Genomic DNA, 72,089 nt, shown 5'->3' on the forward strand with positions numbered 1-72,089 from the left:
GCACTGACACCAACATGAGAAAGAACCATCATCTAACCCAGAATCCTGTTCTATTGTCCCTAGACAACTCAGTATCCTGTAAGCAAGCAGGTACCAGCACTACACACCTGGCAGCAGGGCAAATCTCCCAGAGGGTGGGGGAAATACCACTACACTGATCAAAATTAACAATCTTGCTTTTTTTAAAGTGGCGAAACAGCATCTCCACGACTTTTACATTAAAAAATGTTTGATCAAACTTTTTAAATGAGAGTTCAATCAAACACTATATAATTGTGCCTGCAGCGGCTCTAATCTGTCAGTGTTGTTTGGAAGAGAGAGGGAGCAAGGAACAGTGTAGTTATCTAGCTTGGTATAGATCGGCACAGGCAGGAAGGAAGCTAGATGAAGAATGAGATTGAGAAAGAGAGAGAAATTCGTTTTTTTTTTTGGTACTCTGGCAGGGGCAGGAGCGGTTCTGCCACTCCTGTGATACCCAGGAGAAACTCCTCCAACTCTAGAGGCTCAGTTATTACAGCAGGGACAACAGCCTCAGCAGCAGTAGATTTGCCAGTTGCTTTGCTTGTAACATTAGCCTACTTTATATCATGAAGAACTGATTGACTGGTGACAGTGAATGTCTGATTGGTCACTATCCAGGGGTAGTTGTCCTTAGCAGTTGTCCAGGAATCCATCTATAGGTTTGGTCCTCCACGGGGGCTGCTCTCTGATCTTCCAGGTCAATCATCTGGATTGCTCACACGCCGAGCAACAAAGGGAGCCATCAACACACCTCCAGTGACATGTCACGAGTGACGTCAGCGTCTTAAGACCGTGAAATTCAAAACGTGCTGAAATTGGAGGGTGAAGGAGACAATGGCCAGTCTATTTAGAAAGTCTCACACAGCACCCAATAAATCCTACGCATTTCGTGGCTGTGTGGCCATGTCATCAGGAAATAAAAAACTTCTGTCCTGTTGTGCCTGATATAGCCCTTCATGTACTCTCATTGGCGCAATTCAAATTGACAAATCAAAATTATTTAAAGTGATAGCAACATACTACAATTATGGGAATATCAAAAACACAAAGAGCATAAAGGGGGACAGGTTGTGGCTGAGTGAAAAATGGAGAAGACCATTATTCCATCTTCTTCAACCTCACTCTTTAGAAGTAGCTCTGTATTAGAGTAAGCAGGTCAGTATGAACATTTGCTGGATTACCTTTATGTTGGAGACTGAGGTTTTTTTCTCGGGCCACATTTGGCAGCAGCAGTCTCATCTGTGTCAGCAACCTCAACTGATTCTGTCTCGGCAGTGTCAGTGGGTGTTGATGATTCTTCTGCCCAAGTATATATGTTATTTGGACAAATGTGTGAGGAGGAAATGCAACACACAGGTCAGGGCGGAGACAGGGATGCTGGAACAGGGCACAGTTCTAGACTGTTGTGGAACCCCATAGCAGGTTTTGAATCAGTGTCCTTGTCTTTAGTATCAGCTGCACCAGCAGGCTCTGCTCCCCTAGAAGCACCTCTGCTGCTTCTCTTTCTGCTGTGGCTTTGGAACCCTCAGCAGATAGCAGTAATGTCAGGGACTTTCAGGAGGCACTGCAAGAGGGAACATTCATAAGAGAGCAGTTTGGAGTATAGGAGTGATGCAACTGCTGGAAGGCTCACTGGGTCAGGTGCGCCAGTCGTTGCTGGAGAAGGTGAGGGTGTCATTTGTGGTGATGTAGTTTTTCTAGTGAGCTTAATGAGGAATTTCCAGGGGAAGTGGAGTTGGAGGAGCATGGCAGTTCCTCTCTCAGTGGCAGGACCCAGGTTGGTATTCAATCCTGCTCCCCAGCCCTGCAGTCATTACATAGGCATGGTCGTTCACCCAGAGAAACCCCCTCCTCGGTGTGGGAATTATTTTAGATAACTTTCCATGGCACAGTGAGTGACTCTGCATCCTATGAGACGCCATGATGTGAAGGGACAGGAGCGGTTAATGCCCGGGGGCAACTTCACTGCAACAACATCTGCAGTGCAATCCCCACGGCGGCTGGGAGAGGCCCTGTCAGCAATCCTCTATATATCTGTCTCTAGACATGAGAATCTGGCTCTGGGACCATAGGAGAAGCACCAAGGAGGAGGTCACTCATGCTCAGGATGGGCTCCGCGGTCCACCTTTTCTCTCTTGCACTGATTACCCCACTGATGGAACCTCCTCCTGCTCCCCCATACTCACAACCACCAGAGAAAATGGGGCCAGGGTTTAAAAAAGAGTGTACAGCTCAGGCTGGCAGCATACTCCATCTTCCATGTTGCATTCCACAGTTTAGAACAGTTTAGTACCAACATGGATGTTACGTCTGTGCTTGCCGTAATGGCAGTGTTAGCCAATTTGGTTTCCCCACAACATTTTACAAACTAAATGAAATTTCAATTATGCCACTGGAAACTTGGCAACTGGTGCTGGTGGTGATGATTGATGATGGTGGTGGATGGTGTACACTGGTTGGTACTGGTGGTGGTGGTGATATGACATAGGTGTTCGGCAAAGGAGTCTGCAGCAGCAGCAGCAGCAGCAGCAACAACAGCATCACTTTTCTCAGTCAGACTCTCATTTCTCACTGATACTTTTCCTCTACACTAGACCCACCTTCTGTAGCTGCAGTGATAGAAAACTCTGCTCTGTACATGCATAAGCTTGGAGTTTTCCATGCCATGATGTAGTAATTGACGGTGCTGCTCATAGAGCCGCTAGAGCATGTACACAGTTGAGTTCCCCGAGTGGGTACCTCTGCATTAAGCTTGGGGTGTGTCAGCTTGTTACACTGCTGCAGGCAACAGATGGTATTGCAAACCGTACAATAGCTGCTAAAGTACTGTACAGTAGGCACAGATTTTTCCTAGATGAAAAAAGAAAATACATTCAGCGCAACATATTTTGTATAAATAGTGAATAAGTGAGTGAGAAAAACACGAATTAAGTGAATAAAAAACTTAGGGGTAGATCCACAGAAGTATTTTTTGCACTAATAACGCGTGTTACAGAAATTGGGAACTGATGTCATTTTTGTTCATTATACCGGTATACTCAAAGATAATGAGACGCAAAAATAACATATGTTCGTAATAGTAGCTGCGCTATTAACAGGGATTTTCTTGTCTCAGAGACGCCTTCTCCAATTCACTACATGTGGCAGGACGGCCTGTAGCCGAGGTCAGGGAACAGTCCACACGTGTAGTTTCAGGATAAATGAAAACGTTCAGTGGCTTTATTTCTCCACAGCAACATAACATGCGGGTACACTGTCCCTTTAAGCAAATAAATCCTGCTCCACGTTGGGAGAAAACTGACTAACACAGCAGTCCTAGCTAGCAGGCTGGCTGGCTAAACCATACCCAAACCGTAAGAGTCTTTTTAAGCAGTCATGCAAACAAATGAAAGAAATCTTACTTTGGCTGCAGTAAGTAGTGTGCTGTATCCTTCTGGCTAGCAGCACATCTATCCATGTGCTCTCATCTGAGACAGGCAGCTACTGCTGGTAACAAGATCCTTATCTACCTTGCTGGCTCTCAGGTGTCAGCTTACATCATGATTAGCTAGCTTCCACCTGAGTTAACCCTTATGAGTGCTGGATGAAGCACTCAGACATATGTTTCCCAGGCATAACTGATAGGGGTTGACTTCACCCTGTCACACTGCACATGTGCATTGGTAAAAAGTCTTATTAGTGCAAGTCATTTTGTGACGCGTTACGCATTCGCGTGACCTATCAGCACGCGCATGAACATGTTTCAAATTTAAATAAATACACATTATAAATGGAAAAAGTCAGCCATTTCAGCTAATCAGCTTTACTGTTGAGTTGCAATGAACAAGCAGGGGATTGGTGGACACGGACCTGCAGAAAAAATGGGAAGCTCACCGGGTTAGAGAAAAAATAATAAAAAAAATTATTAACTACAAGTTAAAAAACACAAAACAAAAATACAAACAAAAAAGAAAATTTCCTGCCACGCGTTTCACACTCAGAGGGAGGGCACTGCTTTTAAGCTTTAGAAAAAACTATAGGCCATGCCTTCCACATTGCAGTAAGGGATCAATCAGTATAAAGTAGTGCTTTGCCTATTTGAGGACCATATACACTGGCGACACACTTTATTCGAGCTCGGCTAGTCCCACGAATTCGGGTATACCCGGGTGTATTGAGGTTTGTGACTGTTTTCTGCCCGAGTGCATTGAGATATTTTCCAGGCAGGGATTGAAGCATTTTATTCCTGCTGGCTGCAATACTGCACAGTATATATATATATACTGCATTACAATTCATGAATTTATGCCATCTGGTAGACACGCGAAGCATTGCAGCCTATTAAATCCTAATCATTATCATTTAACAGATCAGCCGCCCATCAGCCAGGCATGAACCCAGGCTGGGAAGGCAAACGCAACGGGGCTTGTCAGAGGTGAGGAGCGGCGCATTCCAGGTATCTGCCAGGTACATACTGGGTATTTGCTCGAATAAAGTGTGTCGGTGCAGTAACTGCTCACTAATCACAATCAACAAATCACTAATCAACACTTAAAGAGTCTCAGTATCTCTAAGAGTTCCTGTACAATCTGATTAATTATCTTATGAAATGTATCTAAACACCCACTGTACCCAGCACTTATCTCCTAAGAATCACCATCAGCACCCTGCTTCTAGTCTTAAGGGTCACTGAAGAATCATGTTGCTCTTCCTTCTGCTTGCAATCACCCCGCTGCTTTAGCTATTCACCTGTGTCCCTCAAATCACCTTCCTAAATGCATTCCACAATTCTGATGTTAGCCATTGCAAACATCTTAGAAATAGTAACTTTTCTATTAATTAACGTAACTTAACTTAGTACCCAGGACATACAGTACTTGACAATGAGAGGTGACTAAATGTAATTGATTTATTAAAGGGTGATAAACTATAGCATGCTCCAGCTCTCATTCATGTGAATTGGAGTAAAGGCCTTCTACAATTTAGCAACAGTTTGTGGATCAGGGCCTCTCTATATTCTACTGCTAAAATGTAATCTAAATAAAGAGCCATGTGTAACACCCACCCCCCCCCCCCCCAATCGCAGATAGGGACCATGTGGGGAAATCTACATGCATTATCAGGTGTGGTACAACACCTGTCAGGCTGGGGTGTATCCTGGAACGATACTCACAATATAACAGCACCTCCACCTGTGCAGGATCCTAGAGTATAGAATAACCCCTGACACAGGACCCACATATAGTAACCACATATATCAGTCTATGATTAAACAGTTTACTATATGAAGATAAGTACAACACAATTACATCAACAACATCACAATAGTGTCACTCTACAACACTGACCTCCTGGGGCCATAAACCCACACCCCATACCCAAGTGTCCCAAGAGTCCCACAACCCCACCCAAGTGTGAGACAGCACTGCCCACTAGATGAGGTGTATAGTTGGTGCACTTGGTGTATACCTGCCCGGGGCTCCTGCACCCGGGTATAGCAGAATAACAGCAAGAGGATCCATCCAGCGCCGAAGCCTCAGTGATGGTGTCCTCTTCCAAATAGGATGGTCTCCCTCTTTAGTGAGGTAGGTCTAGTCCCAGACCACACTTGTCAGGGTCGCGCAGCACTGCAGCTGTGTCCCTGAACTTAACACACTACTAAAGGGGCAGGGTCCCTAACTGAAAGGGCCTTCCCTACAGCAGCCACAAGCTAAGATGAGTAGGAGCCTAGCTAGAGCTTAGGGGGTCTCTGGCCTAGTGCAGAGGCCTCTTGCTCCCTGCACATATACACCCTCCCCTGTCCCTGTCCCAGCTCCTACTGACTCTCCTTCCCCAGCACGCCAAATGTATCTTTCTCTTCAGTGGAAGCTCTGCCACGTGATTGGCTGCTGTGGGTCCCATGGATAGCAGTCTCAGTGGCTGCTGGGTCTTGTAGTCCCTTGCGGTCCTCTGTACTATTGGGGTCGTGTGTACGATCGCTACTGCGCATGCGCGATCCTGTAATGGCCGCCGCTATCTCTCCTGTGCATATGCGAGCTCGGGAAGGCCCTGCACTGTGAATTGCAGCATCTGCGCAGGCGCGAACCTCGCGCCAACCACAACATGGCCGCCGTGGCTATTCTGCGCATGCGTGAACACGTTAAACATGGTGGCTCACTACAAGGGAGCCGATGGCCAGCCCATCACCCCCCACAACCATTCCCATAACAAGGGAGGTAAGACAGGGGGAAACAGAGGACCGGGGAGCCAGAGGGGACCTGGCTACACATGTTTTAAAAAAAATGTCCGTTTTGGCCTAGCAAATATATCCAAATGTGTTTACATATATGCACATTGCATATAAATGTATTTGATTAAATTATGTCTTTCTTTTTCAGGACTGTCACGCAGATAGCCAGTGGCTGAAGCTTCACAGCCTACATCCAAGGCTGCCAAGCCCTTGGAGGAAGAGGAGACAGTGACCCTCTTCCTCACGTAGATCACTGAGGAGATCACAGCTCCAGCTGTCCCAGCTGCACCCGTTGCTGCCCTTCAGCTGCCCAAGCTGCGGTGCCAGCTGCACCAGGCACAGTTTCAGCGCCAACCAAGTGTACACCAGTGTCAGGTGCAGCTCTGATGGACCACCTGGCAGAGCTGCCAGAGTGAGGTGAGCCACCGGCATATGGAGCAAGCAGCACAATGAAACCACCGCATCACCATACTCATGAAGTGCCAGCACAGCAGTGTTGTTATCAATAGTATTGGCCAGATAGCCTCCTCAACTACTGAGGTCAACCGGGCAATACAGCAGGGCTTGGAGCGTATCCGTGCCTCCTCCATGGTCACAACACCCAGTGCCTGTGTGGCGTCCCTGCCAACAGCAGGAGTTGTATTAATCATTGAAACTGCCCCTCCTCCACCATCAGTTGATTTGCTCAGGCCATCGACACCTCGGGTGCAAGCTTTGAGACGCGGAAGAGCATGTACCTGTGTGCCGAGTGAGCCAGGTGCGGACTGCACGAACCGGTGAACTACTTGTGGAAAGCTGAAACACTGTAAGTGCATCGGTTTACTTTGTTTCTACCATCTTCTAATATACTGCACCAGGGGGTTCTTTCTATTGGCGCCTCTTTTAGCCTATTCTAGTGGTTCTACCAACTAGATATTCCTAAACGCATGGGCATTACAAGATGTAAACTGCATATTCTGTTCTAAAGTTAATAAAAAAATCTAATATCGAAAGTCTATCCTGTTTAATTTGACTTAAAATTGGACACCTTTCTACCATGTGTGCATGCTTTACATTTGGAACAGTGGAAAAATCCTTTCGGTTTATTACCTAACCAGGTGTTATCTTTTGCCGTTTTCACTAGGTGCTAATTTATTTTTAATATTTGGTACTTTAGTAAATGTAACACGTGGGCATTCTGGTACAAAGTGCATGAGAACCTCATCCTTCATAAGAATTTTCCAATGTTTTGTAATGACATGTTTTATTTGGTCAGCTGCTCTATTATATTGTGTAACAAAAGGAACAGAATTTCGGTCACATCGGTGATGGCGGTGGTGATATGCCGTGTGTCTGGCAAAGGTGTCTGCAGCTGCAGCTTCACTTTCCTCAGTCAGACTGTCACTTCTCACTGATTTTTTTTCTTCTACACTAGACCCACCTTCTGTGGCAGCAGTGATTGAAAACACTGCTCTGTACATGTATAAGCTTGGAGTCCTCCATGCCATGATGTAGTAATTGACTGTGCTGCTCATAGTCACTCTAGCATCTACCTGTACATGGAGAAGGAGCGGCTCAGTGAGTAACGACACTAACTGGCACTGCGAGTTTGAAGCAGGGGAACCAGGTTCAATTCCAGGTGTCAACTCCTTGTGACCTTGGGCAAGTCACTTTATCTCCCTGTGCCTCTGGCACCAAAAAACATAGATTGTAAGCTCCACGGGGCAGGGACCTGTGACTGCAAAATGTCTCTGTAAAGTGCTGCAGCAGCGCTATACAAGAACATGCTATTATTATTATTACATGGTTGAGTTCACTGAATGGGTACCTCTGCCTAAGCTTGTGGCGTGTTAGGTTGTTACACTGCTGCAGGCTACAGAGGGTATTACAAGCTGTATACAGTAGTAGCTGCAACAGTAGGCACAGATTTTTCTAGCTGCTGAGATTTCCTACACTTCCTCATAATGCTCTAAGAAATGGTAACTATCGAGTTGAGTATATGGTCAAAGCAGGGAATGTGAATCGGGTTGCCCTGATGTAATTATGCCACTAGAGTGCTTTCATTATCTCCTGCCATTAGCCTGAACTCCATGCTCCTCTTAGAAAGCCAACACTTAATTACACCTGTAATTTCAAAAGAATACGTTGAGCTGCTTAATGGAGATTCTGAACAAACCCTGCATACATAGGGTATCAGCTAGGCTTCCGAGAGGTGCTGCAGCTGACCACCTGACCAGTAATTAGTGTCACCACCAACACATTGTCTCCTTTGCAAGGTGGAAGAAAGCACAATCAATGGTCTATACCAGTGATGTAGTCTCCTCTCCCATGTTCACTATCTGTTGTTACCCTTACTGTATGAACAATCAAGAGCCCAACCCACTACTTCAACAAACTCTTGGTACTCGCGTGGTACAGCCTTAGTGGATAATATGATAAAAAAATATGCCCTAATGGGTATTTTTAATTGAAGTTTAGCAGATTTGAGTAACTTTTAATTTATCTTGTGATATCTTTGAAGGGATCAACATGAGAGTTCTATAAACGAATTATAGTGTACTGTACAGAGTTTTTGAAACCTCACAGGTTCCAACCATTACATTAAACTGAAATCATCCTGAGCCAGGATAAGACAGCTTCTCAGCATACGGAATAAAGACCTTTGCGGCAGGCTGTAATTTAGATTATAGGCTAAACAGTTAGAAATTCTGAGCATTGTTGAAATCCTTGCTCTGATAGGTCAAAATTGCGGACATTATCCATTCAGTAATGGGCCAAAATTGTAGGTACTGTGCCAAGTTTTTCAGCCAATCAGCTTTGAATTCTCATACACACTGAGTGAGAGCAGCTCTCAGACAGGGGAGGTGATTGATTAGACACGAGGCACCAGCAAGACCTCCTGTATATGTGTGTGTACAGTATGTATATACATATATATATATATATATATATATATATATATATATATATATATATATATATATATATATATATATATATAGGAAAAACAAACAAAAAACAGGCGCACTCATAGTGAAGTAAGGTTATAAATTTATATGGGACTGGAATTAAAATATGAACTGCGCACTCACAAACAAATCAGATATTATCGCATGTATGAGATAAATACTCAATCGCCAACAACTGTAGCAGGGTCCCAGCTGAGCCTCCGGTGTAGAAACGTGCCCCGTCTCTGTGCAGTGGCAAACACTCCGTGTACCGGAAGTAGGTTACGTGCGCCAAGCGCCTTGCGCTTTCCCTCTGCTGTTTAGATATTCATCTCACCACAGGGAACCCCCAGATCAACTGTGTTAATCCCACCATAGGAAGCGTTGCAGTTGTAGTCCGCCCAGATGACACAGGGCTGAGCGACTCCGTTTGCACGTGAAGTGTTAGCAGTTCAATATGTATAATAATAACAATGTATACAATAAATGTGCTCCAAGTAACACGCCCTACGCGTTTCATCTTATATATAATGGGGCTGCAGAGTGTGCATATATATATATATTGTCATATACGGCACCCCTGTGAGCACGCGACCTGAATACGGGACAAGGGTTAATCTTCACGCTCAAAGCACCCCACCCTTCACCTTCGCAAAGGTCCCTCAAATGGGTTAACATATCCCCTAAATCCGTTCCAATATACCACTGTCACAAACAGCACACAAGTGGGCACGTGACTTAGATATACAATCAGGGTTAATATACATGGCTGCTCTAGTCAACTCACCTTTGCCTGCGCAAGGTACCTCCAGTGAGTTAATATTAACCCCTTACTCAATTGCAATCCTATCTATACACTTCCACCACCTGGTGTATGCAAATAAGATATGTCAAATGAATATTTGCGAGGGTCCCAGGTCCCTGTTTATTATAGAAAAAACTATGCACTTTAACACACAAAAAATCAGTTGTTGCAAAATGTGTCCGAAAACGTAAATACTCTCTCCAGAGCGTGCAACAGTTCATTCAGAGCCCAAAGCATTAATTATTAAATGTTTATATATATATATAAAAATTATCTTTTTCAAGTTGAATTGTACTTTTGTGCACTTTTGTATTTCTTTCTTTCTTTTATATATATATATATATATATATATATATATATATATAAAAGAAAGAAAGAAATACAAAAGTGCACAAAAGTACAATTCAACTTGAAAAAGATAATTTTTTGATGCAAAGCATGCTGCTACAATGTGTAGGACACACACAAATAATATACATAAAAATATAACAAACAGCGCAAACCAATACAATGTATTTAAAATAATAAACACTGGTGTAAATAAATAGTCCAATTCTCCAACTGTAGTGGATGAGGGTTTAGTATATCTAAAAATAAAGAGAAGAAGCCAATATGGTGAAGTAAGTATATTCAGGACTTTCACAGCATAAGCACTGATTCTACTTACAAGATAGTAGATAAAATAAGCATATCTGTAGGAGCACAATCTTTAACCGCAGCCCACGAAGCTCTGGCGCAGTCAGATCCGTCTCTCCAACACACCAAACGCCGCCTGCTCTCAGGTGTCTTGCGGTAACTGCAATCAGAGCTCCATCTCTCTCCCACTTCTGAATCTCATATGATTATCAGAATGATGTACAGTGTGTGTATATATATATATATACAGTATATATATATATATATATATATATATATATATATATATATATATATATATATAAAAACAAAAAATTGTGGCGCCAAAATAATATTCTATTACTCTGTGTAATAAACTGTAGTGCTAATATCGTGTAAATAAAAAGTGTGTAAGATTCCTAAATGTGTTTAAAAATAAAGATGTATATATGGGTGCACCTGTTTGATTACTAAACTAAATATACAAATATACTCAAAACAACATCATAGAATAATACATCAATGTGAATAAAACATGGAATAGAAAAATACAAATATGAAAAAATGTGCAAAAAGTGCTAAAAAAGGTGAAAAGTGAAAATATGAAGCAAAATAAGTGTAAAATTGTAATAAAAATCCAACCAGTCCTTCAATAGTCAGTCCATAATGGGAGATATAAGATATATGCACAGGGTCTTCTGCTGCTCTCACAAGGGATAAACCACCTCCACGGATATCTATGAACAGAAAAAGAGAGAGAGCGCACGCCCCATAGCATAATACTGCGTAATTTATTATAAAAATGGGGAAGGGATGGAAGGGGGGGGGGGGGGAAATCGCACTCACAGGATAAAAAATATTAAAATGCAGTTTGTGAATAAATTCACCACCATCCGGTACTGCTGGGCAAGGTCCCTTCACGGTAGCTGTTCCTGATCACCTCCAGATCACCTCCAACCGGATAAGGATGCCTTTGTACCGACTGTGTGCTGATCGAATTCAGCTCTCCACTCCGAATGGCCGATATTATCTTCCCGCGCTTCGTGTGGCCTCATGCGCGTGCGCAGCGTCTTCGTGACGTAATCGCGCTTCCTCAGTCTCCCTGACGCGTTTCGTCACCAATCGGCGACTTTCTCAAAGGGCTGATGGATCATGGGTAAACGTCCTGCCCTTTTATACAGTCAGTCCAATGATTCATAATTACTCGCAGGGGGATGTTTAACCCTTAATTCGCTTTAAGGTTGCTGCTCAGTTAAATGGATACTGCAGATGACTGACAGCAAAAGGGGCAAAATAGGAACCATTTTCTATGGAGATATCACTTACTATGGGAGGATCTAATCACTTAATACATATACAAAACACAATAAACAATAAGTTACATAATTAAAACTACATTGCACTCTAAAAATAAAAACGAATGTAATTCATATGTAGAGAAAAATTAACTAACAGACTACATACAATTAACTCGAATAAAAATACCCATATTAATTAAACACTTACTACATATAAGAAAAATGAAATAACATTATATTCCTATTATCAAACATATGATTAAAAGTTAAACATCAAACATTGAATAATATTGATGAACACATAACAAGAGTGCTAATAGTTGACAATATGTTATTCCATCAAGGAACAGGAAGTCCAAAGGGAGTAAATGGGAGAGAGAAAGAGTTATAGGGATGGGTGTATGAAATACACCAATACTGTGTGAGAGTATATTTAGAAATTGTATTATGTTTTGTTATTCTCAGAAGTTCCAATTATGCTAATATATATATGTGTATTATTTTATGTGAATACTATGTTAATAATGTTATCTAAATTTATTATAAATAAAAAAATAAATAATCAATAATAAATATTATATGATTAAATGTGCACTCTGTGATTCTTCTAAGGGCCAGGGATAGGGAATGATGTGATGTTGGAATAGGATGCTGTGAGGGGAAGGGAAAGGGCACCAGATATTGGGGAAGTGAGTGGTGGGGGAATGTGACATGTATATGTGGATAGGAAGGGAATTTACAGAGGAAGCTGTTTTGGATGTGGGAGTGGGGGGAAAAAAGGAGTACCGAGGAGAGAGCTGTTAACTTACCTCCACGGTTAGAGCGATGAGAGTCCAAGCCGGCAGGAGATCAGACTAGAGTACTAGCATCCAGACACTCGTTGAGTCCACCAGGGGTAAGTGTCCCTAACTGGTGGATCCAATAAGTCTCCTGTCTGCACAGGATCTTGAACCGATCGCCTCCTAGAGCACAGGGGGAGATGTATTCCAGGCCCATTATTGTCATACATTTAGGGTCCTGGTTATGGTGAATTTTGTAATGTCGGGAAATACCATTCATAATTAATCCCTTTATGACACTCCTCCTGTGCTCCAGGAAACGGGTGCAGAGAGGCCTTGTGGTGCGTCCAATATAACGTAACCCGCATCCACACTGGATGCAGTACACCACAAAATTACTGCGGCAGTTGATGAAGCTCCTAACCTGATAAGTACTATCTCTATGGGTGGAACTGAACTCAATTCCTGTTCTAAGGTGTTTACAGGTGATGCACCTCACTCGTCCACATTTATGGTTACCTTTAAGGCTATTCTCAACCAACTTATTGGAAACTTTATCTGATACAATACTGGCTTGACAAGGATTTGTGCATCCCAAGGAAACATAAGTTATTTATTTTGGATTGTGTTAGATTTATTTTAAATCACAATTATTTTTTGTTTGAGGAGGTTTACCATTTACAGATCTGTGGAACGGCTATGGGCACGAGGTTCGCTCCCAGCTACGCAAATCTCTTCATGGGTTATTGGGAGGAGAGATTTGTGTGGCAAAATGAAGATCTTGGAGCGGGCCTCGTGTACTATGGCCGTTTCATAGATGATATGATTTTCATCTGGGATGGAGAGGAGGCGCAATTATTAGATATTCTTAAATCATTGGATGACAATCCTTTGGGATTGAAATTTACATTCAATATAGACGCCACCTCCATAGTATTTTTGGATCTGTTACTCACCACAGATGAAAATCTTAATATCATTACATCCACACATTTTAAAGAAGTCTCTGTAAATAATTACGTTCATGCATCCAGCAACCATCGAAAGCAGTGGCTACACAATATTCCTCTGGGGCAGTTTCATAGACTTAGGAGAAACTGCTCCAGAGATATTGATTTTGTCCAGCAGTCTGAACAACTTAGCCTCAAATTTATACAAAAAGGTTATGATAACCGATTGGTTTCTGAGTCTTTTAGGAAAGTTAATTCCCTTGATAGATCCAAAATGCTGCTTACATCAAAGAACAAGCAGGTCACATCTCGATTGAGATATAATTCACCAGTGATCTCGGAGAAAAATGTGAAATCCAGTTTGAGATTCATCACAACTTACAACCAGTCACATAAAGCCATCCAGAAGATAGTGAGCAATCACTGGGGAATTCTTAGATGTGATCCTCATTTAAAAGGCATTCTTCCTGATCGGGCATCGATAGTTTACAGAAAGGCTAGAAATATGAAGAGTATTATAGCACCCACCAAATTAAAATCAGATAAAGTTTCCAATAAGTTGGTTGAGAATAGCCTTAAAGGTAACCATAAATGTGGACGAGTGAGGTGCATCACCTGTAAACACCTTAGAACAGGAATTGAGTTCAGTTCCACCCATAGAGATAGTACTTATCAGGTTAGGAGCTTCATCAACTGCCGCAGTAATTTTGTGGTGTACTGCATCCAGTGTGGATGCGGGTTACGTTATATTGGACGCACCACAAGGCCTCTCTGCACCCGTTTCCTGGAGCACAGGAGGAGTGTCATAAAGGGATTAATTATGAATGGTATTTCCCGACATTACAAAATTCACCATAACCAGGACCCTAAATGTATGACAATAATGGGCCTGGAATACATCTCCCCCTGTGCTCTAGGAGGCGATCGGTTCAAGATCCTGTGCAGACAGGAGACTTATTGGATCCACCAGTTAGGGACACTTACCCCTGGTGGACTCAACGAGTGTCTGGATGCTAGTACTCTAGTCTGATCTCCTGCCGGCTTGGACTCTCGTCGCTCTAACCGTGGAGGTAAGTTAACAGCTCTCTCCTCGGTACTCCTTTTTTCCCCCCACTCCCACATCCAAAACAGCTTCCTCTGTAAATTCCCTTCCTATCCACATATACATGTCACATTCCCCCACCACTCACTTCCCCAATATCTGGTGCCCTTTCCCTTCCCCTCACAGCATCCTATTCCAACATCACATCATTCCCTATCCCTGGCCCTTAGAAGAATCACAGAGTGCACATTTAATCATATAATATTTATTATTGATTATTTATTTTTTTATTTATAATAAATTTAGATAACATTATTAACATAGTATTCACATAAAATAATACACATATATATATTAGCATAATTGGAACTTCTGAGAATAACAAAACATAATACAATTTCTAAATATACTCTCACACAGTATTGGTGTATTTCATACACCCATCCCTATAACTCTTTCTCTCTCCCATTTACTCCCTTTGGACTTCCTGTTCCTTGATGGAATAACATATTGTCAACTATTAGCACTCTTGTTATGTGACTGAGAAAAAAGAGTGGTGTGAATAGCGCTAAACAATATATATATATATATATACAACTCAAACACAGTGTGTAAAATTAAAGAACGGCTGCCAGGAAAAAACTAACCCAAACACAGTTAGTGAAAACACACAGAGATAACAATACAGACCGGCGCCTCAATGTCCAAACTGAATGAGTCCAGAGATGTGCTGCAATGTCCAAAAATGCTGATCCGGCAGAAGGACTGCAGACTCCGCAACAGCACACGTGGTTTCATGCAAGGGAGATAAAAAGAAAAATCATAGCGTGACACTGCAAACTATAAACATATAACTCATACAGACATAACATACATGACAAACAACACTCACAGAAAGGCTGACAATAATACAGAGATTTATTTAAACAATACTAAAAACAAGAGAACTTGGGAGCGGGTCGAGGATCCAGTGTGGTAAAACTGGAATCCTACTTACAGCAAGCCAGAGGGGTACAAGCGGTGTGTATACTATGTATACTGTGCAGTTCTTTGGTCAGCTTCGGCGCGTGGTGCTGGTGTAATGGCCGCCGGCGCTTCCTCCAGTTGTTCCTGGTCTCAGCGTCCCTGCAGGCCAAACCTCGCGAGATTCCCGTCAGCCGTGACGTCACTCGCTAGGTGGAGCTACTCGCCGCCGCTTCCTCCTGTACCGCACGTCGTTCGCTCGAGCTGTAACTGGGTGCTGTGACCTGCTCCTTGGAAAGTCTCTTGTGAACAATCTCTAAAACACCCAACGCGTTTCGTGCGCATGCGCACTTCTTCAGGGGAAGTGCGCATGCGCACGAAACGCGTTGGGTGTTTTAGAGATTGTTCACAAGAGACTTTCCAAGGAGCAGGTCACAGCACCCAGTTACAGCTCGAGCGAACGACGTGCGGTACAGGAGGAAGCGGCGGCGAGTAGCTCCACCTAGCGAGTGACGTCACGGCTGACGGGAATCTCGCGAGGTTTGGCCTGCAGGGACGCTGAGACCAGGAACAACTGGAGGAAGCGCCGGCGGCCATTACACCAGCACCACGCGCCGAAGCTGACCAAAGAACTGCACAGTATACATAGTATACACACCGCTTGTACCCCTCTGGCTTGCTGTAAGTAGGATTCCAGTTTTACCACACTGGATCCTCGACCCGCTCCCAAGTTCTCTTGTTTTTAGTATTGTTTAAATAAATCTCTGTACTCTTGTTATGTGTTCATCAATATTATTCAATGTTTGATGTTTAACTTTTAATCATATGTTTGATAATAGGAATATAATGTTATTTCATTTTTCTTATATGTAGTAAGTGTTTAATTAATATGGGTATTTTTATTCGAGTTAATTGTATGTAGTCTGTTAGTTAATTTTTCTCTACATATGAATTACATTCGTTTTTATTTTTAGAGTGCAATGTAGTTTTAATTATGTAACTTATTGTTTATTGTGTTTTGTATATGTATTAAGTGATTAGATCCTCCCATAGTAAGTGATATCTCCATAGAAAATGGTTCCTATTTTGCCCCTTTTGCTGTCAGTCATCTGCAGTATCCATTTAACTGAGCAGCAACCTTAAAGCGAATTAAGGGTTAAACATCCCCCTGCGAGTAATTATGAATCATTGGACTGACTGTATAAAAGGGCAGGACGTTTACCCATGATCCATCAGCCCTTTGAGAAAGTCGCCGATTGGTGACGAAACGCGTCAGGGAGACTGAGGAAGCGCGATTACGTCACGAAGACGCTGCGCACGCGCATGAGGCCACACGAAGCGCGGGAAGATAATATCGGCCATTCGGAGTGGAGAGCTGAATTCGATCAGCACACAGTCGGTACAAAGGCATCCTTATCCGGTTGGAGGTGATCTGGAGGTGATCAGGAACAGCTACCGTGAAGGGACCTTGCCCAGCAGTACCGGATGGTGGTGAATTTATTCACAAACTGCATTTTAATATATTTTTTATCCTGTGAGTGCGATTCCCCCCCCCCCCCCCCCCCTTCCATCCCTTCCCCATTTTTATAATAAATTACGCAGTATTATGCTATGGGGCGTGCGCTCTCTCTCTTTTTCTGTTCATATATATATATATATATATATATATATATATAGCGCTTAGGTTACAGAAAAAAGTATTACAAGTACATACAATTACACTAAAAGGCTGAACAGTTTTTCAAAATAAAAATGATATAACATAAAAGAAAACCTATATGTCATATGTTTTCCCCAGAGAGGGCAGGGGAAAACTCCTATGGGCCTACGGGGTATCCTATGCAGGTGGGTCCCTGACCCCCTGCACCTGCACTACCTCTTCCCGTCACCACCAGGGTCCCCTCAGACTAACTCCTACCTCACACTTCCAACCTCTGCAGCAACGCACTGCAACCTTTCATGATGCTCTCTTGTCAGCCCTCACAACACTCTAGCCCTATTGGCTCCCTGGCATCACGTGGGGTGCGCAGAGGCTCATGGGACTCGTAGTCCCTGCTTAGAGCCTTCCCTGGTAGGCTAGGGTTTTGCGGGCTCATCCCTGCGCATGCGCGAGCTGTTTGGGGTCCTCCCGGCGCCTGGCTCTCACTAGCCTCTTCCCTACTCTGCTCCGCGCATGCGCGATCGCGCAACATGCGCGCGCACCCGCAATGGCGGCCCCCGCTAACCGGGTACGCCGCTGAGCCTCCCGCAGCTCGGCTCACTCCCTGCACCGGCCCCCACCTTTGGGAACAGCTGGCGGGTCCGTCGCTGCCTCCGGCGGCACCCGCGACTTCGCTGACCCAAAGGAGGGGGGTCTCTGGGAGCCGGAGGACACCAAGGATACATTCTCCCCCTGGTGAAAAATCCAACGTCCCCGCTTGGGGAACGACATCACTCGACATAAGTTTACATAATGAAAATTCAGAGCATAATATGTACAACTTATCACCTTTGACATTACACCACAGGGTAAATTGCAATTCACACATGATAACCGAGGCCAGCTGAGACCATTTGTGGCATGCCCCTAACTGATCAGGTGGGGGTACCTCACTTGTGCGTTTGTGAGCCTCCCCCAGGAGAATCTCTTGGCGAGCACGCTCGGGGGTAACAGTTACAGGGTTCTTATTACTTCCTCCCCCTGGTGGACGGAATAGTACCATGTCTCTGCGCCAGACCCTTACCTGGCCATCCGCGGCATGGATGCAATAGGCCAGGAGGTCTTGACCTTTTCCACGGTCCACCACATGGTGCATGGGGTGCTCCCTTTTGGGCTTAAAGAGGGCAATGTTCACTAATTCCCTTGCCACACAGTCCTTGTCCCTACATACTTGCAAGGCTTCCACTGGGAAGCGAGCAATGGGCAATGTCTTGGTTTCACCCTGCAAGGGGTAAAGGGTAGATACCTTACCACTGCGGTGATTCACGGTAACCGACAGGTCCTCGGGGACGCTGTCAGTTCCCACCTCGGCTGTCTCGGGACCTGTCCCTGGCACTTCTGGGGCAGTCCACTTACTTGCTGGAACCTCGGGAGCGTTGGATCCCAGTCCTGGGACCACTTGGGTTGGAGTGCACGGGCTCACACTCATATCAGGAACCTGTGGGGAGTAAGGAGGTTCCTCACCACTCTGCTGGCGTGCAAAGGGGTTCTCTTCATCTGGAACATGGTCAGGTACCATCTGTGCTTCACTGGACATCACAATGGGGCTGACTGTTCTCTTCGCCTGGACGATAGGCGGTAGGTACAGGTCCACTTGCACCACTGGACAGCTACCTTCTAAGGAGGACACCTCCGCCAGGACGCAATGCTGAGTGGAGCCATTCGCCCGGGTGGCCAGACTTAAGGAGCTATCGTGCTCCGCGGTCACCTGGAGGCTCACACCCGACACCCCTGGGGCAGTCAACTCACCCTTGTCGTCGTCACCAGGTACTGATCCCAAGCCTGGGACTGATGGTAACACTGTGGTAGGCCGGACTGGCCGGGGTAGGGCACACGGGCCAACATCCGAGCAAGCGGCAGCATCTGGATACACCTTATCTAGGGCATACGGACCAATAGCAGGCTCTGTATCCGCCGAGATAGTTGGCTCGGTGACTTCACTAGTGTGGTCCGCCGGCAGGTGCATCACCACGAGTGGTTGGTCGCTGGGATCACCAAAAGAAGATGGGGGTATAGACACCTTATCCTGTGATTCCGGAATCTGCTGGTCTGGGCTCTGTGGTTCCTGCTCGGGAACCGGGACTGGAACCAACATCTGGGGTTCCAACATCTGTAGCTCTGCCTTCGATGGCTCCGGCTCAGGACCTGAATCTAGAATGTCCATTTGGGCACACGGCCCCTCCACAACCTCGATAGCTGAGGTAGGTGGACTAGCAGCGACATTGACCACCAGGGTAGAGACATCAGGCGCCTCTTTCTCCACGGGTTCCGCCGGCTGTGGCAGAATTGGGAAGCAGGAACTGTGCCCCGCAACAGGCACACTGGGGTCCCCAGGTCAATTCACCCAATGGGCATTCACACTGGGTACGGACACAGTGAACGCACACCTCCCCGCCCACCTGTGTCATCCGGACATCTATAGGTAGCTGAAATAGGTTGATGTCCATACCATCATATATAATCAAGCCTTTTTGTAAGCACGGACAAAAAAGAAAGGGTATATTCACTTCTTGCGCTTGCCAGGTTCTATACAACTGAGGGTGTGTGTCGCTGCACCCCGCACTTTTCTTATGGTGAACAGAAGTGGCTGATTGCTGCTCAAGGCGCCCTCTCCCCCTGGTGGACTCTAGAGGAGGGGCACTTTCTATCAAGGAATAGTTCTGGCTCGGGGCTAAGCCACTCATGTTGCAGGGGCGGGGCTTAGGTTTTCCCGTCGATCCCGGACAGTTTTCTGCAAGGTCATTCTGCGCCTTGAGCGCAGCACCACGTGCACGCGGCCAACTTGGGGAAAGTTGCCATGGTGCTTGGTCAGAGTATACTAAAGGGTAACCCTCAGGGGGGCCCCCTGGCATAACCAATGTGGACGGTGCCTCTGACTGGCGTATATCCCACGTGGATGTCACCACAAAAAGTATCAATCTCCACCTGCCCGTGGGGTCTTCATCGTCATCTAAAAGACAGGCGTACAGCCACCCAGGGACTTTACGCATATGATCACGGACCTCCCTGTATGATATATTTGCGGGAAGGCCTCCTACGGCTACTACACGGCGGGGGCTTAGATTTAACCTCTAGGCCCAGGTGAGGACCTAGTGCCCGGATTTTACAAACATGGTGGACAATTTGACAACAAAAAAATGGGACATGGCACCCCAGGTCTGACTCTCAGCAGCGCCTCCAAATTTAACGGGTATTCCCCCACCCAATCGCAGATATAGTGTGAGTGCCGAGAAACTACAGTTACCAGGTGTGGTGCTTTACCTGTTAGGCTCACAGGAGGGCTGAGCTTCCGCCACGGGGAACCTGGGGTATGTGTATTATGAGTAACCCTGTACTCGGTGCAGCGCCTCCACCTGCGATGGTTCCCAGCAGAGCGGGAATAGTTCCTCGCAGGACACATGCAAATAATCAGCACACTGTGTGTATAATAACCAACACCTTTACTTGTGCATAGGAAACATACTTAGGCATATAACATCAACAGAACAATAATCAACAGGTGTCCCTCTCTAGAGGAGACACTGACTATTGCGTCTCGCAGGATGCTCCCCCCTACACCGGGTGATCCCATCCCATGTCCAATAATCCCCACACAATGTCCCGCATTCTTACAGAGAGAGGATATGTGTGACTGCGCAGTCACTGATGAAACTAATAGGATCATTGGTGCACTTGTAGATAAGAGTTATCTGCCGAGCACTCCAGTGCTCGGGCCTGAAATGGGCTTCACAAAGGATCCGATGACAGGAGAACACCAGAACCCCCATCAGGGACAACCCACGCGGAAAGCCTCTGCAGCGGCAGCGGAAGTCTGTGCCCAACCTTCTGAACGGATGCGCAGCATCTGCTGAGTCCCTAACTGACTCTGTGAACTAACGTGATGGTCACTGCTACTATAGGCCATCCCTACAGCACAGCAACCTTGAATGTCTGCAGGGGAAAACTCCTATGGGCCTATGGGGTAGCCTATCCTATGCAGGTGGGTCCTTGACCCCCTGCACCCGCACTACCTCTTCCCGTCACCACCTGGGTCCCCTCGGACTAACTCCTACCTCACACTTCCAACCCCTGCAGCAACGCACTGCAACCTTGCACGATGCTCTCTTGTCAGCCATCACAGCGCTGATAGCTGTGACCTGACAAGAATGCACACCCCGAACCTAAGGGCAGGGTCCCTAACTTGGGGCCGTCCCTTATTAATTACCCACTAACCTGGTGGGGAGTTGGGGCCTGCCTGGGACCTGGGGGAACCTTACCTGGTGTAGGAGCCACTTGCTCCCTACACCCTTCCTTCCCCTTCCTGCTCCCCGCTCCAACTGCCGTTCTTCAGCGCGCGAAATGTATCTATCTCCCTCCACAGGGAGATACTCTAGCCCTATTGGCTCCCTGGCGTCACGTGGGGTGCGCAGAGGCTCATGGGACTCATAGTCCCTGCTTAGAGCCTTCCCTGGTAGGCTACGGTTTCGCGGGCTCATCCCTGCGCATGCGCGAGCTGTTTGGGGTCCTCCCGGCGCCTGGCTCTCACTAGCCTCTTCCCTACTCTGCTCCGCGCATGCGCAATCGCGCAACATGCGCACGCACCAGCAATGGCGGCCCCTGCTAACCGGGTTCGCTGCCGAGCCTCCCGTAGCTCGGCTCACTCCCTGCACCGGCCCCCACCTATGGGAACAGCCGGCGGGTCCGTCGCTGCCTCCGGCGGCACCCGCGACCACGCTGACCCAAAGGAGGGGGGTCTCTGGGAGCCAGAGGGCACCAAGGCTACACAACATAGAAAAAAAACTCCTTTCAAAGACATTTGAATCAGTGCCTCAGGATATACCCGCATTCATAACTTCACTTCTGTAATACTTATACACATGTGAGCTACATTAATATATTCAGGCGTTCAATGTGTTCAATGCGGACGCGGCAAAGCTAAATATGTCCATCTTAATCCTAAATTTAAGTGACAAATTAATATCTGTCCATTATTATCTCTTAATCCATAAACCCTTTCTAGAGAATGCTTTGAAATCTCTTTACTAGTGTCCTGTTTATATTAATGTTGGGAAAACCACCATTTACTTACATCTCTAGATTCTTTAACAGCCCTACAACCAGGCCTGGCCAAGGGGCAAGCAGGCCATTAAACTTTTCTTTGTATTTTTTAAATAAAACTGTACACACATGCATCATTTTTATTGGGCTATCCATGACAGGCCTGGAGTTGTCACAACCTAATATATGGTATTTATATACCGAAGTTATACTTTTTTAACCCCTCAAGCATCATGATATATATATATACAGACACACAGGTATAACCGCATCAAAAAACCTCAGAGAGTCACTACTGATCAAAAGCCAAAAATACGCCAAAATGAAGGCAGATGGCGGTGCTATGGGAAAAATTAATATAAACACACAAAAAAGACAGAAATCCCAATGAAAAGCACTCAGATCACGAAAAATATAATTTAAATGCAAAAGGGTTTATTAATCATGGACAGAAAAAACACATGCAACAAACTAAAAAAAACATACATCTAAAAAACAATACCAGACGGGGAAAACACAGTCATCTCAAATCCCACAAAATTGCTAATGAGAATCAGAAATGTCACATATAAATATGCTTAGTACAACTTTGTATTTATATGTGACATTTCTGATTCTCATGCATGCCTGCATATCAGGTTTTTCTATATGTATATTACTATTCATGAATTGTCATACCTGTGGCCCCCCTTAGGATCTATTTTAGGACCGGCCGGTCATCATACCCAGTGGGATCCTCTGATTCCCTCTGTGTGTGTATAGATCATCCTCCTCTGTCCCCTTTTTTCTGCCATCTGGGCATCCTGTTTGGTGGGTTTTTTTGGTACAATTAGCAATTTTGTGGGATTTGAGATGACTGTGTTTTCCCCGTCTGGTATTGTTTTTTAGATGTATGTTTTTTTTAGTTTGTTGCATGTGTTTTTTCTGTCCATGATTAATAAACCCTTTTGCATTTAAATTATATTTTTCGTGATCTGAGTGCTTTTCATTGGGATTTCTGTCTTTTTTGTGTGTTTATATATATATATATATATTGTATATATATATTGTATATATATACATATATGATGCAGAGGTATCTGTACCGCGTTAGCCAAGCTTTAATAATCCAAAATGAATAGATGATAACGTTCTGTGGCTAACGAAATGCTTTATTTGTGTGAGCTTTTGAGATACACTGATCTCTTCTTCGTCAGTGTTACATTGAATAAAGAAGGCAATGCTTTTACTTAAAAACAGTGCATCTTGGAATGTTGTCTGTGACTAGAGCCTATCCTTCCCCCTGTGTAGTATGCGATTTATGACTTGAGGTGTTAAATAGTCCCTGAATGTTAGTGATGTAAGAGTGTGTGTGTGTGTGTGTGTGTGTGTGTGTGTGTGTGTGTGTGTGTGTGTGTGTGTGTGTGTGTGTGTGTGTGTGTGTGTGTGTGTGTGTGTGTGTGTGTGTGTGTGTGTGTGTGTGTGTGTGTGTGTATGTAAATATACATAAAGAGCCCACAGTGAATATAGCGCTTTACAAAAGGTTTGTGTGGAGTGGGAGTGTATATCAATGGTGTGGGTAGGTGTGGAAATGTAAGAGGGTGTTGCATTACTGAAAGTGTGTGTAGATACTATGTGGTCCCTATTGGTATATAGGAATGGAATTACATAGAGTATTTGTATGTGTAAGAGACATCTGTGTGTGCATACATATAGCGCAGTATGTATAGACATAGCCTTTAGCACTCATGGAAAGAGAGTTCTCTCGTGTTAGTAGTGACTCATAAAACTGCAGTCTCGGTTTAGGCAACAGATAAGTGTCCTGAACAGTTGCATAAATTTGTAGTCATGTAATTCAATCAAAATTGAAATTGGCCAAAATTGCTTAATTAGCTTAAGAAAGAGACTATAAATAAAGAATATTCAGCACACTTTTTTTTTTAAACTAAAATTATATAATAGCTAATTAAAACCAACAGAAAAGATTAAATGACTTCAGATGAGACAAAATTGCGTCTATATACATCCCAAAATAATATCTGTGTCACTGGTAGTGGGGACCTGTAATGCATTTCCCCGCTCGCAGTAAGGGGTGAGTTGTCTGAAATGCTATAGCATAAAAGCCTTGATGTTATCCAGAAAGCACAAATATCCATGTTAAAAGATATTAACTCACTCTAAATCTACTATAATATTTGAAGTAATCATGCATGATTATTTTTATATTTCAATATACTGTATATATATATATATATATATATATATATATATATATATATATATATATATATATGCAAATACAACTGTATGCTCATCTGCATGTCTTAGGCAGGTCTGCAACCCCGCCTTTCCCCATTATCACCCAGCATACAGCACTTCCACTGCAGCAAGGGATTCTGGGAATTGACATGCAAATGAGCACACAGTGTCACTTTTTGCCTCAAAAACCATTTTTAACATGGTTCCCTATAGGCTTAAGCTTGCTGCATGGTCACAGCTTTGAGCACAGCCAGGGTTAAGGTGCATACCCAGAAAACCACCCACAGACAGCTGTTTCGACCTTGATGGATCTCATCAGTGTGGGGTTGATTTTAACTGGATATGCATAAGAGGCTATGGGATAGGCTATACCATAATACTGAGTTAAGTTATGGTGAGTAAAAAAAGTGACAAAAACCCTCCACAGGAAAGCACATCTGTGTGTGCATACATATAGCGCAGTATGTATAGACATAGCCTTTAGCACTCATGGAAAGAGAGTTCTCTCGTGTTAGTAGTGACTCATAAAACTGCAGTTTCGGTTTAGGCAACAGATAAGTGTCCTGAACAGTTGCATAAATTTGTAGTCATGTAATTCAATCAAAAATTGAAATTGGCCAAAATTGCTTAATTAGCTTAAGAAAGAGACTATAAATAAAGAATATTCAGCACACTTTTTTTTTTAAAACTAAAATGATATAATAGCTAATTAAAACCAACAGAAAAGATTAAAGGACTTCAGATGAGACAACATTGCGTCTATATACATCCCAAAATAATATCTGTGTCACTGGTAGTGGGGACCTGTAATGCATTTCCCCGCTCGCAGTAAGGGGTGAGTTGTCTGAAATGCTATAGCATAAAAGCCTTGATGTTATCCAGAAAGCACAAATATCCATGTTAAAAGATATTAACTCACTCTAAATCTACTATAATATTTGAAGTAATCATGCATGATTATTTTTATATTTCAATATACTGTATATATATATATATATATATATATATATATATATATATATATATATATATATATATATATATATATATATATATATATATGCAAATACAACTGTATGCTCATCTGCATGTCTTAGGCAGGTCTGCAACCCCGCCTTTCCCCATTATGGTCACAGCTTTGAGCACAGCCAGGGTTAAGGTGCATACCCAGAAAACCACCCACAGACAGCTGTTTCGACCTTGATGGGTCTCATCAGTGTGGGGTTGATTTTAACTGATATGCATAAGAGGCTATGGGATAGGCTATACCATAATACTGAGTTAAGTTATGGTGAGTAAAAAAAGTGACAAAAACCCTCCACAGGAAAGCAAATATGCAAATACAACTGTATAACCCTGGCTGTGCTCAAAGCTGTGACCATGCAGCAAGCTTAAGCCTATAGGGAACCATGTTAAAAATGGGTTTTGAGGCAAAAAGTGACACTGTGTGCTCATTTGCATGTCATTTCCCAGAATCCCTTGCTGCAGTGGAAGTGCTGTATGCTGGGTGATAATGGGGAAAGGCGGGGTTGCAGACCTGCCTAAGACATGCAGATGAGCATACAGTTGTATTTGCATATTTGCTTTCCTGTGGAGGGTTTTTGTCACTTTTTTTACTCACCATAACTTAACTCAGTATTATATATATATATATATATATATATATATATATATATATATATATATATATATATTTATAATTTTATATTAATTTTATTGTGTTACTAATAGAATTTGCAACGTGTTGCAGGTCCCTTTGGCAGCTAGGTGGTTAATGCAAGTCGTGATCTTCACTCTAGTAATCTTCATGCCACAGGTCAATGCAAAACTGTTTCCTTCCTTCCTTCCAAGTCATCTTCTCAGTGTACTTGAGGGAGCAGCTGAGTAATACAGATTATTAGAATTGCAGGAGCGGTCATGGGATTGCCTGGGGAAAAGCTGTTACAGCTGACATGTCCTGCGTGAGGCGTAGAAATGCATAATCTTTGCTTTTATTTCACCTACGTTTTCAGCATTAAAACAACAACAAAAAAAGATCCAATAGAAATGAGAAGTAAAAGATCATTTTAATCCAAAATTAGATTTTTGTAAATGTTAACTATGTTATATATGATTTAATTGTTGAAATGCAAATAATCATTTGTACATAGCTTAATTTACAGAGGCCAACGTGCTGGTCCTCGTAGCTGGTGAAGTAAGACTGTCATACCACAGAACATGATATATGCGATACCCAAGAACAGTGCTCAATGGTTAAAGTACCAACAGGCCGGATTTACAGGCCAAACATATTGACAGCTACGCTAATTAGTTAAGCAGTGGCAGAAGTGTGGTGGCTCTAGGTTACAGAGGATCACTACTTTTTATATTACAATCCCAAGATCCACTGCTTTTTATTGATATACTAGTAGTTCCTCTCTCTATTTAAAGAAAAATGTATTTATTTCAAAAAGCCTTTCTTTCTTCTTGCCTTCCTTCTCATAACTATCGTGTACATCTTTGTATGTATGGTCAAACTAGCTTTTTCCCAATGGCAAATGTGTATTTATTTGTGAGGCACAGTATCAATATTTTAAACTGCTGCAGCCACTGTGGAGTGTGAAGACATCTTAAAAACCTGACCAATTGGTAGCCATCAAGGATGAATTTGAGCACCTCTTATATATAACATACACACACAAATAAATATATGGGTTAATTACATCAAATATTGTCTAAACCAAAGAGATGTGATTGGTTAGGCATGGTTTATTGCAAACATATTATGTTTGCGTACACAGCTTTTTAACACACAAGCACACACATACATGTACACAGGAACACATAGAACAATAACAAGACCACAAACAGATGTCCAGTGTTGTATTCTTCTATTGAGATGTCAGCTCTAGATTCATGCATTTTGCCTTTTTTTATACTGCCATCAGTGATTGCTCTAGAACAGGCCTGCACAACTCGTAAAGTGCGAAGGGCCGAACTGCTCCAAGGAAAAAAAAATTGGGCGGCACGGGTAAAATCATCATCATCATCATCATCATCATCTCTCCTCCAGCACCTATCATCATCATCATCATCATCATATCTCCCCCAGCACCCCTCATCATCATCCTCATATCTCCCCCAGCACCCTTCATCATCATCCTCATATCTCCCCCAGAACCCAACACTATCAACCTTTGCGATACTCCCCATCTATCTCTCATACCCCCATCTCTCCCCCTCACCCACACACATAATACCCCCCCTCCACATCAAACACACAATACCCCCCTGCACACCACACACATCCCACCCCCCCTGCTCTTCACATCCCTCTCCCCCTTGCAGCTCACATCCCTCTCCCCCCTTGCAGCTCACATCCCTCTCCCTCCTTGAAGCTCACATCCCTCTCCCCCCTTGCAGCTCACATCCCTCTCCCCCTTGCAGCTCACATCCCTCTCCCCCTTGCAGCTCACATCACTCTCCCCCCTTGCACCTCACATCACTCTCCCCCTTGCACCTCACATCACTCTCCCCCCCTGCACCTCACATCACTCTCCCCCCTGCACCTCACATCACTCTCCCCCCCTGCACCTCACATCACTCGCCCCCTTGCACCTCACATCACTCGCCCCCCTTGCACCTCACATCACTCTCCCCCCTTGCACCTCACATCACTCTCCCCCCTTGCACCTCACATCACTCTCCCCCCTTGGGTGAATGACGGTGGGTGGGTGGGTGGGTGACAGTGACTGGTGGGTGGGAGACAGTGACTGGGTGGGTGGGAGACAGTGGCTGGGTGGGTGGGAGACAGTGACTGGGTGGGTGGGAGACAGTGACTGGGTGGGTGGGAGACAGTGGCTGGGTGGGAGACAGTGACTCGGTGGGTGGGAGACAGTGACTGGGTGGGTGGGAGACAGTGACTAACAGTGACTGGGTGGGTGGGAGACAGTGACTGGGTGGGTGGGAGACCGTGACTGGGTGGGAGACAGTGACTGGGTGGGTAGTTAGACAGTGACTGGGTGGGTGGGAGACAGTGACTGGGTGGGTGGGAGACAGTGACTGGGTGGGTGGGAGACAGTGACTGGGTGACAGTGACTGGGTGACAGTGACTGGGTGACAATGACTGGGTGGGAGACAGTGACTGGGTGGGAGACAGTGACTGGGTGGGAGACAGTGACTGGGTGGGAGGGTGACAGTGACTGGTGGGTGACAGTGACTGGGTGGGTGACAGTGACTGGGTGGGTGACAGTGACTGGGTGGGTGACAGTGACTGGGTGGGTGACAGTGACTGGGTGGGTGGGTGACAGTGACTGGATGACAGTGACTGGGTGACAGTGACTGGGTGACAGTGACTGGGTGACAGTGACTGGGTGAAAGTGACTGGGTGGGTGACAGTGACTGGGTGGGTGACAGTGACTGGGTGACAGGGACTGGGTGGGTGACAGTGACTGGGTGGGTGACAGTGACTGGGTGGGTGGGAGACAGTGACTGGGTTGGGAGACAGTGACTGGGTGGGTGGGAGACAGTGACTGGGTGGGTGGGAGACAGTGACTAACAGTGACTGGGTGGGAGACAGTGACTAACAGTGACTGGGTGGGAGACAGTGACTAACAGTGACTGGGTGGGAGACAGTGACTAACAGTGACAGGGTGACAGGGTGACAGTGACTGGGTGACAGTGACTTACCTTGACAGGTGGGTGCAGGTTGCCGCCAAACGCTTTCCCCTCCTGCCCCCGATATCCCAGCGACAGCTGCCCGGGACGGGAGGTGGGCTTGGAGGCGCGGGCTGGGGGGAGGAGGGCATGGGAGGTGAGCTCGTGGGGGACGCGGGAAGCTGGCCGCGGAGGGAAGTGGTGAGAAGCAGGCCGCAGGAGGAGCTGAATTACTTATTAATTATTACTTTCCCCTCCGCCCCACGTTGGGAGCAGGGGGGGGGAGCGGCTGCAGAGGATTCCCCTCCATCCCACGTTGCGAGGGAGGGGGGAGCGGGCCCTGCACATGCGCGCCCGGACAGCAGGGAATTGGCGCCATTTTTTTAAACTTTTTTTTAAAATTTATTTAATTAATTAATTTGTCGCCCGGCCGGATTCATCGCGGGCCGCACAGAGAGGCCAGGCGGGCCGCATACTGTGCAGGCCTGCTCTAGAAGAACTCATCTTTAGGACTACTTCTAGCAACTCCTACAGTAGTTCAAACCTGTTTTTTGTCACGTATAGCCTATAGCTATAGCAGCCTGGACACTAGAATTCCTTCCTAATACTACTCATATCCACTGCTATAATAAGTTCTTATACTCCCTCCAGCCTTATCTTCTGTCCATTTCTGTGTGAGAAATATTTTGTAGGTGATTATCAAAATCCCGTCATTCACTCTTACAGTATGTAGAAGCTCTAAGTACCAGAGATGGGGTACTTGTTACCCACAGGCACTTGTTACCACTAACGTGTGAGTCAGAATGTATTGAAACTTCTGTGGTTCTACTCCCCCTGTTATTTTTAATAGTAGCAAATTGTAGAAACAGAACAAGGAAATGGACTTTGGAAAAGTCAGAGCCCCTGGAAGTGAAACGCGTGGGAAAGAAAGAAAAGGTCTGAGTTTCACCAGAATATTACAAACTGCGATGGAAATCATAATTATCAATGATTTTTTTTTTTTTAGTCTGTACTTTCAATTATGGAACATTATGAGTTTTTGAGATTGACATAAGCTGCTCAAAAGAAATATCAAGTGTAATAAAAATATAAACTTTGTTAAAAAATGAAAAAGAATTTGATATGAGTGAGTAAAAATGACTTGTTGGTCCAATAAAAAGTATCATACCACATACTACATTTTATTTATTTATTTATAAAATGTTTTAACAGGAAGTAATACATTGAGAGTTACCTCTCGTTTTCAAGTATGTCCTGGGCACAGAGTGATGATGGCAAATAATACATGGTTACAAGTACAGTTACATAAGTGAACAGGGTTATACATTATATACTGCTGCGGCACAGTTTATTCGAGCATTTGCCCGTTCTGTGCCGCAGCAGTAGCCTGGCGCGCGCCCGAGTGTGACGGGCGCGCGCCGAAGCAGCGGAAGAGCGCCCTCCGATCGGGGCGCTCTCCCTCCCGCTGCCGGGTCCGCCGGGTCCCCCGGAACCCCCTGCCGCCGTCCCGCAGATCGCGGGACACCAGGGCTCCCTCGGGGAGCCCTGGACGCGCGTGCAGGGGGCGCAGGCTCCCGAAGACGCGTGACCGCGCGTCTATGACGCGCGGCACGCCGAGGGGCGGCCACTAGCAAGCCGGGAAATCTCCCGGCTTGCGGATCTGGCCGCACTGCGATAAAGTGTGTCGCCAGTGTACAAGACATTGCATGCACAGTTAGAGATCATATATTATAGGCGTATGTAACAGTTACAGACCAGATTAAAATATGAAACAGCTTTAGTTTTGAAAGAACTTAAACTGGTGGTGGCTGTGAGAGTCTCCGGTAGGTTGTTCCAGTTTTGGGGTGCACGGTAAGAGAAGGAGGAGCAGCCGGATACTTTGTTGAGCCATGGAAGAAAGGACCAACACGATTACCCACCCTTCTTTTAGTAAAAAAAAACAATTATTCACATTATTGTTGGTTGCAAACCATACTTGACATTTGGTTTGATTAGGAAATGATACCGTGTTAGCTACCAACAGCAGTTAGAATTACCAGAGAAGTCATCAATTTACACAGAGTTTATGCAATCAGAATAATTAAAAGGTGAATATATAACCCTGAAACTATAACACTGCATAATCTTTATTAAAAACTAAAATACTCTGACATTTTGATTTTAGTTCCTAAACTAAATACAAATCACAGCAGCTGTTAAGATAATTGGGCTTGGCCTGCGAAGTTTAGAAATGGGTGGCTGCATAGAAGGAATTTCGGTGAATTTTGTGCGTTGACAGCTGTGTCTTTATTTCTTTTTTCCTGGATTTTATGGAGGGGAAGAATCAGTATAATTTCTTGTACAGTACAATGTAAGGTTTGAAGTAGAAAATATGTGTATTGTTTTTTTAAGCTTGCATTTGACTAAGAATTGGGGTTTAGAAATGCTGTGCATAGCAAAGTATGAACTTACAAAGTACCCAGGCATAAAATAATAATAATAATAATACATTAAGACGTGCTAAATGTGAAAGAAACAGAGATATGGACATAGCAATTGTCATTTTAGAATAATATTTCACTTGCAAAGGAGCTATCTTCATATCCTAGCTCCTTGCAGCCACAAGCGGTTTGACTTGTTTAAAACACATGAAAATAAAGTACCCAAACACATATTTTGTAATGATATATAAAAGTGGTTATCCTTGCAGTAGGATTTTGAATAGATTGAAGAGAGCTATGAGGCTGGGAGGCAGTAAGTAGAAGATTGCAGTAGACCAAGCAGGAGAGAACTAGGGCAGGCATTAACTTGTTTTCTGCCAAAATTCCCCATTGGGGAACTGGATGGATTGTAGTGTGATACAACTGTGATAGAGAATCGAACAATTGGGCTTGATTTAAGTGGTATCACGAGCAGCTCAGTTTTTTACATAGTAAGTTTTAAGACATCAAGCTGCCATCCAGGATGAGATTGTCGTGACTTGGGACTGTACTGCAGATATGAGATTCGGTGTGAATAAACACAGCTACTGTATGTGAGGTTATACAGAGAGAAAAAAGGTGAAGTCCCAAAATCTAGATTTGAGGTACAGCAATAGATACACTAAAGGAAGTGTAGGAGGAAAGCCAGAAGAGGGCTTTATTCCAAATACCTTGGGAGTGGAGAGTATGAGGAAGTTGGTGGTCAACAGTATTAAGGGCAGCAGACACGTTGAGTAGGATGAGAAGGGAGTATGTCCTTGGAATTTAGCAGTGTGGGTTATTTTCTACTTTGGTGAGTACTGATTCAATGAGGGACATACATCAGAGGGCATCAAATCCATGTAATCACAGGAAGAACTTGGGTTGAACTACTGTTATCATACCCATCTGTTTTCCTCCATAGAAATCCCACTCCTGCACTTGAGTGTTTTACAATCTTTACCTAATATTTTTATTTTATTTATTTTAGTTTGTAGTCTTTTGTTTATATGAGCATACTGCTAAATCCACAATTTGTCGTTTTCTGCAAACTAACATAAAACAGAGAGATAAAGAGGAAAATATATAGCTGCCAGAGATAAGATTTAATTTACAACAAGTTCTGACTTAGATTGAGCACTGTATTTGGGACTCAAGCCCCATAACTACACATAATTTACAACAAGGACTCAAATACTAAAAATTCTACTTCATTTTTTTTTTTTTTTCAGAACAAACATAAGTTAACATTATTTATTCACAGGGGGGGAAAAATGTGCGCTTGGAGCTATGTACTAGCGTGGTGTTGGGGAACCAGTAGTGATTTTGTGTGGAGATGTGAAATGGGGTAATCGAACAAATATGTGTGCAAGTGGGGTCCCTGGGGTGTGGACAAGGGGGATTAATGGCAACCTTTAAACAACAGATGTTAACAATAATTGACATTAACTATTTATGTGTGCTAAACAGAGATTAAATAACAATGATGACCCAAGATCAATGTAATGCAGGAGATAAACCTCCTCAAGGGGGAGCTGTACTCTTAACAGCGTAGTCCTAGGGAGGGATAAAGTGCCACAAAAGTCCAGTTTAATAGTACTAGGACAATGTACTATGTGAGAAAGAGTTCAATCCAAATGGATGTCTTGCTATGGGTGCTGCCCCAGTAGTAGGATAACCAATCGATAGATGTAGACCACAAAAAAAGAACAAGAAAGGGACGCATGTATAACAATAGAATTATGTATTAATGTAGTGAAGCAAATGGTCACAGAGAACAGATGCAATAAAATAAAAAAAATAATAAAAAAAAAACTTTGCTCAGGCAAAGTTTTTTGTTTTTATTGCATCTGTTCTCTGTGACCATTTGCTCCACTACATAAATATCTTATTCTATTGTTATATATGCGCCCCTTTCTTGTTATTTTTTTGAGGTTAACATGATATATTATTGAATAAGGCACTTAGATGCTAATTCTATAAAAGTTGAAGTTGCTGATCGTTCAGCACTTGACTGAAAATTGTCCTTAACTTGAAAGGAGGCTTTTGGCCGATCACACTCTTAAACTTTCTGGAATCAGCACCTTAATATACAAAGGTACTTATAAAATCAGCCCTTAGTCCTTCTTGTTTAACACCCATTCAAGTTAAGTTTGGACTATATAGAATCAGCACGTAACTCAAAATATGTTATATGTGACTCATAATACGTATCTCACTCCCATGCTTGATTATCTCCTGTTCATAGTTCTCCTGTCTCTATCAATGAATGCTAAATTATAATTCACAAAGAACTTAACCTCCATGACATCCTGTGAGGAATCGGGGAGCACCTCCCTTGCGGTGTGTTCCCTCCTCTCTTACTTCAGGTACTGTAGCTGCTGCTGCCTCCGCTCTTCCCCCCGCCTCTTACAGAGCGCGCGCGCACCAGCTCCTCTTCCAGAGCATCACGGAGCGTAGCTCCGCCTCCTCGGTCGCGCCACGCCTCCTCCGCGCGGCGTGCACGAGTGACATCAGGCAACGACCTCCAGCTGCGTGTCAAGCTACTAACGAGCCCCTTGTCTGCCTGCACCTATCCCAGCTTCCTCTGAGGCAGTGCCTTCACTCCGCCTCCCAAGTCATTGGTCACTTCCTGTATATAGACCCAGTCAGTGCTCAGTCTCATTGCTGAGCATAACTTTATGTAGCCATTGCGTGTGCCTGTCTTGTCCAGCACAGTTTTGTCTTGTTCTCTGCAGTTAACCTCTTGTGTACCGACCTGGCTTTGCATTTGGATTCTACGACTACGAGTACCTCTCCAACCCCAGACCACAGGCTTACGGACTTCAACTACGTGTACCTCTCCAACCCACGGACCCCGGCAAGTATTGGATTAACCCTTTCTTCATACCCAGACCCAGCAACGCTACAAACCACCTTCTGGGCCCGCCCCCGCTACTGTGTGTGTGTGGCATAGTCCTTCCCACCTCAGTGCCGGGTCAGGTCTTGTTTGTGGGCTCGCGCAAGCGTTACAGTATGCTCAGCCCAACAAACATTGACCCTCTTGAGGTGGGCCTAACCACAACTGTTTCTACTCTAGTGGGAAACATACCCCAGGAACCACGTCTTCCGACACCCAATCGGTATGTGGGTGAACCCCTAGGATGCCGAGGCTTTCTAATCCAATGTGATATCCACTTTGAATTAACCCCTTCCCGCTTCCCTACCGATAGATCTAAAGTGGCCTATATCATTGCATTGCTAACCGGAGACACTTTGGCCTGGGCATCTCCTATCTGGGAGTTAATGCCTGAACTCACGCAGAACTTTCTTGTTTTCAAAAAAAGGTTTCAGCAGGTCTTTGACACTCCTGGCCATGAGGCTACTGCGGCCTCTTCTCTTTTCCACATCACCCAGGGCCACCGGACCGTCGCGAAGTACGCTCTTGAATTTTGGACTATTGCCGCGGAAATCGGTTGGAACAACGAGGCTTTAACTGCAGCCTTCTGGCAGGGCCTCTCTGACTCCTTGAAAGATCAATTGGCTGCACGTGAAAGACCACTGCCCTGGAAGATCTGATCTCTACATGTATACGGGTAGATCAACGCCTCCAAGAGAGACAAAGTGAACGCCAGACTACACATACGCCTGAACCTATATCTCTCTCTCCTACTTTCTCTCCTTCTTTTGTTCCAGTTCCTGAAGCACCTAACCCCATGCTGCTGGGTACTCACCAGTTGTCCTTTACAGAAAAGCAGCGCCGCAGAAGCGAGGGGCTATGTCTTTATTGTGGCCTAGCTGGTCATTTGGCTTACCGCTGTCCTACGCGTCCGAGAGAACGCCAGCCACCTATAAGGTATGATGGAATTTCTTTGGGTACCATATCTTCTTGTCCTCCTTCCAAGGAAAATATGCCAAAAAGGATCCTCCTGCCTATCATAATGGAGGGTACGGACTTTCATACTTCTGCACTTGCCTTCATCGACTGTGGGTCTGGAGGAAACTTCGTGGATCAGAATTTTGCTATGAAAGTCTTTCCACTGCTTAGGAAGTCCACTCAGGACTCGAAGCAATAGACGGTCGTCCACTCCAGCCTGCCTTTATCACCCTGGAGACCGTGATCTTCACCCTTTCCACCAAGAATGGACACAAGGAACAAATCTCGTTGGACGTCATTCATTCACCATCTTTACAGGTAATCTTGGGCCTCCCCTGGTTACAACGGCACAATCCCGTGATTGACTGGACTTATAAACAACCCATACGTTGGTCTACCCCATGTGCCATTCCTTGTGTTCCCACTTTACTTTCTCTTGCCAGTTTAGAGACTGCGGATCCTTCCAAAGGGTCCCTTCCTGAAGTCTACATGAGTTTCTTGATGTTTTCGACAAGGTCCGTTCAGAGATTCTTCCTCCACATCGTCCCTTCGATTGCCCCATTGATCTGATCCCTGGTGCCATTCTGCCTAAAGGCAAGTCTTACCCCTTGTCCCTTCCAGAGTCCCGAGCCATGTCCGAGTATATTCAGGAGAACTTAAAAAAAGGCTTTATTAAGAACTCCACCTCTCCTGCTGGGGCAGGGTTCTTCTTTGTAAAAAAGAAGGATGGATCTCTTCGCCCCTGCATAGATTATAAAGGCTTGAATAAGATAACACAGAAGAACCGTTACCCTTTACCAATCATATCAGAATTGTTTGACCGTCTACAAGGTGCCTCCATTTTCTCCAAACTCGATCTCCGGGGTGCCTACAACCTGATATGCATAAGGGAAGGAGGCGAATGGAAAACGGCCTTTAACACCCGCGACGGCCATTATGAGTACCTAGTAATGCCATTTGGACTCTGTAACGCTCCTGCGTTCTTTCAAGAATTTGTTAATGATATTTTTCGTGATGTTCTAAATTTATTCGTCATCGTATACCTTGATGATATACTCATTTTTCTAAATCCTTGCCTGAACATATCCAGCATACCAAGCTAGTGCTTTCTCGTCTTTGTCAGATCATCTGTATGCCAAGATGGAGAAGTGTATGTTTCATCAAAATTCGACTTCCTTCCTGGGTTATATAATCTCCGAGAAGGGATTTTCCATGGATCCTGAGAAACTAAAGGTGGTATTAGATTGGACCCAGCCTACGTCGCTTAAAGCCATCCAGCGATTCCTTGGCATTGCCAATTATTATTGTAAGTTCATCCATTAATTTTCCACACTGGTTGCTCCTATTACCGCTCTGACCAAAAAAGGTGCTGATCCTTCCGTCTGGCCTCCGGAGGCTTGTCTTGCTTTCGAGTCTTTAAAGAAGGCCTTCACCACCGCTCCCATATTGCATCACCTCGACCCCTCCCTTCCCTTCACATTGGAGGTCGATGGTTCGGATATTGGAGCCAGGGCAGTGCTCTCCCAAAGACGTTCTCCTCAAGATCACCTGCATCTATGCGGCTACTTTTCCAAGAAATTCTCCCCCGCGGAGATCAACTATGACGTTGGTAATAGAGAACTTTTGGCTATCAAACTTGCACTCCAAGAGTGGAGACACCTTCTTGAAGGTACCAAGAAACTGATTCTTATGCTTACTGACAACAAAAATGTATTGTATATTGAAGGCGCTCAACGCCTTGGTTCCCGTCAAGCTCGCTGGACTCTCTTTTTCTCAATATTTAATTGTGTAATCTCTTACATTCCTGGTACAAAGAATTTGAAGGCCGATGCTTTGTCTCGTCAATTCATTTCCGAAGACCGACCTGACAATGTTCCAGAAACTATTCTTCCTTCAAAATTTATCATTGCAGCAAATTCCTTCGATATTTTGGACAAAATTCTAGGCTCTTAAACTCGGATTCCGGAAGGCTTAGAGGTACCAGAGGGCTGCTTATATGCTGCAACCAACTTCCGTCGAAATATTCTTGAGTGGGGTCATGCTTCCAGGTCGGCCGGTCACCCTGGGATCAGAAGAACCACCGATTTAATCAGACATACTTTTTGGTGGCCAAAGGAATTTGTTTCATCTTGTTCAGTCTGGGCTCGAAATAAGTCCGTTCGAAAAAAGCCTTTTGGTCTGCTACGTCCGCTTCCTATTCCGGAACGTCCTTGGTCCCATCTATAAATGTATTTTATTGTAGAGCTGCCTGTTTCCAATGGTATGAATACAATCCTGGTCATTGTGGATAGATTTTCCAAGCAGGCCCATTTCATACCCCTCAAGGGTCTCCCTAACTCAGCCACTCTAGCGGATGTCTACATCGAGAGATCTTTCGCATACATGGGGTCCCTGTCTCAATTGTCTCTGACCGAGGATCACAATTTGTGTCAAAATTCTGGCGAGCCTTTTCTCAAAGGCTCAATCTTTTTTCTTCCTGGTACCACCCGCAAACCAATGGACAGACTGAGAGGGTAAACCAATCATAAGAGAAATACCTAAGATGTTTTGTTTCGTATACGCAGGATGATTGGGCTGATCTATTACCATGGGCTGAGTTCGCACACAACTCCCTCAGAAACGAGTCCACCCAAGAGTCACCCTTCTTCGTCAATTATGGCTACCATCCTAACTTTCTTCCTATCTCTTCTTATATTTCTGGAGTTCCTGCTGCTGATGCCAGAGTCAACTCTCTTCTAGAGTCTTGGAAAAAGATTCGGAAAATCCTCCAAGAATCCGTTCGGAGACAAAAGACCCAGGCAGATCGACATCGTCTAGAGGTGCCCAGGCTTAAAACAGGAAACAAGGTATGGCTCTCATCAAAGAACAGGAAACAGAAATAAACTGCCCGGCGCTTCCTTAATACAGTGCCACAGCACCACCCAGTGGTGAAAAAAATCTAACAAGCAAATGCAAGAAAGGGAAAATATGCAATATAAATTAGGTAACAACAATAAAATATATATAATCAAAGGACCAATCAACCTTAAGAAGAAAAAGCCACAATCCTCTAGAGAACAGAAAACGCAAGGGATAAGGCAGTGTGTCCTAGGTTTGACCAATGGTGTTCTGCAGCAGCTTCAGATGATGAACTGAAATACAAAGAAAACAAAAGCGCAGACGCACATAGTGAAGTATGTAAAAAAATATGTATATATTATTAGGGTAAGATATCTGCGTACATCAGTTCAAACAGTACTCAGCATTTCATGTTTATTGACATGGGTTACCCGATGTCACACCGCCACATCCAGACTGCAGGAATTCCACTTTGCTGCCTTATGGAAGATCTCAGCCTAGGAGCACACCGCCACGATGCTTGGGGAACACCCTCCGCTCGTCTCCAGGTTGCAGGTAATGATCCTTTGCAGGTCAGGGCCGTTGAAAGACCGCCACCTCGTCCGGCTTGCCGCCGATGGGACGCCCTCAGGGGTCAGAACTGTTAGGTTCACTGCCGGGCTAGTTCGTCACGTGTCCCGTATGGACTTCACGACCGGCCGTACAGTGAGGATGGCCGTAAAGGAAGATATCGCGTCACTTCAGTAATGCCGAGTTCAGCGAATTTTGAAAGACTCCAAGCTACTATCAGCACGCAGATAATGAATAAAATAGTCTTGAGAGCTGTTTAATCTATCCAACGCGTTTCGTAGTGTAAACTACTTCATCAGGGTTTTAGATTAATGAATTACAAACATATAAATACCCTATGGCCACATCTGATAGGTCAAGCAGATTGCATAATAAACCAATCAGATTTGTACTAAGCAGCATCCCACATATGTAGGTATAATCAGGTCATTAAGAACCTCCATGCTTCTAAAGTTTAATCCCATCAGGTGTGGTCAGGATATTGTTTAAAAAATACACTTTTATTTATTTAACAAATAGCACATAAATAAAAATAACAATATAGATATATATATATAAAAAACACCAAAATAGTCAATAGAAGTATATATTGCTCTGAAATAAAACAAACAATCAGTTAGTGCCTTGTCAAGGAGAATAAAACAAATGTTTATAATATAACGGATGTTTACATTAAACCAGTTCCAGATCTTATACATTAATTTAGTCAGACAAAACACTGAAAATTGATCTTAAGGACACATTTTTTAATACAGACACCATAGGTCTATATTCTCATTTAGACCATTAATACCTAAAGTTTCGAGTTTTTGTATCCAGTATGTTTCCTGAACCGAAGCATCCTTTAGTCTATCACCTCCTCGTCTACTCCGAGGTATATGTTTAATCCCTTTAAAAGTTAGGGATGAGGGATCTTTATTGTGATGGGTAGAATAATAGCAACTTACGCTGTGAGTCTGTATGGGATTCTTTATATTTCTCACATGTTCTTGTATGCGGAGTTTAAGACTGCGCTTCGTGCAGGCCGCACGGACACTCTAGCAAATACACTACAAAACTGGTATTACAGTTTATAAAATCTGTAATATTGTACATGTTCTGATTTTTATTCAACTTAAATGTTTTTCTTTCAGGGTGAAGAAATCTACAAGTACAACACCTTCCACACGGAAAATTTTCTACTGCCTTGTTGCCCAACCAGGATTGTGCAAATTTGGGATCCACAGATTTCCCAATGTCGCTTGGAGCTAACGCATCCTTCAAGCTACGTGCCTTCCTATAGATAAACCTGGGAGATGCACTAATATGACCACTTAGAATTGGATCTGTTGAAATGATTCCCCGGTGTTTTTTGATGACCCCCTCTATCTGTCTGTGCATTGAATTATAGTTGGTAATAAAGGAACTACTATTTTCTCACCATTTACATTAGTTGCTATCTTCTTCTTGGGTATCAGCATTTTACCACGGTCCATCTTCCTAACTTTCTCTAGTTCTAACATAAGTTGTTTATAATCGTATCCCCTTTCCATAAATCTCAAAAAGAGAAATTGTGCTTGTTGCTCGAAATCGGCTTCGTTACTGCAATTCCTCTTAATTCTCATAAATTGGCCTCCAGGTATATTACTTATCCAAGATTTTTTATGGTTACTGGAGGCCAATAAGAGGTTATTTGTATCGACCTTCTTGAAGAACGTGGATGTAGTAACACCCTCTTCTTCCGACGCTGTTAAGTTCAGATCCAAATAGCTGACACTCTCTGTGTGTGTGACATGGGTGAAGACCAAATTATGGTCATTGATATTGATATGTTGGTTAAAATGATCCACAAACTCCTCATCCCCCTCCCACACACAGAGAATGTCATCTATGTAGCGACGCCATACCACTATATGATGTTGAAATGGGTTATTATGCCAAATAAATAGCTCTTCCCTGTTCCCCATATACAGGTTTGCGAATGCCAATTTCTTATAAAAGACAGGGTCACAAAGGAGTCGGTGTGTCTCTTGTTCATAGACAGAGCGATCTGTTAAAACAACACCTCCTCCTTTGTCAGCCTGTCTAATAATAACTTGATGATTATCCTGCAAGAATCTTAATGCAAGATTTTCGGCTTTAGTGAGATTATGTCTGATGTTACCTGCTCTTCCATTATCATTAATACCATTAAGATCATTATAAACCATATCAAAGAAAGTGTCCACATGGTTACCCTTTGATTGATATGGGTAAAAGGTTAATTGAGCCCTAAAGGGGGTATGAATACAAGTTTGTTCTTCATGTACTTGTTCTAAACTGGGGATTAATGAATTAACAGTAGATTCCTTCTCTGATTTAAGAAAATGTCTTTTGAGTGTAAAATTTCTTATGAATTTGTGTAAGTCTTTAAAAAGTTGAAAAGAGTTGGCTCCGCATGACTTAGAAAAAGAGAGCCCTTTACTTAAAACTCTTTTCTGGTCATCCGTGAGAATAACTGAAGAGAGATTGAAAATACCTCTAATTTAGCAAGCTAACCCTATCTTGCGAAACGCGTTGAGTGGAAGAGGAGGAGGAGGAGGCAATCCGTTCCCGGTTGATCGTGACGCCAGACGCAGACTCCAGTCAAGCTGCATGAGAACCCCAGCGGCCGCTTGTGGGGACCGTCAGAGACTGCCAGAGACGGAGGAGACGCACACCAGACAGCATTGGCTGTAAAGATACCCTTATGTGCCCTGAGTGGCAGTACAGAGTGTGAGTACGCCCTCAGGGGGGCTTTTTTATGTGCCATTTATTAAAGGTGTTTTATATTACTACACCATCAGCCCCTTCTTTGTCCCCTCCCCCCCCCCCCCCATTCCCGTTTTTCTTCCCCACCAGCTCTAGCTTGGCTACCAGGCAGTTCATCATCTGAAGCTGCTGCAGAACACCACTGGTCAAATCTACGACACACTCCCTCATCCCTTGCGTTTTATTTTTTTCTTCTCTCATCAAAGAACATCAGATTAAAGACCCCTACCTTAAAATTGGCTCCCAGATTCTTGGGACCCTTCAAGATCCTGGAACAAGTTAATCCTGTGGCGTATCGCCTGGACTTGCCTCCTTCTATGAAGATACTATCGGTATTTCACATCTCTTTTCTGAAACCTGTCAAGCAGAGTCCCAGTTATCCTGATGTTTGCCCTCCTCCTCCTCCTCCTGTACTGTACAAGGTCATGAAGAATTGAAGATCCAGTCTATTGTCAACTCAAGGTACTCCAGAGGAGTACAGTTCCTCGTACATTGGAAGGGCTTCTGGCCCGTAGAACGCTCTTGGTATCTGAGGACCAGATCCCCACTCCTGGCTTACTCAGAAGTTTCCACGCCAGGTACCCAGAGAAACCTTTCATGGATCGTCCGGAGTCCGATCCTCAAGGGGGGGATACTGTGAGGAATCGGGGAGCACGTCCCTTGAGACGTGTTCCCTCCTCTCTTACTTCCAGTACTGCAGCTGCTGCTGCCTCCGCTCTTCCCCCCGCCTTTTACAGAGCGTGCGCGCACCCACTCCTCTTCCAGAGCGTCACAGAGCGTAGCTCCGCCTCCTCGGTTGTGCCACGCCTCCTCCGCGCGGCGTGCACAAGTGACATCATGCAACGACCTCCAGCTGCGTGTCAAGCTACTAACGAGCCCCTTGTCTGCCTGCACCTATCCCAGCTTCCTCTGAGGCAGTGCCTTCACTCCGCCTCCCAAGTCATTGGTCACTTCCTGTATATAGGCCCAGTCAGTGCTCAGTCTCATTGCTGAGCATAACTTTATGTAGCCTTTGCGTGTGCCTGTCTTGTCCAGCCCAGTTTTGTCTTGTTCTCTGCAGTTAACCTCTCGTGTACTGACCTGGCTTTGCATTTGGATTCTCTCTGGCTTTTGACCCCTGGCTTACGGATAACGACTACCTCTCCAACCCCAGACCACAGGCTTACGGACTTCAACTACGTGTACCTCTCCAACCCACAGACCCCGGCAAGTATTGGATTAACCCTTTCTTCATACCCAGGCCCGGCAACGATACAAACCACCTTCTGGGCCCGCCCCCGCTACTGTGGGTGTGTGGCATAGTCCTTCCCACTTCAGTGCCGGAGTCAGGTCTTGTTTGTGGGCTCGCGCAAGCGTTACACATCCATACTAGAATATTAGTTCCTTTCTTTAATGTAGCTTGGATAATTAAGGGAGAGTTTTCAAAGGGCACAACCTAACCTATTAAAATGCCCCTGTCCTTAGTTCACTTTCTCCCTATGCAGAACCACGTTTTTAAGCAATAACAGGAATCCTTAGTAATCTCCCCAGAGTCGGGTACAGATGAGAGAAAGACAACTACTGTATCCCCAAATAAAATTCAAGATGAATAAAAACAACAGATATTTCCCCTGAAATCTATAACCCTCTCAATGGCAGCAGATTTATATTTTACAGTTAACACTGCAAAGTAGTAAATTAAACATCAATGTAACAAATGGACATTACAAACAGCATTTCTTTAAGAATATTATCTTGTTGAAGAAACAGCACACATACTATTTCACGTCTCTACACTTAAATAAGCACCTCAAAAACGTATAGAAAATGCATTCAGTTTTTTTTTTTTGGTGGCACCTAGTGAATTTTGATGTGGCAAATGTCGTTGATGGTAACGAAAATGCGTAACGGAAGTGATGTCATGGGCTGGTGATGGATGCGCATGCGCAGAAGCAGCAGTTGCCGAGTGGACATGCGCAGAAGCGGTACTCGCTGTGCGCATGCGCATAAGCGACCATCTCAGTGTGCGCATGGGCAGAAGCGACCATGTCACGGTGACTCCAGGAGCAGGTAGGACCTCGATGGCTGGAACAGCAGGGAAGGCAAGGCTTGTTGGGGTCATGGGCTGAGGTCGATGGCAGGCGGCAAGCAGGATCGTCGGGGTCACAGGCAGGGGTCGGTGCCAGGCAGGCAGGAACAAGGCAGTGGTTTGATGGTGTGACAGAAACCAGGGGATGGTAATAAATTCCATATATAGGGCTCCCAGGATACTGAACAGTTTCTATCCTGTCTGGCCTGGGAGTGCAGCCTTATAATACATGCACTCCATCCCACAGTTTTGGGCAAGCGCTGGAACTGAGGGATTTCTGTCACCTGTCATGCTAATTAGAAATCAGGTATGTAAGACTGATTTCCTGTTTGCTCTTGTCTCTTCTCCAGAGCCTGGAAGGCTGCTGAACACAGTGGGGAGAAGCCCCTTCCCCACACAGGTTCAATTGTTCTATTCATTTGGCTAACTCTGCAAAAGTACCTTGTTTTGTTGTTGGAAGTGGAAAAGCCACTTCCACCCTGAGTTAGGGAAATCTAAGTTAAGTTATCGCTCAGGTGAGCAGCTTTTGTTTTGATCTGTTTTCTGTTGTATGCACTGTGGCAGTCTCAGTGCCTGGGACTGAATAAACCAGGCACAGCCTGTTTAAAGGAACAGTACGTGACGCCTCCTCATTTAACCTACCCCAAAAGACCGTGTTCTAACCGTCCCGGACAAGCAGCGGAACCCCAGAGTAAGCTGTTTGTCACAATGGGTAAAGTACTTGTCCCCACAGTGACAGCACAGGAACCAGAAACCGGTCCATCAGGCTCTTCATAACAATAACTGAGGGCATTGAGTTCACTTTCCATGGTCTCCTTTTGTGACCAACGTATCTCTTTTAGCTTTGGAATCTCTTTCTCCAACTTCATCTTTTCAGACTCCAATTTAGCACTAAATGTCTGTTCCCTGTAATCCTTGAACAAAACTACACTTGCCTAAACTGCCGAGTGGAGTAGGCTGACTGGGTATCTATCATATAGAACAGCGGCTCTCCACACTGAAGATACAGCGGGAGGCTGCCCGCTATTGTCTGCACACTGACGCGCTATCACACGGCATGACGTCATACAGTAGCGCCCACCGACCCTGCTCAGGTCTCACAAGGAACAGAAGCAGAAGCATTGGCATAAGGAGTCAGGACACAAAACAAAGGCAAGTGAGGAACAGGAAACAGGAAACTATAAGGGCAGAGGACAGGAGCACCAAGAGGAGACAGTCAGAGGAACCCCAGAGCAAACAGAAACAGCAGCACACCCGGTGGATAGACAAGGAACAGAAGGGGAGAGGAAGAACTAGGAAGACTCTGACAGACCATCTGTGTGTGCGCATGTGGAGAAGCGACCGTCTCTGTGTGCCCAAGCACAGAAGCGACCGTCTCTGTGTGCCCAATGCGCAGAAGCAACCGTCTCTGTGGGTTCTAAGTCAAACCTCTTTGTGTTTTGTCACTGAAATTGTGTTTTGATAATAATGATTTACAATTAATTACTTTACAATCCAAAATATATATATTTTACTTTAGTTATCATAAGTCAATTATATCATGTATTCCAAGTGATAATATGCAAATTTTCGACACAAAAATAAATTAAATAAATAATATTCTCAAATCTCTTTAATTCAATTAAAAACATCACCATCACAAATACAATTTCTGTGACAAAACAGTGACTAAACACAAAGAAGTTTCACTTACAGTGCGCATGCTCAGCACACACAACTTTTTTAGAATATCATTACACGCTGACATTTTGTAACAACCATATCATGACCCCTCCCTATCCTGGTGAAGAATCTATGCTCTCTGTGTAGAAGCAAATACAGGTGGAATATGTATGTATACAGTATATGTGTCATTTTATTTATATATAAATAATCGGTACATCTTTATTCTGCACACACTGTTAAATAAATGTCGGCTCACTACAAAAGCGCAATTGTTAATTGTTTTTCACCAGTTGTTATAATCCATAAAAAGGATCTACAGTATGTGAGCTTTGTTTTTTGGTTAATGGGATTACATTATATATCAATATGTGTATATATGAAAACAGAACTGTGAGGGTTGGAAAGTCCTGTACACTAAAATGGTCTCAACAACACTCATGTTGGTCCATTAAAATACATCATTCACAGCCTACAACACTTTTCCGGGATCAGTGTGGCTACTAGAATTTCCAAACTGTTACACATAAGCGTATTTCATTTGAAGACATCTTGCTTCAAGGAAGGTTGTGATTTACTACCTTCTCTTTAAAAAAAACAGGAGACCTCATGAACAGATTGTTATTTCAAATTACATTTATGTATGTGTGTACTCCAATCCTAAGTAAGTGCTCACCGTATAATCCCATACACTGGAAAACAGGCCGTTTCTAGTGTTTATCAAATTTGATGCAGTGTTATACAAAGTTATAAACCAGAACAAATAATAAAACATATATTGCAGTCTTCAAACAAGAGACTGTGTAATCATAGTTAATAATGCCATAGTTAAACAGTGTGGCAGACATAAACCTTTGTGGCTGTTAGGAACATAAACTAGTTGCATATTTTTCAATCATCAGTATTTATGGAGCATGTCTCCAGTCCAGAAAATGTGCTTTACATTCAGTTTGTGTAGGAACAATTTCATTGACTGCATATTTCAGAGGGAACATCAAAGACTCATCCAGCTCAAATGATTAAAATACCACCAAGGAACAATCGGCTATACCGCCGCCAATTAATGACAGGAACTCTTCTCAACGAGTCACATTCCGTTTCTATTCAACTCAAAATAACATCTATGTACTTAAAAACACTTTAGACAATGTAGATTTTTTTATTAAGAAAATAAACACACAATATAGGGGCTAATTCAATTTAATCTGAAGCGGACGTTCAGGAAAACTCCTATTCGCGTCAGTGGGGGTTTTCAGAGATTAGCCTGTAAGAAGTAACTGGTGGGATCTTGTCAGAAATTCAGTTTTGCAATATTTTCTATATAAATATATATATGTTTAACAATGTTATAGAATAAACTCAGTGCACCATTACATTCAATGTATATTGCAAAAGACACAGAAGCGCACCAAGGGTTAAGGAAGATGTATTAAACAATTGGTATAATAAAAAGTAAAAACTTACACATCATAATAAAAATGTCCAGTAGCGGCCAGTGCATGAATGGTGAATCCAGGAGGATGGGTAGGCGCAGGAGGTATTGCCTGATGTTTGCAGTTCAGTCCCGCGCGCTGGGGCTGGCTTGCCCGGCAAGGCTCAGATCTTTCTTCCGGGTTGCAGCTGTCGCAGGACCCGTATGGAGCTGCCCTCTGATCGCCTGTGTACTTCACGTCCCACTCGAGCAGGTAAAACCAGCTCAAAGCTTCATAAGAAGCTGGGACTGGTACGACCAAACGTCTGGACACCAACAAGTCCTGTATAAACTCCGCTCAATGTATATTGCACCACCTTGAGAAAGGTCCCACTGGGGGACCGAAACGTTGGTTTATGTGTCTTTTTCAATACAAAAACTTGTGATCAAACTTACCAGAGTGCTGTCTCCTGATCTCGTGCTTCAAACGGTATCGTATGGTTTATATATATAATTATATATAATAGCATTTTAAAATGAAGTGAGAAAATGACAACAAAAAAACAATAGTGTATCATATACAGTATGCATCAACATGGTATACATAACCCAACAAGAAGCCTCAGGAGAAGACACAGCACACTGGGTATTGTAAAGAAAACATTTTGTATTATTGTCCAAAGTGAAACCAAGATTTTGATACCTGATGAAGGTCCCATAGAGGATTGAAACATTGGTTTCAGCTTTAGGACTATAATACAATTTGTTTTCTTCACTGTACGCAGTGTGCTGTGTCTTCTCTCCTGGATAGTTACATATATGTAATGTTCCTTTTGTTGGGTTTTGTGACTCCAGTTTGCTGATCTGGAGTTGACGTAGCGAAACGAATGGGAGAAACCATGGGAAAGGGAAGTCCAGTCCTGCCCATGGTTGGAGAATTTGCTATAATTTGAGAAGATTTACAATGTTCTATCATCAATTTTGCTTGACCAGTGTTTGCCATTGTAAGAATACTAGCATCTGCTAGTGAATTATGCCAAGCGGTGGCCCATAACTCCAACCGGGTTTTATATGGGCTAGTTCTTTTGCTTCTACTCCCTGGAGTTTAGAATCACACACACACAGAAGAATAAATGGACCCTGAGAATTCAGAAGGTACTAGATAAAATGGCACATGATACTTATCCTGTGAAATAAAGCAACTGGCACATTATTTGGTACAAAAGTATGATTATTTTGAACCACCGGGAAATAAATCCAAAGGATTTTCCAATAATCCAGAGTCACCGACTTCCCAGAAAAAAAATGTGCTTTCATTAAAGCAGCAATCCTGATGTTTTTTTGGAGGGTGTAGGTTAGACGTAAGGGTTCTCCAGTGCTGAACAGTGTTAATTTTGGCTCTGGTGACCCCCTGCTTCCAGAGATACTTACCTCCCTAGGGGGTGCCGGTAGCAGCTCCAGTTAGGCTGTGTGGGTCTATTGAAATGGCCGCTTCAAATCTCCCGCATCACGTGGGCCAATAGGAAACTGTGACGTCATCCCTTGCAGCTTCCTATTGCCTATGTGACCGGGAGCTTTAAAGCTGCCATTTCAATAGCCCCACAGTCCAGACGGAGCTGCAAACGGCACCCACTACGAAGGTATCTGGGGAAAATGGGGTCACCGGAACTGAAATTAATATAGTTCAGCTCCGAAGACCCCCTGCTTCCCACCTGGGGTAAAAAAAACTAATATTATGGGGAGCATTTATACCTTTAAAGCAGCAAAAACTATTTTGTATACTTTGAAGTTGCTGGTCCCATTCTCTCGATGCCTGTTTTATTTGTATTTTTTATAAGGAGACCTAAAATACAGGTCCCTAATGGATGACAATATTAACCCCTTCATTGATTGCAATGCATTACTCTCAAGTCTGGCAGTAAAGGGATAAGAAATGCTTTATGAAATTATAATATGAATTTAGCTCTAAATGCATTTGGCATCTGACTCACTAACCCTTATAGCAGGGGTGCGCAAAAGGGGTGCAAAATTTTCTGGGGGGGGGGAGCAGCGGTTACAGAGGCCCCGCACTTCCCAGAAGGCATTTAACTTAAATGCCTGGGATCGTGCGAGGCCTCTGTAACTTTATTTACCTTAACTTTCCAGCGACGCTTCGCCATGGCAACCCGGCGTCAAATGACGCAGCAGGATCATGACCTCACTGCATCATTTTACGCTGGAGTCGAGAGGGGGGGGGCGTGAGCAGGGGTTGAGAGCAGGCAGGAGGGCGCAGGGAGAAGGGTTTGCACATCCCTGCCCTATAGTACAATGCAGTGCAAACTAAAGGGTTTTGTGCAAAGAGCTGCAATCAAAATGAGCCTCTGTTAGAGAGAGACACAGGTTACATATGTTTTATTATCAATTTATTTATTTTTATGGGGGTTTTTTTTTAACAGAGGCCAGTATTTGGCCGATACAGATCGACTGATTGTCCTTAAAAACAAAATCTGTTTTATTTTGATTAATTCTTCTCCCACAGTTAAATTCACAATTTTGCCACTGTAAAAATGATATTTTTCCATGTTTGGAGTTTCTCTGAACTGCTCAGATCTGTCTCTACTTTGCTAGATATGTCCATTTTCAATAATTGTCACTGACCTAAAATTGTGCGTGTACCATAACGGAAAACATTGGCCAAGTCTTAGAAACTAATTATGCAATGGAAATTCTGGTGAGAAAAGAATCTTCATTAAATGCTCTCACAATTCTGTTATGGCCCAGAAATAAATAGGACACAGACACACATGAACACACCATTTGCCGATCGGAGTTGGTAGTGATTCTGGCGGCGATGTGGACGGAAATGAGGAGTCTACTGGGTTTGACGCTGGAGGTTTTGAGTTGAACCCACCGTACACTTAAACCCCACACCCTAACTGTGGTCAAATGGCTGCAGCTTTATTAGCAAACATACAAACTATTAACAGAATCCGATTGTGCCAAGCCTGTGTTACTGAATTCGACCCACATCGGTAATAACCTCAAAGCCCTCAAGCCGTACCGGCCTAGCAGGAGCTATATAATACCACCAGCCAACTCGGAAGGACATTACCAGACCTGCCAACTCAGCCACAGCCCAGCAACACCTTCCCCACCTTGTTTCCAACTGGATAACTGATTCATCCTTACCACCTGCAATCTGAAGATTACCCCCAATGCCAGTTGTAACAAACAAGCAGTGCACACCCTTTCCTTTTTATCCTTTGCTCTTTTTTTCTTCTTCTTAGAATTATAACATTAGCAAACATATTCAACCCTACATTAATAAATTACAACCTATAACCAAAAAGGGTCCGGGGGGCTAGAATCCTCATTCCAGCCTTGTAGAAAGAGATTGAGTACTTCCTATAATAACCACCCCCCCCACCCCCCTTTCTCTGGCCACTTCTCAACAGGTCGGCAACCTATGCAAGTGCAGGACACTTGGACATCTCTACTCTTTCCACCACTCTTTTCCTCTGCTGATCACTGCTCCTTCGTGCATGAAACCTTGCTCATTCACAGCTGCAGAACTACAGCAGTCTTGTTCCTTTTCAACGTTCCCAAACTATAATGGCTGTAAATGTACACCCAAGTGGCTAACAGATAGCAAGTGCTTGTATTGTATTTCAAATTGATCAGCTTAGAATTCCTGCACCTTTTTTTCACGGAGATCCCTGAAACACATAAACATAAAGCAGGAAAATGGTAAAACAGGAGGAATACATTAGTTAAAAGTTACATACTGTATCTGGTGCCTCTTCCAAGATTTCTTGTCTTGTATTGTTTCTTTGAATGTTGAAGGGATCACAATTTTAACTTCATTTACAGACTGCATTTTTTATTACTAAATCTCCATGGTTCTTTCAACATATCCCAGCACAGCCAAAGTTTAACTACTGCTATCATTTCTTATTGTCACTTTGCTTATTGCATTTTTCTTGTATCTTTATTGCTTGCGCTTCTGGTATCACTAACAGAAATGTGATGTAGATGCTCGAAAATATCATATTTTATTTTTGATTCCCGGCCAATGTTCATTCTCAATTGATTTGATATATAGTCTAGCATTAGTCTTGGCTGCATTAACAAGACCTCTTTTCAAAACACATTTATATTTATGATCAGCAAGGAAAGATTATGGTTTTAAAAACTTGTCCTCATGACACCGAAACACTAAATACTTTTTCGTTACTACTTTTTTTTTTTTTTAAGCCTAAACTATATGACGTTAGGTCAAAGGAGAGGCTAAAACACTGTCTTGAAGTATGTGCATATTTCAAGCAGTTGAGTCTAATGGAATAACAAAGGTCAAAATAACAAACCATTACAGCTTTGGTCTTGGCAACTATCTACACAGAAGAATTTTCAAGAAACAATCATCATTTCTCCTGTGTTATGGCATTCAGAGGACAGCAGTGGTTCACAAGTGAGTCATGATGAGCCAGAAAGGCAGTAGCCTTGTGAGTGCTGGACAATCAATTATTCATTTGTTTACTCAAAGCTTTTCCCGCTGACACTAACCAGAACTCCTTGCAAAGAATAGCTTTGCAGCTGTCATGGTATCTCATGAGCCTGCACTCACACTAACAAGCATCGCTTAATTGCCGGTCAAGTCATTCCCAATGTTACTAACACAAACAGTGTGAGCTAATTCGCCAGTAAATAAACGGACATCTAAAGCAGGTGTCAAATTGTTGAAGTAAACAACAACAAAAAATGACAGTGTAGGCAGAAGGTGATGAGAAAAATGTACAAGCCATAAATCTGTGCAGATCTGAACACAACTGTTATGTGTGTCAACCTCCCAGAGTGGATCCACCAGCTCTCAGAGAGGATCCACAAGCTCCCAGATCCACAAAACTCCGTTATTGACTTAATGAGGCGTTCACTTAAACCAACGCACCAAGTGCTAACGGGCATCTTCAAAGCTCGCTAACGCAGTTAAGTGCTCTTTACTGCTGTAACGGAGGTTAGTGCTAATGATATGCAACAGAGGTGTTCCCCCTAACAACGCATATCCGCAGATCTCCGTGGTAGTTAACGCAGGGATTTAACGAAGCGTTACTTTGGTCATACCTAAATCTCTCTCGCCCATATTGCAGGGTCTGGAGGGAGCTAGCGCCACCTTTAGGTAAGACTGGTGTAACACGTCATGTTAACCTAACGCTAGTGCTAACTTAACATGCCGTTAACTCTATTATAATCAGATCAGTAAATGCTGTTGCTTTTGCATATGTAACCCTAAGGGAGATTTGGTTCTGGTTACCGGGTGTAGTGCTGCTCACCTGTTAGGCTCTCAGGATTCTGAGCTTCCACCGGTGGTAGTGGGAATAAACAGGACAGGTTTTCGGATCTGAATCTCTTATTCTTTGGTGCAGCACGTCCATCCAACAGGGCCTATCATGGATAGGTGCAGTCCCTGCAGGAAACCTCTTTCCCTCCCCCTGAATGACTGCATCCTCTGGCAGGAGTCAAACATAACTGGTGGTCTTTATTCACATACAGCATACATGTTCATCTTGATCTTTGTCCCTGGAGCCAACCCCAGGAGCTTGAGGCCCCAGGAGTCTCTCCTTACCTCCCACACTCCCTGGTGGAGTATGGGTAGTTGCTTCCACTCCCCTGCGGGAGGGAACGCCTGAAACCCTGTCCCTGACTCAGCACAGAATACACACCCCACTCCCCCTGAGGGGACAGGGTAGAGCGAATAAATTTAGGCTGGAACCCCTTTTTGTTACCAGGGGAGGGTCCCAAGTCTTAGCTCCTGTGTGGGCAGCACCTAGGCCTTCAGCCTACCCCTCCCCCCCTCTCCCCCCACCTTGCCACTACTAGGGAGTTGTTTACTTCAGCAAGGGCCTAGATTTAACCCTAACACTGCCTGCGCTGGTACCATGACTTGTGTGTTAGGCAGAGAAATTAGTAGCCCAGGGAGTACCTGGCTACACATATAATTAGTTCTGTGGATTTGAGTTAACCTCAGGGAGCTTAATGTGATTTTGATAACATGGTGTTATGAGTCCTGATTTAACATGCTTTGTGTATCTGGGCTTAAGAATATGCATGCATTACCATAAATATATCAGAGCAGGTTGAGTTATTACATTCACATGTTTAAAATTATATACTTATTTTTTTATTCTGCTGACATTTTTCTCTACTTGTAGGCATCAATTAAACCCCCTGGGCTGATCTGGCATTTACTTTGTTCACCAAGAAATTGACAGCAGATTTAAAGGGGCATTTTAACGTAAAAGGGGAAAAAAATGTAAACAGCCTATCAGTGTAATCTGCTTTTTTTGCATCACCCTTAAAGTAACTGTTTTACTTATATGTATTTAGTGGACAATGAATGTGTTATGTTTCTCCGGGGACATAATTTTCAAGTGTAATGGTGTTTCCCCCCCAATCGCATATCGGGGCCATTACTGGGTGTGTGTGGTGCATAACTTCTGGTAACAAGAGGGCTGAGTCGTCCGCGGTGACTTTGGGACACAGGAACAGGCTTCTGGGGTCCATACCCCACGTAATACTTAGCAGTGCAGCGCCTCCATCTGCCGTAGGCTCCAGGGAAATGGAGGCGATCTCCCACGGTAGAACTGTAATCATCCCCCAGTTAGATCACGCTCCAGGCAGGAGGTATATTGCAAAACAGGAACAGGTTTATTACTACTCTTATTGCAGTAACACAGGTACTCAGCAGTCACCTGCCGGATCACAGTCTCTTCTCTCAGATATCACCGGAGATAGTCCCTCGACCGTCACTACGGGCCTAGGGCACCCGCAGCCATCCTAGCTCTTCCCCTCCTCCCTATCAGAGGCAGAGGTATATTCACACTACTCTTCCCCGGAGGGAAGAGCACATGGGAAGGCCCCAATCTCAGGTTCCCAGTCGTAACCTGCCTTCCTCATGGTGAAGGATAACCCACTAACTTTAAGGCGGTCCTGCCCTTAAGTATAGCCAGAGGGCGGGCCTCCCGTTGGCTCAGCCACAACAGGATATGCCACCCCCTGCTGTCACTCAAGCGCAGCACCAAAGGATGAAGTTGAAAACCCCATGACAACTACTGGCAAACCTGTGAACACCAGGGTTTACTGCCAGACCATTGGGTAGATTTAGTAGCCAGGGGGTACCCCGCTACACAGGCATTTAAGCTACTTATGTTTATCTATTTTACTACGGATGTCACCATAATTACTTTGCAATAGAGCAACAAAGAAAAACAATTTACTTGTGGCTTCGATGGCTGTCAGTCTTATCACCTAAATGCATCAGATAAAGATCCCCAAAGTGTAATTATTATTATTATTTCTTTTAAAACATATACTTTTTTAGAAAAAAGTTTCAAACATCTACACTTAAATATTAACTATTAAGCATACGCCTGTCCTTAGTTAATTAGGACGGGGCTGCCTTGGGATGAAAAAATTGAACACCCTGAAAAAATATATGAAGCTTCTCGACTAACATGACCATTAGCAGACTTGCCGAGAGGTGTGCCGGGGCCTAGGACTCCATCTCCATGACCTGGGCCAAATCGTTAAAGCGAGAGGGAAACCATCTGAGTCAGTCATTCGTTCTCTTAAAAATATAAAGTTATCACACTCCCACCTAAACTACATCCTATAGACTCCTTTCCTATTACTTTAAATACCACCACCATCCCAAGCACCTGCAAAGCATGAGATGAGAAAGAGAGAGTACTTTCAAATGTAATAAGTGTCACCAGTTGTGTGTGTGTGTATATATATATATATATATATATATATATATATATATATATATATATATATATATATATATATATATATATATGTAGCCCTGTGTAATTTTGGGGTTACATACCTCTCTCCTCCTGTGCAGTAATCCCTGTTAAGAGGGCAGGTTTGCCAGGAGTATTCATGAGGTTTGCCCTCACCCCCTGTGAGGTGTAATGTGTAGCAAAGGAAGTGACAGCATGCTCTGTGTCCACTTACAGTGACACAGGGGTGGTGCCTACTGGAGCTATATAATACGCATCACTTCCTAAAGTTAGCAGGTCTGTCAAGTGTCTGTTCACTGTGTCAGTCAGTGTACAGAAGAGAAGTTGCAGAGTGTAACTGTCTGACCCAACACAGTGCCAGGGCAACCTTGAATATGTGCGGCTAAAGACCGGCCGCTATATGGGCAGTCTGCCAGTGGAGATGCCAATAAAGATTGCCTTGAATGAAAGAACCTTCTTGCCTGAGACTGGAGTCATTCAGGAGAAGCTGCACCAGGGGTTCTCTTCCAGAGACTCCTCCCTGCTGTCGTGGGGACCTGGAAGAGATGGAGGCGCTGTACCAAAAGTGAGTAGATCTCAGCACTACCTCACGAGCCTGTCCTGGTGAATTCCCCTATACCATCAAGCGGGAGACTCAGTAGTTCTGTAAGCCAGCAGGTGCACCACACTACATGACATGTAACATGGGACAGTTTCCTCGCATAGGGGCCAATATGAGATTGGGTGGGGGTACAACCGTTAAATTTTTGGCGGCGCTGCTGAGAGCATCAGGACAGGCTTTAGCTAGGCGAACTGAAGGAAAGGGAATGTATGCTACCAGGAATGTGCTGCGGAATGGATGGGAGCCTAGGGGTAGTCAGGGGTAGATGGCTACTCGCAAAGCACACCCTAGGGCCCTGAATGGAGTAAAGTAGATCTGGTGACAGGGCTATTGCTGTCCTAGTCACCTTGAGGCAGCTAGTCATAGGACGCCATGCTCATGGGGTAGCCTGGTTAATGCGGGTCTGGAACTCCTGGGAAGGTCTGCGCTAGCTGTAGCCAATAGTAGGTGATGCCCTAAGTACTGCATGGAGAAGCCCAGAGTACCCTAGCCAGTAACCAGACTACTAACCACAGAGCACGTATACTGGAAGGATATCATGTACAGCATACACAGAAACAGTTAGCTTAGCCTGAGGTAGTGCATACATCTGAGAGAGACACACTGAGATACATGTAGAGGTGCACTGGCATACTTTATTGCATCGAAATGGCGACTGCCCAGCAGAGGAGCACCATGTGCGATTGCAAAAGAAAAGTAAAGATGGCGACCAGTAATGATGTCCCGCGTGGTGCGGAGAATCCAAGATGGCGGTTCACGCCAGAGAAGGAAAGCGCACGTGATGTGTGTACCACGGAGGTACAAAATGCACAAGTGACTTTTGCGGTTTGCTGTGGAATGGCACGAAAGCTGTGGCCGCGCCTTTATTGTCCTGCCTAAATTCCCGGAGTGCAACCCTGGAGGATAGCTGTGAGGACATTGCGATTATGTGCGAGAATGCTGAGGGAGTAGCTGATTGCCAGGCGGTGATTACTACTCAAGTTACAACTGCTCCTAATACGGATTGCAGCGTGAGCCAAAATGGTGGCTCCCGCTTCCCTGGGAGACTGCGTGGGCTGTGTGCTGAAAATAAGTTTGCAAGAACTTGGCCGGGAGAGGCGCGAAAAAGAGAACCCCACCCTGATCGGGGAAGTGACGCGAAAGCCGTGGCCGTGCCCTCTTGGACTGTGACAGGCTCAGAGCCAATTCTGGGTCATGACGTGAAGCTGTGGGACTCTGCTCTAATCTCCACCAGAGGGAGGGGTCCCTGCATCTGCCAATGGAAAATGGATCTGACTGAGGTAGGAGCTGGATGTGCGCTTCCTGTCCCTCAGTTGTGAAGAGCTGGTAAGCAAGAGAGACTGCTGTGCCGTGTGTCTCCCTTACCCAGCGCAACTACTAATTGTGTCATGGCGGCCATTGACATACACCCCTACCAACTGTCAGGAGGCTTCCTGCTAGTGAAGACAGGTGGTAGAGAAATACTGCGATGCCTGTGTATGCAGTGTAGGCTACCGGGCGGAGAAGCCAGCACCACTGCGTGATGCCCTCAATGTGGCATCCATTACTTGTGGGCCGTGGAGCCGTTCGTGCCTGGGCACACCGCGGAGGCGGGAGGAGATACAGCCATGCTGACGGCTGGAGCCTCGCCAAGAGTTAAGAGAGAGGAGGTCGATCCCGGAGAATGGGGATCGCAACTAACGATGGTGCCTAAACAGGATGGCGCTGAGGCCTGCAACCGCAGCGAGAACCTGGAACCTCGCTGTCAAATTTCACCTAGTCTATTTAGCTTAAAGAAAGACACTAACACGACAAAAATAAAAGTTTTTTTCAGCTGTGGTAACTACAGTTTATGCAGATATGCATCTTCTATAAAACATATTAAAGATGTCCATACTCAGCAGAATTATAAGTTACGTTCCTTTATGACGTGTAACACAAAATACGTTGTTTACTTATTGAGATGCTCCTGTGGCAGTGGCTACGTGGGGAGAACAATACGAACGCTCAGGGAGAGAGTGAGTGAACACGTGAGAAGTATAAAGAACAGGGATGAAAGATTCCCAGTAGCACGTCATTTCATGCATTGTCCATCGGGTTCACTAAAAAACTTCACTTTTAGTGCTATCGAACATGTATATTTGAGAATTAGAGGAGGAGATAGAGAGGCCCTTCTAAACCGTAGAGAGATGCACTGGATTTATGCCCTTGGGACATTGGCACCCAGGGGCATGAATCTAGACTGGGAGTTAAAACATTTTCTTTAATCTAGCTATTTTTATGTTATTGGTTATATATATACTCTAGCGTTTATTTATTGATTATGTTTTTTGATATTTGATATCTTCATGATCATATATGTTGTTATACTTTATGAGATATTTTTCATGAGATCTATTACTCTATATAAGTTTCAAATATTTTTTAATTTATCTGGATTCATTTCTGCAGATTTTTATTTATTTATTTATTATTTTTTCATTTATTCTTTTTTTGTTTCACATTTTCTTTATTATTTCTTTCATTTTTTATTTTTATTTTTTTTTTCATTTTTTCATTTTTTTATTCTTATTTATTTATTTATCCTTTACGGTTGGTCCTCTCTCTCTTATAAATTGTAACTTATTTCGTTACCATTATCCTTTATTTTATTATACTACATATATGTGTTCCTACTGAAGAACTACTTTTGCTACTACCCTGTATATTTATGTTCAATCACTCCATCTATTTATGTACTTATCCACATTATGCTCTATAGAACATTTTATGTTTTTATATATGGCCATTTCGAATCATCCAGCTCCATACTGTATATACACACTAATTATATATATACACATGCTTCCTTTGTTGCTATATGGTTCCAGTTCGTGTTTTTAACTTTATTAGCTTTTACTACATTGTTTTAACATTATTAACTTGTTTATTATGACACTCCATTACTGTTTTCTTCTGTGTATCCTCCGTTTTGATTTTGTGAAACGCCGCAACCACTGTACTCACGGGAGGCAGGCCCTCCATCTGACGTCTCATTGGTAGATAATCCCTGCCAGCGAGATTTGTCCGTGGAGGTGTTCACGCCAATTCCATCCCGTGACGTCACTGTTGGGGGCACGGGATCGCATAAAAATACAGGAGGTTGCACAGACGCGAACTTACTCTTTGACAAAGGGATTTTTTCCCAAAACGCGTCACAGTAGTTCTGTACCCCTCACTTACCATGAAATAAAGTTTTTTTAACCATTTTTGTGTGTTGTAGCCCCCGTTTTTCACCATAGCTGTGCTCCATTTTGGACCTCACGGACCGTTCTTCCTCATTTAAATATACTTTGCATAGCCATTAGCATATCTCCCAGCCAGGTTCCTCAGGTGTGCTTGTTTTTCAACAACTCTCCCTAATGTATTTGGAGAGACATACAGTATATACAACTGGAGGACTAAATTTGAAAATTCTCTCCTATCTCATCTGTACTCCTTAAAGCCGGCCTTCCTGCCTCACATCTTCTATACATTATAACACATCAATATTTCTGCTGCTTCTCTCCTTACTGTTCATGCTCTTATACTGCATTTCAGCTCTACTGTGCTTCTTGCACTCTACCTTAAGCGCAGACCCTCTCATGGTGTAGTGAAAAAATGTAAAAGTAGCATTTATATGTAGAGGTAAAAGATGCACGTACAGCCACAAAAATCTTTTAGGCAATGGTTAAAAACTGTAATATCCACGATGATGCCAGGGTTTGCCGCTCCACGCTCCAATTGAATCAGGTGATCTGTAGGAGACCCGGGTGTCCGTCTCATCTGGGGGAGCTCTCAAGTTGTTCCGACTCCAGGCATCAGAGTACTCACACGCTGAGTACCGGGGCTTTCCACCCGAACAGAGGGAACCTCCGAGGAATTGGCGCACCTCCAGTTACATCTCTCAGATGACATCAGCGCTTCCGAATCAAGGTCAGTAAAGAATAACGGAGACGCGAGGTGAAGGAGACAGTGTCATTCCAGTAAAAGGGTCTCCAGCATCACCAGCAATGTCCAACATCCTATGCGTTTCGTGACTCACACGGTCACTTCATGTAAGGATCCGCGCTGCGGGTACACCCACTTCCAGCGCCTCCTTACCTTTGCTCCGTGCCGCCCGGGCTCCCCGGCGGCATCCCTCGCTCCTTGCGGCCCCCTCCGCAGCTGCCCACGCACTTCCAGGTCACGCGCGTCTCCCTTACGGGCGCGCGCGGACCCAGGCCTCCATCCAGGCATCACGCGCTTACCTGCCCCTGATCTACGCTACTTCCACACTCCGGCCGTGCCCCCGTTTACTGTTAGGTGTGTGGTATTACTCCTTTCCATCTCAGTCCCGGGGTCTTGTCTGGCTTGTGGGCAGGCCGAGCGTTACATTATGCAGAGCCCATCAGACCCAGACACCCTGAGGTGGAAGATACCCTAACTACCATATCCAAACACTTTACCTTCTTGGAGGTTGCTACCTTAACCGTCCAGATTCCCCAGGTTAATGTCTCCAGTTCTGTTATCACTCCCACTGGCTCTCGTGAAGGAACAGGGTCTTCGGAGTTGCGTATCCCTACGCCCAGTAAATATGCAGGGGACCCGCTTGCATGCCGTGGGTTTTTGAATCAGTGCGAGATACAATTCGAACTGTCACCTTCTCGCTTTCCCACGGATCGTACCAAGGTAGCTTATGTTTTTTCCCGTCTCACCGGGGACGCCTGGCCTGGGTTTCTCCAATCTGGGAGCTGAAATCTGAACTCACTTACAATTTCCCTAACTTTAAAAGAGAATTTCGTTTAGTCTTTGACACCCCTGGACGTAGTGATATGGCTGCTTCCTCCCTGTTCCACATTTCGCAGGGTCGGAGATCAGTGGCTCGTTATGCTCTGGAGTTCCAGACTATCGCGGCTGAGACTGATTGGAACGACGGGGCGCTTTCCGCGGCTTTCTTGCAGGGTCTTTCGGAATCCTTAAAGGACGAGCTGGCGGCCCGTTAGAGGCCATCCTCACTGGAGGCCTTAATCGCTTTATGCATCAGGGTGGATCAAAGACTCCTGGAGAGGCGGGCTGAACGTCAACGTCCTCTTACTTCTGTTTCCATCTCTTCTAATTCCAGGTCTCCTGCTCTTGTTCTACCAGCATTGGAACCCATGCAACTTGGCAGTCATCAGCTTCCTTCTATGGAGCGATTACATCGCAGAAACGAGGGCCTGTGCTTATATTGTGGATCTCCTGGACATATCCTACCGCGTTGTCCCTTGAGGCCGGGAAACGCCAACGCCCAGTGAGGTATGAGGGAATCTCATTGGGTACCATCTCTTCTTTTCCCTCTCCCGCACAGGGCTTTCTCAAACGTCTCTTACTGCCTGTCCTCCTTAAGTACGCCAGCATTCAAACCCCAGCTCTGGCCTTCCTCGATTCTGGATCCGGAGGGAATTTCATAAAGCAGGCTTTTGCTAACCAGCACAACATTCCACTCTGGGAGAAGTCCTTCCCGGTCGGATTGGAGGCTATCGATGGTCGACCCCTGCAGCCAGCGTTTATTTCCTTAGAGACATTTCCCATTGAACTTTCTATGAATGATGGACATTTAGAATTCATTTCTTTTGATGTCATCCATTCCCCTTGGTCCAAATCATTCTGGGCTTACCATGGCTGCAACTACACAATCCCATCATCGATTGGAGGTCTGAGGTTCCCGTTCAATGGAGATCCTCCCAGGTGGAATTGTCTTTGCCGTCTGCTGCGGTATTGTCCGTCTTGGTAACCGCTCTCACGCAAGACGCCACCCTACCAGACGTCTATTCGGAGTCCCTGGATGTCTTCAGTAAGGCCAAATCCGAGGAGCTTCCCCCTCATCGTCCTTTTGACTACCCGATTGACTTAATTCCGGGTGCCCCTTTTCCTAAAGCCAGGTCATATCCTTTATCTTTGCCTGAGACGGAGGCCATGTCCGAGTATATCACAGAAAACCTCCAAAAAGGCTTCATCCGAAAGTCCACTTCTCCCACCGGGGCGGGATTTTTTGAACCCATGAACCCAGGCTGGGAAGGCAAACGCAACGGGGCTTGTCAGAGGTGAGGAGCGGCGCATTCCAGGTATCTGCCAGGTACATACTGGGTATTTGCTCGAATAAAGTGTGTCGGTGCAGTAAACTGATTCGCATCCGTAGTGGAGACGAGTGGAAGACCGCATCCAACACGTGCAGTGGTCACTATGAGTACCTGGTGATGCCGTTTGGGTTGTGCAATGCCCCTGCAGTCTTCCAAGACTTTATGAATGAGGTTTTTCGTGATCTATTGAATTAGTTTGTAATTATCTACTTGGATGATATCCTCATTTTTTCCAAAACCCTCGAGGAACACATTCTCCATACCAAGATGGTGCTCTCTCGTTTACGGGCCAACAAGCTCTACGCCAAGATGGAGAAGTGTGTCTTTCACCAATCCTCAACTACCTTCCTGGGATATATTGTCTCGGATTAAGGGTTCACCATGGATACGGAGAAACTCAATTCTGTACTTGAATGACCTCAACCTAACTCTTTGAAGGCGATTCAGCGTTTCCTCGGTTTCGCAAATTATTATAGGAAATTTATTGCTGGTTTTTCTACCTTGGTAGCACCCATTATGGCCCTTACCAAAAAAGGGGCTGACCCTTCCTCTTGGCATTGGAGGCCAGCCGGGCCTTTGAGTCTCTTAAAAAAGCCTTTGTCTCGGCTCCCATTCTGTGACATCCTGTCACCACACTCCCCTTTACCTTGGAAGTTGACGCCTCCGACGTAGGAACCGGTGCGGTTCTCTCTCAAAGAACCACCCCCGAAGATAAACTACACCCCTGTGGGGTTTTTTCTAAAAAAAAATCTTCAGCAGAAAGAAATTATGACGTGGGGAATAGGGAGTTGTTGGCCATCAAGATAGCATTACAAGAGTGGAGACATCTCCTGGAAGGAACCGAGGAACCCATTCTGATCCTGACAGACCACAAAAATCTTTCTTACATTGAGGGTGCTCGTCATCTTGGGCCCCGTCAAGCTCGTTGGGCGTTGTTCTTCTCAAGGTTTAACTTCATCATCTCTTATATTCCTGGGACAAAGAACATCAAAGCGGATGCATTATCCCGTCAGTTTATCACTGAGGAGATGTCACAAGAAGTCCCGGAGAGTATTCTGTCCCCCCACTTGTTTATCTCTGCCGCCTCCTTTGACATTCTGGACAAGATTTTGGAGTCTCAAGCACAGGTTCCCGAAGGGCTAGAAGTCCCTGATGGTCGTCTTTACGCAGCCCCTAGTTTTCATCTCAAAATTCTTGAATGGGGTCACTCTTCCAGATCTGCCGACCATCCCGGCGTTAAGAAGACTACGGATCTGATTCAGCGAACCTTCTGGTGGCCCAATATGATAAAGGACATTAGAGCTTTCACCTCCTCTTGTCCAGTCTGCGCACAAAATAAATCTGACCGTCAAAAGCCTTCTGGTCTTAATAATAATAATTATAATAATAATAGCATGTTCTTGTATAGCGCTCCTAGTTGTACGCAGCACTTTACAGAGACAATTTGCAGGCATAGGTCCCTGCCCCGTGGAGCTTACAATCTATGTTTTTGGTGCCTGAGGCACAGGCAGATAAGGTGACTTGCCCAAGGTCACAAGGAGCCGACACCGGGAATTGAACCAGGCTCCCCTGCTTCAAACTCTCAGTGTCAGTCAGTGTCTTTACTAACTGAGCCACTCCCTCTCCCTCTTCTACAACCTCTCATGGTCCCAGACCGTCCTTGGAGTCACATTGCTATGGACTTCATCGTGGATCTTCCCCCGTCTAATGGTATGACTACTATTCTTGTAATTGTTGACAGATTCTCCAAGCAAGCTCATTTTGTTCCCCCTCAAGGGTCTACACAATTCCAGTACTTTGGCGGATATTTTTGTAAAAGAAATTTTCCGTATTCATGACGTCCCATGGTCCATTGTCTCGGATCGGGGTACTCAATATGTTTCTAAATTCTGGCGTGCATTTTCCCAGAGGTTGGGCATTACCCTTCTTTTTTCCTCGGGCTATCACCCCCAAACGAATGGGCAGACTGAATGCATGAACCAGTCCCTTGAACAGTATTTGCGTTGTTTTTCTTCCGATTCTCAGGATAATTGGGCAGAGTTACTTCCTTGGGCAGAATTTGCGATTAACTCTCTCAAAAACGAGTCCATTCAAGAATCACCGTTTTTTGTAAACTACGGATTTCATCCTATCCGTCTTCCCATGCATTCTTCCAGGTCCGGAGTTCCTGCAGCAGATGAGAGGGTATCCACCTTACAGGAGTCATGGAAGAGGGTTCAAACAGTTTTACAAGAGTCCGTGCTAAGACAGAAGAGACAAGCAGATAGGCTTCATCAGGAGGGCCCATAAGTTCGTACCTGGAGATAAGGTCTGGCTTTCTTCTAAAGATATCAAACTGAAGGCCCCAACCCCTAAACTGGGTCCTTTCTCTATTCTGAGACAAATTAATCCTGTGGCCTATCAGATTCGCTTGCCTCCCTCTATGAAAATTTCACCCGTCTTCCATGTTTCACTCTTGAAACCATTTATCCAAGGCAAACGATTCGCTCATCCTTCTCTTCGGCCTCCTCCCCCCATTGTACCAGGACAACAGGAGTTCAAAATCCAGTCCATCATTGACTCTCGCATCTCCAGGGGCAAGCTCCAATTTTTGGTCCACTGGAAGGGATACGGACCTCAGGATCGTTCTTGGGTCTCGCATACGGATCTTCACGCTCCATCTCTACTCAAACGATTCCACCAAAAAATTCCCCTCAGACCTTGGATGGTTCGTCCGGAGTCTGACCCTTGAGGGGGGGGTACTATAAGGATCCGCGCTGCGGGTACACCCACTTCCAGCGCCTCTTTACCTTTGCACCATGCCGCCCGGGCTCCCCGGCAGCGTCCCTCGCTCCTTGCGGACCCCTCCGCGGCTGCCCCCGTACTTCCAGGTCGCGCGCGTCTCCCTTACGGGCGCGCGCAGACCCAGGCTTCCATTTGCTGGCGCCGGGCGCCTGACTCCGCCTCGTCTGACGCGGCACGCGCATCACGCGCTTCCCTGCTCCTGCTCCGTCAGGTCCGCCACCCAGGCCCTTCTCCCCTATCAGATCCTTCCCCAGGCCGCTCCACCACTCCTCTCCTTGCTCTGACAGGCCACAGCTTCCCAGGCACTTCTTCCCTATCAGGTCCTCCCTCGGGCCGCTCCTCCGTCCCTCCCCTCACTCTGATAGGCCCCAGCCTCCCAGGCACTTCTCCCCTCTCAGGTCCTCCCTCGGGCCGCTCCTTCATCCCTCCCCATCCTCTGATAGGTCCCAGCCCCCTATTTTATCTCCCCTCACCATTTCCTCCTTGCTCTGCATAGCTTCTGTACTTTGGTGCTGTCTGCTGTTGCCTGGCCCCTTCTCTCTTTCAGTTCCTGTCACTGGATATTCTGCTGACCTCCCTGGATTTTGACCTTTGGCTTTGGACTTCGTTTACGCTGCTCTCTGGAACCCCTTGGATTTGGCTTTGGACTTTCTACCTTGCAGACTTCTATATCCCCTGGACACGGCTTACGGACAATCTACTATGCTGCTCTCTCCACTCCACGACCCAGGCTTACGGACACTCTACTACGATGCTCTCTCCATCCCACGACCATTGGCTTACGGACTTTATCTTCCACCGCTGGAGTTGGCAAGTACGGTACCTTTTCTATTTTTGTTACCCGGACCATCTACGCTACTTCCACACTCCGGCCGTGCTCCCGTTTACTGTTAGGTGTGTAGTATTACTCCTTTCCACCTCAGTCCCGGGGTCGCGTCTGGCTTGTGGGCAGGCCGAGCGTTACACTTCATCAGGGTGATCTGAATATAGATGTGGTTGCTTTGTCATTTATGGGCATAGAAATGTACCAAAAGAAGGCACAGAGAGATCCCTTTTTTTTCCAACCAAAAGTTTTTATTAGGTGAATGATACAGGCATTATAGAATCTAACAACCCAATGTCTTACAGTTCTGTAGTCAAAACACCACAATTTTTGTTTCAGTCAAAACAGACTAACCCCAGAGAGATACCTTTTATAGGCGCACAGCAGACCTTTATGAAATAATGTGGTCAGGGGTGAAAAAAGTGTGTATAAACTTATTTTATTTAATAAATGTGTAAATTAAAAACGGTATATGTTGTGTTTATTAAGGTAATCATATACAGTATTAAAAAGACAATTAAACAATCTATGTGATCTACTCTGGTCACAATGTAGAGGTACGTGATAGCTCAGACTAGTGGGAGTCTCACTGCGCATGCGTCATGGCTGTACCGTTTGACTGCATAGCCAGATGATTAATACAGTACACGGTAGAAGGACAAGGTAAGTTAGAAACTAGTTCATATTTCTCTTAGTCATGCGACAGTAACAAAGTTATACCAATGTATATGGTGGTGAGATAGCAGGTAGCCGAATATCAACTGGGTAATATATATCTCTAGTTACTACTGTTGGTAAATATGCCTTCTGGTATTTGAGGCGCATGCATCATTGTTGGACAGTCTCTTTGCTACTAAGTGTCACTGCCTGGTGGTTTTTGTGTCCAGTGTATATGGTAGTGAAATAACAAATGATCAGGTGTCAACTGGGTATTGTATACCACGGTTACTTCAGTCCGTGTATGTGCCTCCTAGTACTTAAGGCGCATGCGTCATTGTTGCACTGTATTTCAAAGTATCCAGGCTGTAGTTTACACAGAGAAACGGAACATGTTTATATCCTTCTGCATCAGTCTGAGTTGTCAAGAAAGGAGTAGGTGCAAGGGCGATTATTCAGTCATCCATACGCTGTTCTTGTCATACTAATCGTAGCGGTAAGAATATTGAGAAGGAGGAGGATCTCACTGCGCATGCGTCATCCTAATTCTATGACGCTGCGTTCCTGGCAATGTATGCAGTGTGCAGAATAGGTAAGTTACTGTATCATTCGTCATGTGCCAGGTCTGTGAGAAATAAATGGTGTTTTGTCGCGTGTTATTCACCGTAGTGCAGTATGTGCAATAGTGTCCGTATCAAGGCGTATACCACGCTGAAAACGGGACAGGTTTTTCGCTCCGATTTTTATACAGGTATATATGTATTAGTGAACGGCAGACGTGTAGTGATGCTGGTAGCCCTAACAGCATATGGCTAATGCCGTAGTGGGTAAATAGATCTCATTCAATGCTGGTGATGTATCAAACAAATGCAGGAAGCACTGCCATAGGCAGTGCTAAAACACCTCTTTAAATGGATGTATCAGATAAGAGATTGATATACAAAGGATAGGCATCTAGTGTATATATCAGTAAACCAACCATCAAGGGGTTTGAGCGAGGTCTCTCTCTATTGCTATCTGCTTTGTCATTCAACCAACCATAGCAGCAGACCCTCCGGTGTTTCCCAAAGGAAAGTTATTTAATTCATTACACTTGGGGTTTGTGTTCATTCTATACTTCATATCAGTTATTATCACCACTGTTACTGTATGTATACTGTTCACTATGTGTTTCACTAGATACATTTATAATACTCACAATTCACATTTTTCCACACAATATTAGTGTGCTCTATGCCCTGTGTTTTTGCTCTACCTTAAAGCTGATTCCTGCCAGCCTGCACTGCTCAGTGCTCTATCATACTCTACTGCTCTGTGCTCTATCATACTCTACTGTTCTGTGCTCTATCATACTCTACTGCTCATTGCTCTATCATACTCTACTGCTCAGTGCTCTATCATACCTGGACATTATTTTATCTTCTAGAGCCCACTCCCTCTGCATATCCATTCATCATGTTCTCTCACTTTCCTGAAGAACCTCTTCCTCTCAGGATCAGTTAAACTTCTCTCCCCATCTCCCTAAACTCACCTTTTCAATATCTCTGTAACATGACTAAATTACTCATTAAAAATGTACTACACTTTAGACCAGGCTCCATAAGCCAATGCACGTTCAGGTACTTTTATAGTCTTTCATGTCACCCAACATAGCACATATGTTGAACGCTTATTTGGGCCCCAGTCTCCTTTGTTTGCTTTTAATTTAATAATATTATGTAACCCCTTGTACCAGTAATTTCTCTTAACAACGATACCAATGTTATATGGGTAGGTTCATATGCATTAACTATACACATATATCTACCAGTCACATTACATTTAACAATACAGCAATCATTTTAACATAACTTGTCAGCTTCAAAATGTCAATAGTATAGTCCCCTATTCCCACAGAGGAGGTTAACAGGCCATATATATGGTGCTACAATTATATAGAGGGGCAGTCATCTAGAGGGACAGGAATTGTCTGATTAGGTTTTAATTATTTAGTTATTCCAAATATGCTCTCAAGACAGAGTTAGAATTATACACATCATGATAAGGTAGTCAATACATAAGGTTGCGTTTTGAACAGTGTATATATACAAGTAAATAGCTGACGAGAGGACAAATCGCCAATGATAGACATTTCAAGTGAATACAGCTAATGGACTGGAATTTACTATGTAACGGAGGGTATTTAAACCCCTCTGGTGCAAGAAGCAAATTCAGTGAGCCTGAGGAAGCCAATATTTGGCGAAACGCGTTGCTCTATTTCTGTAACCTTTCTGAGCCTCGGTGGCCACCGTAGGAGACTGCCCCTGTGTTTACACTACCGAAGCACTTCATTCCACCTCCGGACACGGTGGCGGGTAGCAGCTCGGGTGTTGCAGAGAAAGTGGCCTCCGCAGTGATCACTGAGTCATACTTAGATGTAAGTTTGTCTATGTTTTTAATAAACATCTAGTGCAACCAAATGACTTGTACCGGCGCTAATAAACACCTTAATATAATTAAGTGCAATAAACAAATGCAATACTTAAAAGGGATGTGTATCCCAGAAGAACACGCTTCTCCACCTTCCAAGGAATATGTACAGATTCCTTACATGAGAAGACTTGATCCACAGGGGGGGGGGGGAAGGGAGCGGTATTCTCAGGAACACACCAAGAAATAAAAAATATAAACACAGTGATAGTGCAATATGTTAAGACAAGCGGAAAATGGGTGAATCTTGGCTCTAATGCAATTCCTACTTACAGCATGTAAGATTTAAACAGGCAGTGGTCTGACTCTGTCAGGATGACGTCGGTGTGGGGTATACACAGAGAGGGGAACTTGATAGTAGTTAACTTCATGCGGGATAATCTCAAGGTATAACAGCTCAGGTTCACGTAGGATAATATGAAAGAAAGACGGACTATAGTATAGACCATAAAGTACAAGTGCAAGGTGCACAAACGTACTTACAATAAGTACTTGAAAGGTATTCCCGTAGCAGTTTCGTGAGACAGTAGAGGGCTTTTTGGCGATGGTGTGCTGGCTGGATAGCTTCCCTTCGCTTCCACCTCCCCGTCGCGGTATGGCGTCTGACGTCACTTCCGGCGGCACGGGGGATGACAACCGGTGGGGAGCGGGGGAGATGAATCTCAGCCGATCGCTGGTATAGGCAGGAAGGAAGCCTGAGGAAGCTGTTAGAGAACAGCGAAACGCGTTGAGCCAAGCCTTTAGTCCACCATAGCCCTGCTGCAAGTGAAGACGTGTGAGGTGTCTGCTGCCTATACCAGCGATCGGCTGAGATTCATCTCCCCCGCTCCCCACCGGTTGTCATCCCCCGTGCCGCCGGAAGTGACGTCAGACGCCATACCGCGACGGGGAGGTGGAAGCGAAGGGAAGCTATCCAGCCAGCACACCATCGCCCAAAAGCCCTCTACTGTCTCACGAAACTGCTACGGGAATACCTTTCAAGTACTTATTGTAAGTACGTTTGTGCACCTTGCGTGATGAGATAAAATCTGTACTTTATGGTCTATACTATAGTCCGTCTTTCTTTCATATTATCCTACGTGAACCTGAGCTGTTATACCTTGAGATTATCCCGCATGAAGTTAACTACTATCAAGTTCCCCTCTCTGTGTATACCCCACACCGACGTCATCCTGACAGAGTCAGACCACTGCCTGTTTAAATCTTACATGCTGTAAGTAGGAATTGCATTAGAGCCAAGATTCACCCATTTTCCGCTTGTCTTAACATATTGCACTATCACTGTGTTTATATTTTTTATTTCTTGGTGTGTTCCTGAGAATACCGCTCCCTTCCCCCCCCCGTGTGGATCAAGTCTTTAATAAACATCTGTTACGCTTTTATCATACACTCTTCATATCCATTTCTTTGGTCTGGGACCTCCTATTGGTGATGAGAGGCCGGGTGACGCACTGATGATTGCAGTTAACCCACTGTGAAGAATCAAGTTGTGTCAACAGACCAGAGACTATAAAGACACCAATTGAAGCTTTTTACTCACACAAGGCCGTGTGAGTAGTTATTATTCCTATCTTGATAGTCACTATTCCCTGTGCCCCCCATTGTGGGTGGTTGATGGTCTGCACATTTACCATTGTGCAGACGTCATTCCACTTAATCATCTGAGCAGCTTTTATTAACAGTTTTTTATTAATAGTTTTTGATTAGCAGTTCTAGTGCGCTCACCTTGCATCTTGTTTGTTATTTCTCATCTTTGGGGATCCTGGAAAGATTCCCGGTGGTTCGAGCAGCCAACAACTGACACCGAAGTAGTGTACTGCTCATTCTGGTACATATAGGAGTCAGTTGGATTTATGGTAGTATTGTCACTGCATTTATTTTTCATTGTTTATCCACAAGACAAAGCATTAGTTTTTGTTTGTCTACCCTAATCATATAAGTATAGCCTGGGTCCCCCCTGTCTCCCGTCTGCCCACTACCTCTGGCTGCAGCTGCGTCTGGCAGCGGAGGCTGGGAGAAGCGTGGGGAGGTTGCGGTAGGCAAACCGGTCGCCAGAGGTTACTGGCGGCTCCCCTTACAGGGTGCTGCCTTCTTGGTTGCGCTCGCTCATGCGCAGCGTAAGGCGGCCATTAGGGACATAGGTTCCGTGGGGACTACAACCCCCAGCAGCCAGTGGGATTGCATATCACGAGGCACACAGCAGCCAATAGGGTGCTAGTATTCCCCTGTGAGGGGAATAGATACATTGCACGCACTAGGAGCACGCCAGTCAGAGTTGGGATGAGGAAGGAGTAGGATGTGTAGGTTTAGAGTGTCTGTGACCCCTGCACTAGGTCAGAGACCCCCTTAGACGTTGTCATTGACTACAACCATCGCTGGATCAGTCGATCCCATCCCTCCGTTGTGGCGCTACCCGGTGCTGGAGTACCCGGCAGGTATCATCAAGTGCACCAACTTTACAAACGGTAGTTGTGGGCAGCGCTGTCTCACACATTTGGTTGGGTTACTACTTGTGGACACTATGGTGGTTGGGTGCCTGAGGGCCCCTCAGTACTTTGGGGAAATAATCCATCAGGTGTGGACATTGAGTTGGAGGCCACTGTGAGGTTACGGCCGTGCACGGCCTAGTTGGTGAGGACGGTATATTGTTGTTGTTCTTCTTATGCATGCAGTAAACTGTTATTATTACTATCAGTGTGTGTATTATTGCATGGGGTCCTGTAACAGGGTTATCCCACATAGTGTAATCCCGTACAGGTGGAGGCACTGTCACCAGACGGATCAGGCACACCCTAGGCTCCAAGCAGCGGAGGCTCAGGCCTCCTGTGAGCCGCAGGTAACGCACCACATACACCGTAGCCACCATATCTCCCAGGGGGTGGGGGAAAGTGTGTTACATAACATTTTAGGGGCGCTATGAATTATGACAATTTTGGACCATTGCACCAACTTTAGGATCCCAGTTGCGTCAACTATAAGAAACAGGTCCTCACATCTGGTGCAGAATGTGGGGCAAAGAACTGGAGCAAAGATATTGATACCTTGATGTATAGAGGTGCCGGATAAAAATGGTCATCTTTGTGTCAATTTTACTCCTAAATTGCATTAGTACATAACGACCACTAATGTTAAATCTAATACATTTTTGTCAGAGAAGCAGGAGATATTTTTGCATATGTGAAAAGAGGGAGTGAGCCAATGATTAATGTTACCAGTCAGGACATTTTATACAGTGATATAAAACATAACAGAAAAACTGCACTGATTGTTGGCATATTTACTCTACACTCGGGCGAAATAAACTGGACCCATTAAAAAATCATCTCTTAAACTGTTTACTTAAAGGCTAAACATATACTAATTGCTGTCAACGTGTTATTTTACTAGTCTTTCTGCATGAATATGTTTAATTGTAATTTAGATTATAATGGAAAAAAGGAAAGAAAACATTATTTTTAGATAGAAATGTTACGACAAAAATTCAAAAGCTATGCTTTGTGTTACCAACAGTTTCAGAATGCCATCCCAAGTATCCGTCCAGGCAGCATACTTGTGTAAAGGCTGTAAAAGTCGTATTGGCTTCCCTAAACAAACCAAACGCTGCTCAAAGCAAAGATTTGGCTTTGTCAATCAAGTGTTTGCATTTCCCTCACCTCACCCCGTGCTCTTATCAAAGAGCCAAAATAAGGAGAGGGGGTGAGAGGGGACCCTGCCTGTGTAAGTACTTGCTGAGCACACAGTAACATCAGACAAAAGTGAGTAGGAAGCCAGGGGAAATCAAACCCCTTCCAACCTCAGCTCCCCATGCTTATTTAACTTTAAAAAAATATATATACAGGTAAACCCCGTTATAACGCGGTCCTCGGGGTCCACCCTGAGACCACCGCGTTAGTAACGGGGTCGCGCTAATATTTTTTTTAAATGGCCGCCGCGCGCCTGATCGGAAGGGAGTGAGGAGGGAAGGAAGGAAGAGGTCTGCACAACATGCGGGCCGCATGCGGCCGGTCTGGCCTCTCTGTGCAGCCCGCGATGACTCTGGCCGGGCGC

The sequence above is a fragment of the Ascaphus truei genome, chromosome 4, assembly GCF_040206685.1.
Source record: "Ascaphus truei isolate aAscTru1 chromosome 4, aAscTru1.hap1, whole genome shotgun sequence".
NCBI lineage: Eukaryota > Metazoa > Chordata > Amphibia > Anura > Ascaphidae > Ascaphus > Ascaphus truei.